We start from the raw sequence: 69,958 nt of genomic DNA, 5'->3' as shown, positions 1-69,958 counted from the left end.
CCCCAGAGCCTCCTGCATGCCACAAAACAGCTGATCGGGAGGTGTGGGGAGGCACTGATCGGCCGGGCAACTGGTGGGCGGGAGGCGCTGGGAGCTGGGGGAGCTGATGTGGGGGGCTGCTGACGTATTACTGTGGCTCTTTGGCAATGTACATTGGTAAATTCTGGCTCCTTCTCAGGCTCAGGTTGGCCACCCCTGGTGTAGACACTACATGTGCCAATGGGAGGAGTTGGCCCATTGGCCACCTCCCTGGCCTCTTCCATCAACCTCGCTCTGTCTACACAGGGACTTAGGTGAACTTAACTAACCTGCTCAGGGGTGCAGATTTTTCACACACACCCTGAGCGATGCAGTTATGCTGACCTAATTTTCTAGCACAGGCCAGGCCAGAGACTTGCTGCCGTGGGGTTTTGCTTGCAGTGTAGACATACTGCAGCCCGAGGTGTAATTGCCAGCTCAGGCAGACATACTTGTGCTAGCTCTGAGCCAGCAAGCATGCTTAAAAATAACATTGTAGCCCACACACACACACACACACTGTGATCCTAGCCAGGCCAGTGGAGAGAAATTTGGGGCCCCTGTACATCATGTTCCCTGAAGCCCCATCCTCCTCCCCTTTCACGACAATAACAGACATTTTTAACATAAGAACGGCCATACTGGGTCAGACCAAAGGTCCATCAGCCCAATATCCTGTCTTCCGACAGTGGCCAATGCCAGGTGCCCCAGAGGAAGTGAACCTAACAGGTAATGATCAAGTGATCTCTCTCCTGCCATCCATCTCCACCCTCTGACAAACAGAGGCTAGGGACACCATTCCTTACCCATCGGGCTAACAGCTATTAATGGACTTAACCTCCATGAATTTATCCAGTTCTCTTTTAAACCCTGTTATAGTCCTAGCCTTCACAACCTCCTCAGGCAAGGAGTTCCACAAGTTGACTGTGCGCTGTGTGAAGAACTTCCTTTTATTTGTTTTAAACCTGCTGCCCATTAATTTCATTTGGTGGCCCCATGTTCTTATATTATGGGAACAAGTAAATAACTTTTCCTTATTCACTGTCTCCACATCACTTGTGATTTTGGGGCCCCCTTAAAATTTTCCTCCCTTTCCCCAGCCCTGATCCCATCTAAAACCCTCAGTACATACTCTGGTGGTTAATTTGTACTTCCACGGCAGCTACACACCCAGCTTTAGAGCACTACCTCAATAAGACCTAGCAAGGGTAAATGGACCTGACCTGGAACTTCCAGCTCCAGTGTAGACGCACCCTATGTCTCTCGGTGCATCAATTCCCCAGGCTAATAGAATAGCACAGTCCTGTGTGGTGCCCAGACACTGCATTAACGGTGGCTATGGAGGTATTTGAGAGAACTGAAGACTAGAGCATTATTATTATATTTATCATACAGCTGCGGCCAGAGACCGCAGCCGAGATCAGGACCCCACTGAGCACTGCACAGACACAGTGAGAGACAGTCCCTGCCCCCAAAGAGCAGACAAGATATAGAGGGGGTACAGAGAGATGAAGTGACTTGCCCAGGGTCACACAGAAAGCCTGAGATGGAGCAAGGACTGGAAACCAAATCTCTCCTGGCCCAGGTGACTGCCCCACCCTTTTTTTCTAAGGGGACCAGCACTTTCTGAAAATCAGGTCCCTTTAAGGGATCTCAGATTGGGCCCCACAATCACCAGTCACCGTGGAAAATCGTAGCCAAGCAAACTTTCAAGCCTCTAAAACTAGACAGATTTGGCATTCGCTATGAATTTGAGCTTAAAAGCCACGAGATTCTCATTCATTCTGAGCCAGATTCTGCTCTCTTCCACCAGCGCTCAGATGAGACAGGTTGGACTGTTAGGATATAGATATTTAGGCCTGTTTGCAAAGGCCTATACTTTAAGAATGTAGGTGTATTTTTATTACTTAGCTAGTTATAGAGGTATAAAAGAAAGAATTAAAATTACTGTTTGCCAGTGTAAGGGCCTTTTTTAAGCCCCCCCAATAGGGACGGCAGTAGAAAACCCTACAATCAGTGTCAATCTGGAGTCACTCCACTGAAGTCAGTGGACTCCAATTTGGCACCGTTGTAACTGGGAGCAAGATCTGTGTACAGGGGGCTATTACAGAACTGCCGTCAGCTTAACAGTCATGGGGGGAAATAACCTTACCTGGCCAGAACCTAAGCAATGCTTAAAGAAACGATTAGAGAAATAAGTACTTTATAAACACAGATGGATAAAGAGAGAGAGGGAGAGAGCTGTGGACACTTTAGGATGATTCATATGGAAAGAATCTTTAAAAGCTTTTCCCGGCCTGTGCTGTTTTCTTTGACCAGGAACAGGACTCATCAGTTTCAATTTTCTTCCTAGTCAATTTCATAGCCAGGCTGGGATGCTCTCCCCAGAAGCTGCAGTGTCTGGCTCACAAATTCTATTTATTTGTTGGTTGTTTCCATGGAGATTTTTCTTTTTAATCGTCATTGTTCCGATCGGTCTCCGCCTTTGGAAAAGCTGATTTAAAAAAAAAAAAAACAGCAAATGTGTGTGGTGGTCCTGGTTTAAGATGCCGGCACCCCTGTGATTCCCCGGACCAGGCGCATAGGAAGCTGGCCAGGGGAGTCAGGACTCCTGGGTCCTATTTCCTGTTCTGACACCGATTTGCTGTATGCCTTGGGCAAGTCACTCAGGCCAAAATTTTCACAGATGAGTGCCTCCGTCTCGGAGGTGCCCAACCGGAGACCCCAAATCCCGGCCCCTTTGAAAATGGGGCTGTTACTGCAGAGAGATTACTGATAACCCAGGAAGCTGAGTAACAAATGCCGCCGCCTCAGCCGCCCCAGAACCTGCATGGGGCATATCAAAAGCTTCTTCCAGGGGAGAGTCTGAGAGACACTTTTCTCTGGGCGGCCTGGGGTCTGGGGAGGGGAAGCGCGGCGCGGCTGCAGCTGGCCTGGGGCTCTTCCAGCCGAAGGGGGGGGGCGCTCAGGGCCTCTGGATGGGGAGGTGTCTCGGGGCTCCTGCTGTAGAGGGGGGCAACACAGGTAGAAGGGGTGGAACTGGGGCTAGCCTCCCCAAAGGGGGGCTCCACCCTCTGCCCATGTCTATGCCTCAGTTTCCCTTTTAGCCTGGGCTATGTACAAAGTAGCGCCAATTCAGCCCAAGGCGTGCTATTGAATCAGTGCCACTTGGCATGTGGACATCTTTAGCTCAGTTCAGACATGGCTTAGACTGGTCTAGCTTCCACCAGTACATTACGCGGCATCCACACCCACAGCTGCACCATCTCTTTTACCTTCTTATATGGCGCCTCCCAATCTTTAGTGTATTTATCCTCACAGTCCCCTGTGAGGCAGGGCTGGGCTATCAGCCCATTGCACAGGTGGGGTGCTGAGGCACAGAGAAACAAAGCTATTTGCTCACTCAGTAGCACAGCAGGGAATCGGTAGCAGAGCAGGGATCTAAACCAAGGTCCCCGGCTAGCACCCTAACCACTGGGCCGTCCTAAGTATCATCTCTCCCTTTAGTTAAACCAGTGCAGCATCTGTGTGTAGCCAGAGGACAGATCCAACCAGGGAATCATCCCAGAGGAACAGCCGCAAGCCCGTCATTTGGGACCACAGAACCCTAGATCTTCGCCTTGCAAGGATCAGTCCTGAGCGGGGCTGGGAGAGAGTTAACAGGGTTTCTCCTTCTCTAGCTTCTGTTCTTGTCAGCCCCTGGCTTGATGCTTCAGGCGACTGCAAGCTGCTGCAGGGGGGCTTCTCACCAGGGCTTGTCTGGATTGGGCAGGACGCTGAAGCAGGGACGCCAAAACCCCAGAGTCCCACAGTTCCCAAAGGGGTGGAGTTTCTACCCTGCCCCCTCCCACGTGGGCTCAGAGTAGAGATTCTCACCCCTCCCCAGGAGAAAGAGCAACTCCCCCCCCAAGTAACCCTGTGGAAGGCAGGACTGGGCCCAGCCTGATATCAGCAGCACCAGGCCACCCCAACAGAGCCCAGGTCTTACCAAAAGATACCCGGCTTCCACTGAAAGACCCCCAAGGCCTGGTCCACGCACAAAGTGGATTTAAACAACAGTTGTGGTCATAAGCACTGACTTCTGCTCCCGAACCCGGCCCCCGGCCCCTCCTCCACTCCACCCCTTCCATGAGGCCCCGCCCCCTCCCACCCCTGCCCCACCCTGCCCCAACTCCGCCCTCTCCCTGCCCCTATTCCAACTCCTTCCCCAAATCCCCGCGCCAGCCCCACCTCTTCCCAGCCTCCTCCCCTGAGCAGGCCACGTTGTTCCCACTCCTCCCCCTCCCTCCCAGCATGCTGCCAAACAGCTGTTTGGTGGCGGACAGGTGGGAAACGCTGGGAGGTAGGCGGAGGAGCGGGGATGCAGTGCCCTGGGGGCGGGGGGAGCTTGGCTGCCAGTGGGTGCAGAGCATCCACTAATTTTTCCCCGTGGGTGCTCCAGCCCCGGAGCACCCACAGAGTCGGCGCCTATGGATGTGGTTTGAATCCGGTTTCATCCAACTAGTGCCAAACCTGGGGACACTCTGACCTGGGTGTCGGCCTGGTTCATATCAGCTTAGCTCCCGTTGGTAAATTTCCAGGCGGCGGCTAACCCAATGCTATCAGCTTTAACCCAATAGGAGGGCCACGGGGTTTAGATTCATGGATCTGAAGGCCAACAGGGAGCATCCACTCGGGCCTCACGTCAGTGTCAAAACCGGGGTTCAGTGAACTGGTTTGCAAAGCAATTTTCATTCAATCAGAGCATCTGGACCACGTGATGGAGAATCCAGCACCTCCCGCCTCCATGGATGCAGCCCTCCCGTCTGCATCTCATTTCCACTTGGAACCTGCAGCTCCCAGCCCCTGGGATCCTGCCCTGCCTTTGTCTGATGGTTGAAAAGCCCCTGAAGCAGCCGATTTCTCTGCTCACGCAGGGACTTACAGACCACACGCCACCCAACGGCCCCTTGGAGAGACCCTCATCTCTGCCTAATAAGCTCTAGCAAGGGCTTTGGGTGCTGGAGAAATGGAGGCAGCATCTTGCCTAACAACCCCAGGGAGGTGCCTGGTGGCAGGAGGCTATGCCAATGGTTTAGTGGCATTTAAAGTGACTTCTGGCCTGAGGCTCTGTACTCCCAACGATGGGCCACCAGGTGGCAGTAGGTTGCACTGTTTTTGCCTTCCCAGGCCTGGGGTGCTCAGTTGTTCAGCTTCAGGTATCATGGCATAGAGCAGCAGGCACCAATCCCCTCACCTGCGAGCTGGATCTGGGGGTGGGGGGAGCAGTTATTGCTGCTGCCCCTAATGCCCAGGCAGGACACGGGGAGGGAGGCAGAGAGGGCCAAGGATGGGGGAGGAAGAGGAGCAGATGAGGGGGCGGGGGAGGCCGAGTGCATGGACCCCGTGGATCTGGCAGTGATGGAGCACCGGGGCCCCAGGGTTGGGACCGGCTCATGGCTGCACTGAACGGGGGGTGGATCTAGGGGGCAGCCATGGAATTGGCAGGGGAGGGGAGCCTTTACTATCAGTGCAGTGAATGGCACAGCCCAGCCTGGAGGCCAGTGGGAAATCATTAGCTCCCGTTTGTAAGGTGCTCTGAGATCCCCGATGGACGGGCTGAGCACTGATCCCTCAGCCAAGGGACAGCTCCAGAGGGGCCCTTCCCCCAGGCCCAGGAGAAGGCAGAGCCTGGTGTGGAGAGAGCTTGTGTCTGATTGGGCCAATTTCGGGCTGGGGCCAAGGGTTTGCTCAAATGAGCCAGCCCAGCAGATCAGGGTTCTGGTTCTGACCCGGATCTCACCCACGCTGAGAATTTAGAGAACATGGTTTCAAGTCCATCAGCTGGCACCCTGAGGGGCCAGAGCCCGGGAGAGCGCCGGTAGGACTGCAGCCTGCCCAGGGACGGTTTAGTAATCTGTAATCCCTCCCCTCCTTGGCATTATGGGCTTGAATCCCAGCTCTGTTTTTACTGATCCCAGACAGCTTGGTGCATGTGGTGTCAGAGATCTCAGAGCTCTCCTCATTCTCCATCCCTGACGCCCCGCAGTGCCCCAGAGGTGGCTGCATTTCAGCTCTCAGCTTCAGAATGCCTGGGGCTCTTGTGCCTTAGAAGTCGTTCAAGCCCCACGGCAGACCCTGGGTCCCGCCGTGCTGGGCGCAGCTGACATCACTCATGGAGAGCGCGTGGCTGGCAGGCAGGGTTAGGGGGAGGCCATGGCTGGCTGATAAGCCAGGTTGGAGCAATGATATATGGCCTGGCTGATAAGAAGCGCTGTCCTTAATTGGCCTCGATTGCCTGTATCATCGCTTCACAAGATGAGTGTTGCCGTGTTTTTACACGGCATTGTAACACGCTGTCTGCTCCAGGCCGGGCTCCCTTAAATCAACTCAGAAATGCCTGCGCAGGCTAGCGGCTGTCGCACTCTGGCCAGTGGAGCTGGGGGGTGCCAGGGGATAAGGCATCACACCCACTGCTACCCCCCAGCACTGATAGGACTGGGCCCCTCTCTGGAGCCTCCAAATGTCCCTTCCCGAGAGAGGGGAAGTGAGATCCTAGAGTACATTCGCGGCAGGGCTGGGAGGAGAACTTGGCAGGCCTGATTCACGGCCCCCAGTTCTAGCTACACACCCTGTCAGCGCCAGGAATAGAACCCAGGAGTCCTGGTGCCCGTCCCATTCTAGCCATGCTCCTGTCAGCACCAGGAGTCCTAATCCCAACCCCCTGTTCTCACCACACTCCCTGTCAGCGCCAGGAATGGAACCCCGGAGCCCTGGCTCCCAATCCCACGTTCTCACCACACTCCCTATTCCCGCCTCTGAGGCCAGGCATCACAATTACACAGGTGCTAAACACCCCCCCCCCCCCCCAAGTTCAAATCATCAGTCAAAGTTCCCTTTGCCTCTGAATGAAGCAGACTTTGCTTGCTCTGGCCACAATCCAGCCAGCGACCCACTTTGCCCCGAAAGCTTATGCCCAAATAAATCTGTTCGTCTTTAAGGTGCCACCGGACTCCTTGTCACTTTACCATAGACTGTCCTGGTGGGTGGGGGATGAGTCCAGGAGTTTCTAATGTGACAGACAACCAGGGCCTCATTACAGCTTCCCCACTTCTCCCTAGACACCTCTAACAGTCCAGCCCTGCTGCTTTTCTTGCAGGTCACCTTTCCAAAAGGTGGGTTTCGGGCAGCTGTGGTGCCAGGCTAGAAACCACTGACCCCTCCTGGCGAAAGGGCAGGACTGTAGGTGCAAGAGTCAAGTACGTCTTGCATAAGCCAGCAGCCCGGCCAGCCTCCCGTGTTCAAAATTGTGCGACTGGAGTAAAAGATCAGGAGACTGGCATAAGAATCGGGAGACTGGCTTTAACATGGTGAGCTGGGTGTAAAAATGATGCCACTGGCATGAAAAGATTGGCCTGGCAATCGTGAGATCGTTGTAAAATCATGAGATTTGAAAATATTGTGGGGTTTTCTTGGCCCCCTGGTTTCTGAGCCTTTCGGGGTCCCGTTACTCCCATTTTCTGCCCTTTGGTGATTTCAATGACAGCCGAGGTTTGCCTGTGATGCCGTGACTCCAGAAGCTGGCGCCTGATGAAACAAAGTCACACCGAATCTCATGATACACTCAGGATCCTTGGGGACACGGTGCCAGCATGCTGCCGAGGGAGGGGCAGGCAGCCCTGGGATCACGGCTCCTTTGTGCTTTTCTTTACCAGTCACCTACGCGGCGCTTTGCAAAATCCGGGAGGAGGATCTCACCATCTGCAAGACACGAGACTCCCCTCTCCCTGGGCTCGGCCTGCTGGGGGTGGGGGATGGGAGGGCAAGAGGCATTGGGGGTGGGGGGGTTACGGTCCCTGTTCAGCCCCATCTCTTGTCTGGATTGTGGACTGGGTCCCCCCAGTCTAATGGTCTCTTGCAGGGGGCTAAATCTGAGCTGTCTGCATGGTCCGTGCTGCAGGGGGGATGACCCCTCCTCCCCAGAAGCAACATGCCGGAGCCCAGAGGCACATGTGTAGCAGAGATGCCTGGCTTGTCTGCTTAATTAGCAGCTAATTGGTGGGGGGGAGGGGGGGCATCGCTCTTCCTGAAGAGCAGTTTGGGGAGCCAGCAGCTTGCCCTGTATGGATCAGGGCCGGGGGGAGGATCTGATTCCCTCCCCCCCAGCGCCTAGGGAGATGGGGGGCATCGGCTGGAAAGGGGGGTCTCGGGAGAACACTGGGCCCCGTGTGCTGACTCAGTGACCCACAGCTGTGGAGTCGGGAGGGGAAGGGGGGTGTCTGCTTTATAACCAGGGCTGTGGGAGATTTGCCGTCTCCGATCCGGACCAGGACTCTCGCACAGCCACGCGAGAGAAGGTGCCGCCCTGGAGATGGGCCCCAGCCCCAAAGCCCCGATCTGGATCCAAACTGCCCCATCCACTGGCCTGTTTGAGGGATGGGCCCTGAGCTGCCATCTGCGCTATGGGGAGGCGCCGGGTGGGTGGTGCTGGAGGCTGGCGCCTTCTCTCCATCCACAGAACAGGGCCGGCAGTGCCAGAGCACGCCCCCTCCCCCCCCCGCGATGCCAGAGGGACACCCCCCCCGCCCAAGGGGACATGAGGGGGGCTCAGGCTACGTGCCTCAGCCCGTCCTTGGCAGATGCCCACGTGGTGCCTTTTGGGATGTGGAAACATGGGCACTAGATGCTGGGCTGAGACCCCCTGACTCATTACACACAGCAGTGGAAGGGGTGGTTAAATGCAAAGGCTGCCAATCCCTGAGGGTCACGTGGCTCCCAGTCGCCCCCCGGGGCACACGGCGAAGTCGGCCATCCAGTCCGTGGCTGCGCAGGCCAGGATCTAGGGCTCCCCGTGCGGCGGCACCAGGCAGCACATGGCCATAGCTGGGGAGAACCCCAGGGTCTGTCACCGTCCAGCAGCCTCAGTTACGAACCCCCTTTCTGCCCATCACAGCCCAGCCCCGGCCATCCTCTGCCACGAGGGACGCTGCAGGATGTGGGCACCATCACCGACCCCTGCCCCCCCTCCCCATCGCACTCATGAGGGGTGCTGTCTGGGGCGCCCCGGTCCACATTTGTGCACGCCTCCCAGCTGGAAGAGGGGAGAGACCGCAGCAGCCACAGCCCTGTCTCCTGCTGCTAGATAGCTCCTCCCCGTGCTGCCCTCGATCCAGCAGGAGCCGGGAGCCACCAGCCTTTGCTGGCACAGACATGCTCATCACCCAGCGTCTCCTGGAACTAACCTTCCCTTGGTGCTGCTAGGCTGGGCCACACCCTGTTGTCTATCACAGCCTCTCTCCTAGCATCACTTTGCCATGGAACCAAAACCACTCCCCTGCTGAGCCACCGGGGGGCAGTGTTGACTCGCGTGGGCGGGGCTTGTTTGTGGGTGGAGCTTAGAGAGCACCTCCCCTTTTCCCCTTCCCAACCCCAAATTCGAGCGGTGAGCGCTGCTGTCCTTCCCTTCCAGATCAAGGGGGCAGAGCTGTGTTCCCGCAGGTGCCACCCTGCCCCGGAGCCGCAGGATGGGAGATCAAAGAACCCTGATCTGTCCATATGGCCTGTGGGCACCATGCCCACCTCACATGGCGTTGCCCTCCTGGACAGACCCGGTCTCGACTTCCAAACGTCCGCCTGCCCTTGCCCTGCCAACCTGCCCCCCTCCCACCAAGAGACTCCACCCCACAGCCACCCCCATCCCTTTGGATCCCAGCCTGGGGACCGAGAGGGTGGGCGAGCGAGGACCGAGATCTATCCACACCCATGCAGAAACCCTCCCGAGGCTGGGAATGGGGTGGGGGAGTGATCCAATTGCCAAACACCCTGCCCCCCCCCCACGAGGCGGACCCCCTGTCAATTTCACCCCCGGAAACAGGGAAGCGAAGGGGGGGAAGGCTCTTTTTGCTGAAACTTTGCTTCGCTAGTTTGTTCCCAGCTCTCCTCCTCCCCTTCCCCCGCGCCTGCCGGCTCTGTCTTTTTGCGGCCCATAATGCAGCGCTAGCTTTTCAGGTCATGTTTTTAGTAATAACCTTTAATGCAGCTGGCCGGGGTCCAAATTGTTGCTATGGAGCTATGTGGATAACTGATCAGATGGACTATGAAGTGTTAAGGCTCCTCTAGGGTCCAATCCCACATAAAGCTATCATTAATTTCTCTGAATTACACCAATTCCGGGACATTCTTTATGGACAGATAGTAAGGGAGACAGTTATATGACAGGACTTGCTGTGCTAAGCAGATGTGCCTGGTTCTCTGCTATTCTATGCATACTAAATGGCTGCTCCGGAGAGTCCCCCATCGCCGCCTCTTTTAGCGGGAGCCAGGAAAACGGCCACGGGGAGGGGGGTTGGGGCTGGGCCCCATCTCCGGGCTTGGGGGAGGGCCGGCGGTTTGGAATCGGGCAGTGTCTGATTCACCACCCTGCCGGCTCTGTCTCGTTCCCCCTTTCTCCTCCGCTGGATTTCTCTCCCATCCCCCCGTTTCGCCTCCCTTGCCCTTTCACCCCCCCTTTCAGCACTGACCCCCCCCTTCCGCCCTCTTCCATGGTAAAGGCCACTTCCGATTGGGAACTAGCCGCTTCCAAGGGGAGGGGGAGGCATGTTGGGGAGGGGGCTTAGGGAAGCAATGGTTGGGATCCCCAACAGGGCCCGATCCTGGAGATCATGGGCACCTCTGAACCCTGGAGGGGGAAGGGGGACCTGACCAGCCATGGCAGAAGCTTTCAAGGGTTCAGCAGCTGGGCTCAGATCAGCACCCGGAATCTGATGGGAGGGGGCAGAGCCCCAAAACAGCTGGGGTACCCTGGGGTTTGGCTGGGCCAAGAGGGATGACTTCTGAGTGTTCCCACTGACTTCTGCCGAGCGGAGCAGGAGAGATGTTGCCACTGGTCCCTGAGCGCCAGGGGCCCCCAGGTAACCGAATGGCAGCCGGGCCAGTGCAGCAGGATAGAGTTAGCCTGTGGGGGCTAGTGGGGCTGCCTGCCCTGACCACCGGCCCCTCAGTCTGGGAGCCACCAGGGTCTCCAGAGCATCGTCCTGATGCTGCCCCAAGTCCAGTATCATAGCAATGGGATCCTGTCACCATGACAACGTTGCTCAGCACCCAATTCTAAAGTAGCCAAGGGGGTCCCTGATGGGATACGTGGCCGGACGGCCGACCCCCATCCCAGCGCAGGGGGCAGAAGCCAGGGGAGCAAGGGAGATCTGGCTGGGCCAGTCATGAGGAAGTGGGGGTCAGATCCTGGTTCTTCTTCAGACAGACCCCTGAGGGCTCCAGGGAATGATCCTGTTTCGAGGTCGAAGGGACCAGACCAATCTCCGGCATCGCCGATGACTTTGAAATCTGCAGCCCAGGCCTACGGGGCAGAAAGTATGTGAGGCATCCTCTGGGCACCCTATGCAGCTGCCGGGGAAAGGGGGAGAGGGCTTGTGACCCTAGCAGGCGTTTCTCCATTTGAGAAAGGAAGTGTGAGGATTTGAGCAAAGGCGTGAGAGTCAGGACTCCTGGGTCCCACCCCCAGCTCTGGGAGGGCATGAGGGGCATCTAATGGGATGGAAAGCAGCTGGCTTCCATCACTGGTTCTCGATGAGCATTAAGTGAATCAACATTCAGTGCCTCAGTTTCCCCAGCCACAAAACAAGGCCATCAAACACCTATTCCAAAGCCTGGCTGTGCATCTCCCTCCGTTCCTGTCCACAAAACACCTTGAGCTCCCCCGAGGGGCTGCGGAAAGGTTACTGTGATACCGGCCCCAACCCACCTCCGTTCACAGTGAAACAACCCATACCAACCACTTTAAAATGGCCAGGTGTGTAGGGGGGGGGAATCTTGCATCACCCCCTCTCCCCCCGAAAGGCAAAGGGATTTTTTTTAAGTAATTAAAAGAGTCCGATGGGTCCCCAGGCCCCATTAAAAGTCATCGGGTCTTCTCCGACTCAAAGATGCTATACACAGAGGCTTATATATGACTGGTAATTTACGTAAAACAAGCTAGCAGATGGCTCAGCAATTTAGCAATTACCGGGTGTTAGAACATGTATATCTCGGCTTTATGAAGAATTTTATTATTCCTAATTGTGTCACCTTTTTTCTTTTCGGAACAATTCCTGCCCATTTCGCTTCACTCTCTCCTGCTGTTGGGCCAATTCTCCCTGGCCTGGATCAAATCCATCCAGGGGGTATTGTCCGTTTGTCCCGGGGCGAGCGGGGGCATTGGAATTTGGGGGCTGTGGGACTCAGCTATGAGACTGGGGGGGTGGGAAGGGGGTTCTCCTTCCCTTTGCAATTTGTCCTTAAGGATAAGTCACGTTAAAGGTGTAATCGTAAAAAATAATTGCCGAGCATAAAGCTTTCTCCAAAATGTTGTGCCCATTACAAATCGGCGGCGCTTTCATATGGGGGGGGGGAGGGGAACGTGAGCCACTAGCTGTCTCAGGAAAACTGGGTTCAGATCCTCGGGAAGGTCACTCGTGGAACGAGTCTGCTGGGTCTCAGCTTAGCTCCTGCGGTGGGGGGTGGGGCAGCATTCTCTGCTGCTTGTACGGGTTGTTTAGTAAGTGGAAGACAGATGGGGTTTTTGGTTCCAGCAACGGAGATGGGAGGTGTCTCATGTGGCTGCCTTTGAACCCCTCTCCAGGACTCCAAAATTGGGGGGCAAACAGGAAAGGTGGTGCCAAGTGAGAGTCGCTTGTGTTTGCTGTGGCTGTGTCTGCTCACGGGATGCCTAGGGTTGGAAATATTGAAGGTCAGGATTGAGGGACATCAGCAGAGCTATGTATGTAGGGAGCCCAGGGCCGGCCTAGCAGGGGGCTGCGGGTCGGGGTTGAGGGGTATCGGCAGAGCTACGTATGTAGGGAGCCCAGGGCCGCCATAACAGGGGGCTGCGGGTCGGGATTGAGGGGCACTAGGAGAGCTGTGGGGGTGCCCAGGGCTGGATTTCCAGGAGGGCTGCGAGTGGGGGTTGAGCATTGCAGAGCTTCACTCTCATTAGACAAGGAGAAAGGTTTCCAAGGCAAGACAGAGAGCAAAGCAGCCATTGCTTCTCTCCAACCCCCACGTCAAGGAAGGCAGCCAGAACCCGTCACCTTTTACCAGTTCTTAGGCACTTCTGGCCCGTCCAGGACAGGGCTGGGGGCAGATTTCCAAGGGCTCGGCTCCCCAGTTAGCCCCCCAAATCAGAGGCTGGATTCTCTGAAGGGATCAGGCCATGGGCTAGGGATTGGGCAGATTGGACAATCTGACTATCACTGTCACCATGGGAGGTGCTGGGGGCTGACCACCTGGCAGTCCTGCCCCTGCTTTATTTCAGTCTGTGCCTCCATGGGAGTGGAGCCCCAGTTATCAGTGCCCATCGCTCCCCAGCTAGACACCAGCTGGCCCGGCTGCAAGTAAGGCTTTGTGCTAAGCACGTGTCCAAACAGGAAGGCAGCGCTGAGAATCTCGGAGTCCTGGCGCCCCCACCCTACCTTCCAGCAGGACACATCAGACCTGTCTCCAGTTCTCCAAGTCTCCGGGGGATCCCTTAGGGGCAAGGTGGGGGAAAAGGCATCAATTTGGGGGAGATTCCCGGGGGGCTATTCGGGTCAATCCGCCCCTCCTGTTTCTGGTTCCAGATGCTGCAAAGCCTTGTCCAGGAACATGGAGGGGGATGTCCTCAGGCCGGCGGCCTCACGAGAGCCTTGATGCGTCGGAAAGAGGTTAAACGTGGTGCACTTGGGGGTGCAAAGCATCAGACAAAACCCACAGCTGGACTCCAGCTGACGCAGCTAGCCCCGGACATGCCCCATACTCAGTAACGAAAGGCACTAGACAGTGGTGGGCCTGTGCAGAAGCAGAGGGAGTGGGAGCTGCTAAGCCCGAGGCCAGGGCTTCTCACAACAAAATTTTTGGTGGCCTCGAAATGCGGCCACCAACTATTGCTGGTGGCCGCACTGACAATTTCCCCCCAAATCCTTAATTAACTTTAGGAAAAACAAATAAATATGCACATAGACACACCCAAATCACAGTAATCTATTTATGTAGGGGGGGTTTCAGACTCCGTAATAAAAATAATTTACAGTTGTCTCTATTCTTTACTGGACCACAAATAAGGCGCTTTGTATGTTCTTGTCTTTTTGTTGTTTCTTTTGCTTTTTTGACTGCGCTTTTCTTTTCTAAGACTTGCTAGCTGGTACGTCTTCTGCTGTGAGCAGGGCCACCCGGGGGGGGGGGGGGGGCAAGTGGGGCAATTTGCCCCAGGCCCCTGGCCCCGGAGGGGCCCCCACGAGAATATAGTATGCTATAATATTGCAACTTTTTTTTATGGAAGGAGCCCCCGAAATTGCTTTGCCCCCTGAATCCTCTGGGCAGCCCTGGCTGTGAAAAGTGATATTTGTATGTTTGCTAATATCGCTTTTCACAGCAGACTTACTCAAGCCCTGACACAAATTAAGCCCTGGAAGGGGAGGTGGGCTGCAGCAGAGGGGCCTGGCAGAGCCTGGAACCAGAGCCGGCCCCCACAGGGACTGAGCCTGAAGCCCTGAGGCCAAAGCCTGCCTCCCCTACCCCCGGGAAAGTGGGGAATTCACCAGCTGCCTGCACCTCCAGCATTTGTGTCTCCAAAGGGGGCCAGGGCCCAACCACTGCTGTAGGCCCTGGGAGAGGGGCCACTGCTTTGAGCCCCCCAATCACAGCCCAGATGGCTGTGGCCGCATGCAGCCACGATGGCCACATTTGAGAAACACTTGCCCTAGGCTATGGACTTCTGGTAATTTTGCACCGCTCCCCCTATGCCAAACCCCTGGGGAGCCCTCAGACGCTCACAGATCCTCGTTCTCCAGTGAGAAATTACTCCCCCTCTCGGGGCCGGCACTGGGCGTGGTGCAGGCCTGAGAAAGGGCTGATCATGTTGCTTTTTCAGCAGGCTGCAAAAAAGGCAGCGTGGCCCCATGTCGAGGGCAGCAACCGCCGCATTGGATTCTCGCCCGGCCTGTGCCACTGCCTTGCAGTTTGATAGGCCAGTTGCTTGAAGTCTCTATGAGCGGGATGGTGGTAGAAGGACCAAAAACTTTGCTGGGTCTCCAGTGTAGATTTTTTTATGATTATTTATTTATTTTATTTTTGCAGGGGGTGGAGGAAGAATCGTGCTGAGGCTTCCGGCTGAGTCAGAAATGGACGTGGTCATAGTTCCCAAAGTTACCAGCTGCGGCCACAATGGAGAGGCAGAAATGGGGAGGCACGAGGCACCAGGTGACCCAGAGCAGAGTGGCTGGGGGGAAAGAAGAGAGGCTGAGACTGAAAGACACTGATGCTGCCTGATGCGAGAGATCCCGCAAGCTGTCGGGGATCAGGGAGGGGCGATGAGGAAAGATGGGGCCTGCGGAGAGCCTGACACCAGATCAGGAAACACACCTCAAGTGGGATGTTACCCCACTCTGGGGGGGTCTCCCCCTGCCATTCCCCCACCATGGGCCTGGCTTTGTCTCACACTGGCCTAGCTCAGCCTGTCGACAAAGCCTCATCGAATCGGATTCTATTGACTCGGCCAACTGTTGTTCCCCTCCCTACTGCCCAGCCAAAGGCCAGTGGACCAGCCTCCCCTGTGGAGTCCAGCACCATCCAGAAGGGGGCGATGTCCCAGGCTCCCAGATCAGTAGAAGCTCAGCGCATCCCCAGCCTGGGTATTGTGCAATGACACCTCACCAGAGCAGCACGGATCTGTCCCGAACAAAGTCTCGTTGAAGTCCCGTTTCCCTGCTTGGGAACAAGGAATTGAGCAGCTACCAAGAAAACCAGGCAACTGGACGGCCTGTCTGTGGCCAGGTCTTTCCCTCTGCAATCTGGTTTCATGGTTTAGCAGCTGCTGCTGGCAGACCCTCCATTGCTGGCTCAGGTTGAACTGTCCTGACCTCTCTGGGGAAGCGTGACCCCTGAATCTGAGCTGCTGGCGTCAAATTCTTCAGCCGCCGGCTGCTTCCCATGATGGATGCAAGAGGCCTCCGCAGCCCGGCTCAGCACAGATTTAGCGCCCACCGAGACCTTGAGATGACAGTGCCCACCTGAGGGCAGAGGTGAGGTAATAACACTGCTTAGGCCTCATAAAGCACTTCGTACCCAGCTCGGGATCATGGTCCCCATTTTGCAGCTGAGGCCTAGCGAGAAGTAACTCGCACAAAGTCACCCAGGAGAGCAAGCCGGGGAGAGAACCCAGCTTTCCCAGCTCCCAGTCCCTTGCAGCGCGCTACCCGCTAGGCCAGCATTTGTGGCCTACAGCAACCTGGGGGACCGACAGCCTCAGCGGACCAGATATTCCCAGGTCCCAGTGATTTTGGGCTGGATTCGTATGGTCATTGCTGTTTATTAGGGGTATTGCAGGAGTGCCCGGCCACTGCGGGCAGGATCGGGGCCGCGACGCACTGTCTCTGCACTAATCGGGCCCTGATTGGAAGTCTTAGCGGAGATGCCAAGGGCCACGGGCACAGATGCCTTTCGTACCCTCCACAGCTGGCAGGAGGACGGCTATGGGGACAGCTGGCCCTGCCCATGGGATTCCTGCTCAGGGGCTACGCTGGTGTCGCAGTGCGGCCTAGCAGGTAGGGTGCTGGGCTGGTACTCAGGATTGCTGGTTTGCCTTCCTGGCTTTGATCTTGGGCAAGCTGTTCCCTTTGTTCAGGCTGTGAGCTTTGTGGGGCCGGGGCTGTGTCTGGGCAGGCCCTGGCATGTAAGGATCTTGGCTGGGGTCTCCCAAGTGCTACCATCCGACGCCTTAGAATCATAGAATCTCAGGGTTGGAAGGGACCTCAGGAGGTATCTAGTCCAACCCCCTGCTCAAAGCAGGACCAATCCCCAGACAGATTTTTTTTGCCCCCGATCCCTAAATGGCCCCCTCAAGGATTGAACTCACATCCCTGGGTTTAGCAGGCCAATGCTCAAACCACTGAGCTCTCCCTCCCCCCTCCCCTTAAAAAGAACAAGCCCTCCCAGCATCTTCGCTCCCCCTGGCAGTCCAGGGACATGGCTGGCGCGGCACTCGGATGCCCAGGACACCTGCCCATCGTGTGACGAGAGGAAGACCCCGGTACGTGGCTACATGTGATGCAGATTGCAGAGCCGCCTGCTCTAGTTCTGGTTGCCCTTTTCCCTGAATCTCTCCCTCCCTGTGCACCCCATCCATGGCCGCACGAGATCGCCTCGCCGGCCTCCACCTGGCGCTGGCCATCCATCAAACCCAGAGGAGGATTCTCTGTGTCTGTGGGACCTGAGCGGGGTTATCTCACGTGTGTGGGTCGAACTCCTCTGGGCGGCGGGCACCAGCACCTGGGACTCACTCCGGCAGCAATGGGCACTGCCAGGGGGCATCGATTTCAAAGCCAGAAGGGACCACCATGCCCATTCCGTCTGCCCTCCTGTGTAACACAGGGCATAGGGTGTCCCTGAACTGATTCCTGTTTGCACTGGATCTCTTAGGAAAAACATCCAATAGTGACTTAAACACTGCCAGCGAGGGACCCTCCACCACAGCCTTTGGGCACCGGTGCCAATGGTTAATTATCCCTGGCCCTGCTCCGTCCTGGCACATTTTGTCCCACAGCGTTGGCTGTTTTCTGGGTTCTGTGGCCCATCCCTCTCCTGAGAAGCCAGACCTCAGCCCACCCCCCACCCCCACCCCCAGAATTTCAGTAGGCACCGTGCTCTGGTTCTGGACGCATGGACTGCACCTAGTCAAGTCCTGCCAACACCAAGCATTAGCAAATCAGGAGTCCGGCACCCACAGATTCATGAGACTGGCTTAAAAACCATGAGGTTTGTAAAAATAATGAATTTTATTATTACGTATTAGGCGTATTATGGTAGCGCCTCGGAGCGCCAGTCATGGGTCAGTCGTACAAACACAGAACAGAAGGATGGTCCTGGCCCTAGAGAGCTTCCAATCAAGGCAATTTGGGGTCCTTTCAGGCCTTTCTCTGTTGACACAAGCAGTAGAAACCATTTTTTAAAAATTATTTCAGTGAACGCTGAGTTCCTCCCATAATCCCGTGACTCCAGGAGCCGGAGCTTTATAGAAACGCAGCAAACAGCGTGAGAGTCGGCAGCGCTGCGAGGCCCACTCAACACGTATCACGGCAACCACCGAGGAGCCAGGAGCTGCCAACAGCTTTCCATGGCTAGCGGCCCTGGCTGGACTTGAATCAAGACCCTTTGGGGAGACCAGGCAGTTGGTCTTTGTTAAGAGCCAGGCCTCCCAGCAAGCCCTGGATAAGCGGATGGGCCAAGGGTGGAGGAAGCCCAGGGCCTGAAATACGTCTTCCAGCCCTCATAAAACCCTGCCAACAACAGACCCTCCCCACTCCATTCCAGCAGCCCCAAGGAGCTGGAAATCCCATGCAGAGCTGGGGAGATTGAACTGAATGGTGGGGGCTGTGCAGTGGGCGGGGGGCTGCTCGCTATCTGTCCAGCCCCAGACACATCTGTCTGGATGTCACAGCCATTAACACCAGCTCGTCCGTTCTCGGACCCCCACCCCATCGCACTGTCCCGCTAACTGCCCCTGGTGGGCCAGGCCGAGCACTGAATGGGCCGTGGCGGGCGAGACCTGGTGGCCTCGAAGAGCGCTTGCCCTGTGGATCAGCAGAGGGCACCAACCTCCAGGGCTGTCCCTCCAGCCCCTCTGCCCAGGGCTGGGGCTCTCTGCAGCCCAGCACCCTGCCAGCACTTGGAGTTGGGTTGGGCTGGCTCCGCCCGGGTACCCCCCTTGCCGGCGCCGGTGACGAGCTCTAATTAATTAGTGCACTCAGTCAGGCGGCGGGCAGAGTCGTTTTCCGCCGTGGGGACTTTGCAATAACACTCCAGACCCCAGCTGCAGCAGCCAGCGCACACGCTCAGCAATTATCCAGCCAGTGGCTCGCCTAATCGCCGGCTGCCAGGGCAGCGCCGGGGACACCACCGCCATCCCCTGGCATCGCAGCACAGAGCAGCTAGCCATCAGTGTGTCCCCAAGGGAGGCTGGGGTGACAATGGCAGGGGAAGGGGGGTGAAACTCACCCCCATTCATGCTACTTGGGCTAGGGGCACTGGCCAGGGAGCTGGCTCTATAGCTAAGCAGTTAGCATCAGTAACCAGGAGCTCTGCTGTGGGACCTTGGGTGAGTCCCCCTGTGACTCAGTTTCCTCTCCCACCCTTGTTTATTCAGACTGTGAGCACTATGGGGCAGGGGCTGTGTTTGTGCAGCACCTGGCACAATGAGGCCGTGATCTGGATTGGAACCATGCAGCCCTGCTGAGCTACTTCTGATCTGGGAGTGTATATCTCTGGAGCCGTTCCTTCCCCCCACCTCCCGGAGAAACTGGGCTAGAGTGGATGTGTACCACTGCCCTCCAGTGGATGGAATCGGAACTCTTCAGCAGGGTGACATAGACCCTATATCCCTAGCCCCGATGGGGATTCTCCACCAGCTCTTGTGGAACTTGGATGTTTGGCACCGGAGGAGATGAGTCCTATCCCTGCTGTTTCTGTTGCCAGCTGGCCATCCGAGACTCTACTAGGAAGAGTTGGGGTGGGGGGGGAATGTGGGCCCTGGGGTGTGTGTGGGGGAGCTTGTCCCCGAAGGCAGGAGAGCTCATGTGTGCAGGGACAGGCTTTCTCCGGCACCAGTGCGTGTTTGGAGCCCCGTAACTCAGGGCACAGGTGGTGCCCAGCACACGCTGCATGGAGATGCAGCCCCTGGGACACTCTGCAAGGACATAGAACTGCCGCAGCTCTGCCCGCACCCCCTCCCTCCTCCAGCCCCTCAACTCTGCACCAGGGGCAGTATTGATTGGAAGGAGCCGGCTGAGCGTAGGGGTCCCGTGCCAGGGGGATTCCACCTGCTCTGTGCCCGCTAGGGTGCTGAGAGGATGGTGCATGGGTCTTAGCGATGGCCCCTCTCAGTGGCCTCGTGCCTAAGGATGTAGGGGGGGCCTAGGCTCAGTCCATGGCTCTGGCACTGCATCCCTGCATGTCCCTGGGCTCCCTTCCCTGAGCGATCAGCACCCGCCAGCTCCCCGTGCATACTGCGGGCAAAAGGCGCAGTGACGGCTGGTGAGAGGCAGGAGCAGGGATGGCAGAGAAAGCGTGTGGCAGGGAAGAGCAGCACCAGCTCTGAGCCAGATGGAGCTGGGGCTTGGAGCGAGCCGAACGTACCCCCCAATAAGGGGAAGCTGAGAGCCGTGACCCCAGCACCTGCCGTGGTCTGAGGGCCTGGCAGCGGCTGCGCAAGCCAATCGGAGCCCGTGGCACCGTCCCCATCTGGCAGGGCCTCGGGGCTGGGAAATAGACCCAGGCATGCTCGGCCCCGCCAAGCCGGGATGCGGAGCCGTCTGCTCGGCCCAGCTGCCGCTGGTGGATCCGGCGCCAGCACCAGCCGGGAACAGGCCAGCAAATCGCGCTGCCTAATGAAAGCCTTTGAATTCGCAGCTGCCTCCAGACAGATGGACGTGCATGGAATGGCAGCACCACGGAGTCCGGGCGGTGCGGCCACTTACCAGGAGGTGGCAGGACTTGCAGGGGGGGTGCACAGGGACGTGGCCTGGGGTCATGGGTGTCAAGCTGTCCTTCAGCGGCTCAAGAGGGCGAGGGCCAACCTCAGGGCAGAGTGTGCGGAACCAGGGCACAAACCCCAAATTGGCTGTGAGTGCGATACTTACATTTCACCAGCCAGTTATCCAGTCTGAACTCCTCGGGCACTAGACCAGCCTTAGCCTGGAGTCACCGACAGCCCCCTTGGGTGCTCGGATCTGTCTTGCCACCCAAGTGAGCCGGCCTTTGTGATAGCTGGTCACCAAGGATCACAGCAGTATTCAGGTTATTCCCAGTCCCAAAGGACCAGTCACTTACCCCAAGTAATTGTAACTTGGCTCTCGCACCAAAGACAACGCTTGGAGTCAGTCCTATACTGAACTAGCTAAAGATTTATTATATAGGAGACGGAAGCAAGACAGTTAGTTACAAGGTTAAAGCAGGTGAACGTACCCACACAAATGAGTTACAGTCTGACGCTTCACAAGGTGATAGACGCTGCTATAATCAGCAAGCTCTATGTGTCCTTAAGGGCTAATCCAGCCCCAGCACTGGGGATCTCTTGCTTATCCCGAGCAAACCTGCCCTCGAGCGTCCAAGAGGCACAAAGCTACAGTTTCTCCTTGTCGAGGGTTTTTATTCCCTTTCCTCCTTCTCTGAGCTGCCAGTTAGCTAAGACAGGAGCTTACAAGCGTTCAGTGAATTCAAACCACGAAGCACACGACACGGGTCAAACTCTGATACCTATTTTAACAACACTAACACCCAGACTGGTTCCAGCCAGGTATTTGTCAGTACCCAAGTGAGGCCTGGGCAACTTGACATAAGCTGGCACATCAGGGACATGGCCAGGGCTCACGAGGATGTGGCAGGGGCTCACGAGGACGTGGCCAGGCGGACGTGGACTCAGGAGGACATGGCTGGAGGGGGGCAGGAGCTCATGAGGAGGTGGCCAGGGGCATAGGGGCTCACGGGGATGTGGCCGGGGACTCGTTGGGGTGTGTCTGGGGTGGGAGGCTGGGGCCTCATGGGGATGTGACAGGGAGGGGGGCAAGGGGTCACAGTACTGAAAAATGCAGGGAGATGGTCCCCATCTCTGTCTGAGACCAGACCTGGGGTCCGGGCAGCTGGTCGTCATCCTTACGGTGGGATGGACACATGCACACAGAGCCAGGACCCAGCGTGGTCCCTGGGCAGCAGTGTGGTTCTGGGGGGCCTGGCCCCGTAACAGACACTGTCAGGAAGCCTGGGCCCCAGTGCAGGATGCTTTGGGTTTGCGGGGGGGGAGGGGGGTTGCCCTGCTGCCCCCAGGAGACCAAGGCAGAGCCCTGGGGAAGGCAGGAGCCCCCCAACCAGCTTCATGAGGGACAGAGGGGGGCCGAGCCCTGGGGAGCAGGGGGGAGGGGATGGAGCAGGGGAGGGGTGGCAGGAGGGGCACGGGGAAGGGTGGAATAGGCAGGACAGTGTGGGGGGCAGAGGGGAAAGGAGTGGTGGTGAGATGGAGCTGGGAGAGTGGGAGGCGGGGGGGGAACTGAGGAGGTGGGGAGAGGAAGCAGCGAGAAGAGGGGGGAGCACAAAGAGTTAATCCCAGCCCAGGAGCCCAGAGCCCCCCATTGCTGCTGGGGGGGTTCCCCAGCTCCTAGCCCTGGGGCTCTCTGGGGGGCCCGATGAAGCGATCTGGTGCAAAGTGGCCCTCCATTGATTTTGCCATTGAGCTGTCAGCACCCGGCCCACTCGTATTTAACATATTGACCAGCGGTGCAGCGTTAAATTTAATTTGCTTCATTACCAGACAGATCCTGGCTTGTAAATTCTGGCTTCTTGTCCCCCGCGCAGAGCTCTCGGGCCTAGCCAGGAGAATGGCTTCCTGGGTGGAAGGGAAACTGAGGCTCGGGCAGCAGGCAATGAAGCCATGGGGCTGCTGTGTAGGGGTCCCAGCCCCAAACTCCCGCCCCCACCAGCTGCTCTGAGCTCTGCCCTGTACCCACACAGGGGGTAGGAAGTGGTTATAAGATGCCCCACCCTGTTGAGCTGGGTTAGATCAACACACCCTGCCCGCATTTTGCCAATGCATCTCTGCTCCGTGCTACCACCCCCGACCCCGGGGGAACTCCAGTCTCTGTGCCCTGCCCAGTCCTGGGGCTCCCTGCCCAGGGGGCTGGATAGCGCCAGTCCTGGGGGCACAGGGTGGATGCCTCTCCCAGGAAGAACAGGTCTGGGATTTCTCCCGCCTGGCTGGATTTGAAAAGAAATGCTTCTCCGTCCCCTTCCCAAGCCCCAGGGCCACCTGCAGATAAAGGAGGCCTATGGGAAAGCAGAGACCTGCCTGGCACAGGGCCTCGCCAGGAGCTCCATGAGCCATCTATGGCAAGGTTCAGGGAAGAGAAGGGGGTGCAGCAGGTGGGCCCAAGGAGGCCAGCTGTGGTGGGGGTGCTGTGGAGGCAGCCCCTGTGGAGAGGAAGGGCCCCTCTTCCATAGCTTGTTACCATGCTACAGCACCTCAACCCCCCTCAACTAAAGACGGGGGGAATCCCAATCCACATCCCAGAGCCATCCAAGGAGACCTCCATCTAACTCAGGGGAGACAGGGCTTGACACTCCAGATATTTCCAGGGTAAAGCTCTATGGGGCACGAACTGCCTTTTTGGTCTGTGTCTGTACAGCACCTAGCACCATGGGTCCAGGTCCATGACCGGCGCTCCTAGGAGCTACTGTAATACACCTAATAAACAACATACAGCACCTAGCACCATGGGGTCAAAGTCCATGACCAGGGCTAGTTGGCACTATCATAATACACCTAATAAATAATGTACAGCACCTAGCACCATGAGGTCCTGGTCCATGAATGGGGCTCCTAGGCACTACTGTAATACACCTAATAAATAATCATAAGGAAAGAAAGAGCACCAAACCAGATGTTCCCCATTCGGGTGTCCACAGCTGGAACTGAAGGGGCCAGAAAGGCCTGGCTCCCTGTTCTCTCTCACCTCCAGCGGAGGGCTGCAAAGGACTGCCACCCCCAGTGCAGGGTGCATCCCGATCGGCAAGAGGGGGGCTGAGAGCAGAACGGGGCTGGCGCGGTGAGCCAGGCTGGCACACAGCACAGCGAATGTTGGCCAGAGATTGTTGATACAACAGCTCCTTCTGTTCACTTTAATGCCAGGGCCCGGCATCTGACGCGCTAATGAAAGGCAGACGCGTCGGGCTTAATTAGGTCCCTCTCAAGCGGTGGTCTGTGATTTTTAGCACCCCGTGGCAGACGCGGCATCGCAGCCACCAACCACCCTCCAAACTGCAGCACAAGCCGCCGCGCCTGGCCTGCCGAGCTAATGATGTTCCCCCTCCCCCCCGTTCCCCGCTCTCACGCCCTCCCCACCCCCCAGGCTAATAAGAATCCTGCTGACGCTAGACAATGCTAGATCTTGAAAGGACGCTCTCAAGGTATTTTATATCACGATTCAAACAAGCCTCACATTGTTCTTTACTATCAAAAACCCCAGGTAGCTTTAAAGCCAATGCTGTCATCACTGGATATTTCCCTTCCCGCGTCCCCTGCAGACGCTGCTTCGTTATTGTTGGGTTCGTTTTGAGCCCTTGGCCTGCCCCGGTGGGTTTGGTTAAAACGTGGGAGCTCTGGAGGCACTAGTGGCTTATTGCAGCCTCACTCCTCTACAGGGTCCAAGCCTGCTGGTTTGTTTATTATAGGGTTACTTGCAAGCTCTGACCTGCGGAGGCTGGTGAGTTGTTGAAGGGGTACGTATTTTGCAGATGGGTTTGTTATTGTAGGGTTGCTGGTGTGTTGGTGGGCTGTGCACACGGTTTGTTATTGTAGGGTAGCTGGGCTGTGCGCACGGTTTGTTAGTATAGGGTTGCTGGGCTGTGCACACAGTTTGTTATTGTAGGGTTGCTGGTGTGTTGCTGGGCTGTGTGCACGGTTTGTTATTGTAGGGTAGCTGGGCTGTGCAGTTGGTTGTGAGTGTCAGACAGTATTCTTATTGCAGGGTCATTTGCCAGTGTCTGGTTGCCAATGCTAGTTTGTTATCGTAGAGTCACACTCCCACCCACCCACCAACCAACATGCCCTAGTGAACAAACAGGCAGGCTCACAAGAGCCCACCCTCATGAGCACATGCCCCCTCCCCCACTTTACCAGCCCTCTCCCGGGCACAGCGAGAAGAGCTGCCAAGCCCTGGTGGCTCATGACCTGTCATCCCCTGCCTCCCAGCGCTGCCCTCTGCTCCTGCTTGTCGGACCAGTTATCCCTGCTCAGAGGCGGGTGCTTGGAAGGTGCAAACCCCCAGGACAGAGAGGAGGAGACCAGCAGGGAAACCTCCCCAGCAGCAAAATCACAGGCTGTGGACCCAATTCCCACGGGAAGTGCTGAAATGTCCTCAGAGCCTGTCGTAGAATCATAGAGACCTCGAAGGTCATCGCCTTGTCTGATCCTTAAAAACCTCCAGTGATGGGGACTCCAGAGCCACCCCAGGTAACCTGCTCCAGACCTTCGCTATCTTAGAGTCAGAAAGTCCCCCCCACTATCCCGATTAAACCTTCCGTGCTGTAAACTAAGCCGACGCCTTCTTGCCTGACCCTCGGTGGATACGAGGAACAGCTGATCACTCTCCTCTTTATAACAACATATTCCATATGTGAAGGCTGCTATCATGTACCCCTGCAGCCTTCCAATCCTTTCAATGTATAGGTCAGGTTTTTTGAACTGCCAATCATGGGTGTTTGCTCTCATAGAATATCAGGGTTAGAAGGGACCTCAGGAGATCATCTAGTCCAACCCCCTGCTCAAAGCAGGACCAATCCCCAATTAAATCATCCAACAGATTTTTGCCCCATAGCCCCCTCAAGGATTGAACTCACAACCCTGAGTTTAGCAGGCCAATGCTCAAACCACTGAGCTATCCCTCTCCTCTGGACTAGCTCCAATTTGTCCACATCTCTGCACAAAATGCCTCGTTCAGTCCATCTAAGAACACTCACAACTCCCCTGGGAGGCAGAGCAATTCCCCCCCTTGCACAGCTGGGGAACTGATGCACAGAGAGACAAAGTGACTTCCTCAAAGCAAGTCTGTGGTATTCGAACCCAGCTCTGCCCCGTCAGAGGGCCCTAACCACTAGACCCTCCTGCCTGGAGCCGGCTGAAAATGTTCACTCAAAATTCTTTTTTGCCAAAAAATGAAGATTCGGGGCAACTGAAACATTTTGCCATTTCATGCCAGTTTCACCGAATTGTTTCTCTGGGGAAAAAAAACTATTACAAAATTCCCCAAAAATCTAAAATGTCTCAATTTTCGTTTCAAAGGCTGCTTTGATTTCATGACTAAAAACAACCATCAAAGGTTCTTAAATGTCCCAAATCAAAATGAAACGTTTAGTTTGACCAGAGATTAATTTTTTTCGTTGACTTTTTGTAAATGTTGTTTACGGAGCCGCCCAAAATGAATGATTTTTCCCACCGTTTTTTGGAATTCCCTGAGGACTGAAAAATCTGTTATTTGTCCAACTCCACTGGTAGGTGGGTTTCCCATCTGGAGCAGGATGGGTGAGGCAGAATCAGGGTCTTCCCCTATTGCGCTATTTACAGAACATGTCCCGTGGGTGGGGGGAGGTGGCAAAATCCCCACTGCCCCGTCACCAAAAAGCAGCTGCTTTAGGGCGCAAGGTATGTCTACACTGCAATCAGGAGGAATGACAGCAGCAGGGCGGGCATTTCCTCTCGCCAGCATGGCTAGGAAGAGCAGTGAAGATGCAGTGGCCCGGACTCCGGCGTGGGCTAGCAATGCAAGATTTGATGGCCCCCACCCTAGGCAGTCCCCTGAGCTGTGATGTGGGGAGAGCTTCACCAGGAGTGGGGGGGAGGAGAGGGGATCGTGCATCAGGGAGCCATCACACACACCTGTTGCCATAGCAGCAGTATGTTGCCAGCCCGGCGTTGCCCAGAGGCAGGGCAGGAGGGAGGGAGGAATCAGAGCATCCTAGATCCCACCAGCCCATCTTCCAAGGGCCACATCAGGACGTCGCTGAGTGTGGTGGCCCCAGAGCCAAAGGGAAGCTGCCCCCACCCTGCGGGAGAGGCCTCTTCTCTGTTCTCTCTGAGGTCTGTGACCCCACGGTGGATGGAAAGGGGGAGGGGCACAAGGGAACTGGCAGGTTGGGTATCTGAGGCTCCAAGCTACGAATTCAAAATCATGAAGGAAACTCATTTTCCAACCTCAGCTGCTCAGCAATTGCTGCAGAAATGCCCCAAAATGCAGCACAGCCACGCTTCCCTATCCATCCATCCCCATCTGTCTGTCCATCCCCACGCACACCCATCCACCCCCACGCACACCTATCTATCCATCCATCCCCATGCACATCTATCTACCTATCCATCCAGCTCCATGCACGCCTATCTATCCATCCATCCCCATCTGTCTGTCCATCCCCACGCACACCCATCCACCCCCACGCACACCTATCTATCCATCCATCCCCATGCACATCTATCTACCTATCCATCCAGCTCCATGCACGCCTATCTATCCATCCATCACCATCTGTCTGTCAATCCCCATGCACACCCATCTATCCATCCATCCCCATACACACCCATCTATCCATCCATCCTCATACACACCCATCTATCCATCCAGTCATCCCCATATACACCCATCTATCCATCCATCTACATGCACACCTATTTATCTATCCATCTATCCCCATGCACATCTATCTATCCCCATACCCATCTACCTAACTATCCATCCATGCATCCCCATGCACATCTATCTATCTATCCATCCATCCTCATGCACACCCCTCTATCCAACCTGCTAGGTTCTTAACATTCATCTTTTCAGTCCCTGGGCCTACTGCCCCCCTCCAACAACTCTCCCCCCCTCATCCCTTTCTGCCTTCCGTGGCCTCATGTGGCTCTGTCAGTCACTCCCAACGCTGGGCCAGCCCAGCAAGCCCGACACTGGCAGCTGCTACCCCCCCTCGTCTAGACAGCAGGGAGATGAGGATGGAGACAAACGGGCTAGCGGGGCTCCCCAGCCTCCTGCCGAGATCCCTGAGAAATCCCTGGCAAAGAGGGTTAATGACTGATCTGTTTGGTGCTTGTCCCTAGGCAAGGGGAGAGCGACACCATTATGGACAAGTGGGAGTTATTGTTACAGTAACCTGTAATTAACAGCCAATAGTTCATTAGCGAGAGAGATTGCGAGGGGCTCTATAGAAATGCAACGACAGAGCGCTAGATACTTAGGTTTGCACAGCATAGATTTCTGGCTCTGATTTTGAACCAAACGTTTTACAAAGATGCCCAGGGCTCAGGACTTCGGGCACACACTGAGAGCTGAGCGCTTTTGGAAATCTGTGCCCGGTCGTGGGTCCCGAGCCCCTCTGACACCGATGGAGTCACCAGCTACAGATCTGGCCCGTGAAGGGACTGCGAAAGGTGCTGGTGGTGCCGTGAGCTAGGTAAATCAGGAGCATTCGCCTTCATTTAACCTGACCCGACCCATGGTAGGAGGGAGGTTCGGTGGATAGTAGTGTCAGAGACAGCTGAGGGCAAGCAGGTGGCAGCCAGGTTCACAAGAAGGCCGGCTCTTGAAACCTCTGAAGAATAAATTTGTGAAACAAGAGAGATGGGATCTTGTCAAGGTTCCTTCCCCACTCTGAACTTTAGGGTACAGATGTGGGGGACCTGCATGAGAAGCTCTAAACTCAATAACAGCTGAGATCTGGTCTGGCTGCCACCACTCCCAAGCACTAACTCCTTTCCCTGGGTAACCTTGAGAGACTTCACCAATTTCCTGGTGAACACAGATCCAAACCCCTTGGATCTTAAAACAAGGAGAAATTAACCATCCCCCCTCCTTCCTCCCACCAACTCCTGGTGGATCCAGATCCAACCCCTTGGATCTAAAAACAAGGAAAAATCAATCAGGTTATTAAAAAAGGCTTTTAATTAAAGAAAAGAACGGTAAAATAAAACCCTCTGGGAGAGATTAGCATACCAGCTACTCTCACAGACAACAGATTCCAAACACACAGGATGTTCCCCTGGGCAAAAACTTACACAAAAAATACCCAAATACCCAATTTGACTATTCCTCTAATTGCACAAGACAGGTTACAAAGAAATAAACATAAACCTATTTATTTCCTTCACTAACACTCACTATTTAATAAGAGGCTGAATTCTGGAGCTTTCCCACTCTGGTACAAAGTGAAACTCAACAGACAAAGGGAACTTCCCTCCTTCCCTTTGAACCATCTTGTCCTCCCATTGGTTCCTCTGGTCAGGCGTCAGCTAGGCTAGGTGAACTTCTTAACCCTTTACAGGTAAAAGAGGCATTAACCCTTAACTATCTGTTTATGACAGATCTATTGATCTTGGGCAACACCCTTCCCTTCGCAGTGTCTCACTTCCCCCATCTATAACATGGCACCGATTCATCTTTGTACAGTGCATTAAACCTGGCTATCATTTTTATTAATGGCCTCGGCCAAGATCAGGGTCCCATCATGCCGGGTGCTGCACAGACACAGAGTGAGAGCTAGTTCCTGCCCTGAAGAACTCACTCAGAATACATCAGAAGGGGAAACTGAGGCACGGGCGGGGGCAGGGGACTGACTTGCCCAAGGACAGTAACAGAGTCTGGAATAGAACCAGGTGTCCACAGTCCCACACTCACAGGCCCTGGCTGCCTTTCATGTAACTGCAAAGTACTTACCAGTTCAGTGAAGAATTGCTATCCTGACATTTGCCTCCAGTAGGTTCCTGGTTCTGAAGTTTCTTTGCCTGGGGTTTGCTTAGAGTTAAATAACATCCTTGGAGTTATTCTTGCTGCCAGATTGGCAACCCTCCTTGGGTTTTATCTTGGTTCAGGGCCCAGTCCTGCATCCGTTGTTCATACTATTAGCCCTGTAGACTAGTCTAAGTTCTACACACAGTTTTATATGGCTCTATTGGTTTGAAACTGATTTTTTATATATATATTAATAATCCCCAGCTCTTATGGAGTGTTTTTCATCCCCAGATCTCAAAGTACTTTACAAAGAGGATAAGTATCATTATCCCTGTTTCACTGATGGGGAACCAGACACAGAGAGCAAAAGAGATTCGCTTAAGGTCAGCTAGTAAAGCAGAGAATAGAATCCAGATTTTCTATGGGCCATACTGCCTCTGAAATCACTTAGCTCACGGGGGATAATCTATAATGGCATAAGACACAGTTCTACAGTACAACTGCTATGGGTTGCAGCGATTCAACTACATGGAAGCTCAAACCTCCCTCATCAACACAGTTAAACCATTACCAAAATTGCAGCTAGACCTGGCCTTTGATGAGGTTAAAAGTTCAGACCCTGAGTTGTTTTTTATTTGCATTTAAAGTGGCAGGCACGTTTACGGCACTGTAGAAATAATAAATAACCGGATCCAATCAAACCGGCTTCCTCTTGGCCTGCCTTTTATGGAGAGAGGAGGAAATGCTAGCCAAGGCAGTTAAAGCAAACAGGGACTGCCCAGCCCAGCCAGATGTGTTCAGGAAGAATGCTAAAAATAGCAGGCAGTCCTTGGAGGAAGGATGATGGCTCCGATTCACAGGTGGGGGGGTGGGGGTGGGGTGGCGACCATAAACCCAACATTGCGGGGATGATGCAAATGAGCTCATTTGCCCAGCAAACCAGGGGTCAGGCTTTTACAGCATCACCATCTCTAATGCTTTCATCATGAGTTCTCCTATGCTCGTTGTTTCTTTCCAAGCCCCAGCGCCTGGAGTCAGGGGAATTCCTGAGAATCTCAGCATTTGCTTAAAAAATAAAGGCAAGTTCTAAGCCTGATGGTGGCAGAGAAAAGCTCAAAAACGTGGCATGAGGTTCAAAAGGTGAATAAAAAGAGCCCCAAATGGCTTTTTAAAAAAATCTCATGTTGTTAAAGCCAATCTCGGGACTTTTTTGAAGGCTGACTCACAGGTTTTGAACACTGCTTAGGACTGGTAATGCTGCTTTCAGGCCCCATTTTGGGGTCTGGATTCTGATGTTCTGACACCTGGTATAGATAATAATAATAGCACTTCCCATGATGGGAGCACCATGCAGGGATTACCTAATTAAGCCTCACCTGCAAGGTAGCTGGGTGAGTATCACTGTTCCTGTTTTACAGATGGGGAAACTGAGGCACAGAGCCGTGAAGTGACTCATCCAAGTTCCCACGGTGACTCAGAAGCACACCCAGGACAGGAACTCAAGATGGGCAACAGCCCAAGCTGCCACTCTTCCCTCAAGGTCACTCAAGGGCCTCTCTTACAGCCCCTCTGTCAGGAGTGACTCCCCTACACGGTCCCTGAAGCGAGCCTCGTTTCAAGGCCATTTAAAACTTGGGGCAAAAAATCATTGCAACGGGGGTGCCAGTGAAGCAACAGCGTGGCCTAGTGGATGGTGCATTAAGCTGGGCCTCAGGAGCGCTAGGCTCGGTTGACATCTCTACCACTGGGTAGCCTTGGGCAAGTCACTTCACTGCTCCGTGCCTCAGTTTCCCCACCTGGAGCTAACAATACTAACCTCCTTTGAAAGGGCTGTGAGATCTACGGCTGCAAAGCGCTGCATTAGTACAGTATTCCCACTCGCGTATTGGGAGTGTACCCTCATGTTGTCTCAGCGCTGACTTCCCCTGAAACCCTCAGCCATCATCAGTTCTTCCCTCCATGCCTATGCCAGCCTCTCTGCCCTGCCGGGATCCTCCCTCTCTGCTTCATTAGCAACAAGGGATGCAGCAGGCAGGCAGAACTGTAGGAAAGAGATCTTTACTGCACCGGCAGAGAGACCAGTATTGGTCTGGTAGCAGCCTGGCCCCAGCTTGCTCTCCAGAGATTCCTGGTGACACACAAAACAAGGCATCTCCTGAAACGGGATCCTCTTTCGCCTTCTCACCCACCCTACTACACTCGCCAGCCTTCAGCTCGGGCAGAATTGTGCAGACACAAAACCACATCAGCCCCAGTCATAGCTCCAGCCTCTCCTCTGGGTCCCCTTCATTGCAAGGTCCAAGGACCTTGTGGGCTGTTTGGGCCAGGGAATACTTCTTTCCTGCATGTCTGTAAAGCACCATCTACATGCACGTCGGTGCCGCCAAGTGTGTTTGATTTGGTGTTGCATTGTGTATTTGTTGTGGTGTTGCATTGTGTGCTTGGTTTGTGTTATGCTGTGCACACAGCTTTTATTTGATATTGCATTGTGTACTCAGTATGGTGTTGCATTGTGAGTTTGTTTGGTGTTGTATGTTCAGTTTGGTGCTGCGTTGTGTTCTGCTACAGGCTGGGGACCGAGTGGCTAGGCACCAGTTCTGCAGAAAAGGACCTAGGGGTTACGGTGGACGAGAAGCTGGATATGAGTTAACAGTGTGCCCTTGTTGCCAAGAAGGCTAACGGTATAAGTAGGAACATTGCCAGCAGATCGAGGGACGTGATCATTCCCCTCTATTCGGCATTGGAGAGGCCTCACCTGGAGTACTGTGTCCAGTTTTGGGCCCTACACTACAAGAAGGATGTGGAAAAATTGGAAAGAGTCCAGCGGAGGGCAACAAAAATGATTAGGGGGCTGGAGCACATGTCTTATGAGGGGAGGCTGAGGGAACTGGGATTGTTTAGTCTGCAGAAGAGAAGAATGAGAAGGGATTTGATAGCAGCCTTCAACTACCTGAAGGGGGGTTCCAAAGAGGATGGATCTAAACTGTTCTCAGTGGTACCAGATGACAGAACAAGGAGTAATGGTCTCAAGTTGCAGTGCGGGGGTCTAGGTTGGATATTAGGAAAAACTATTTCACTAGGAGGGTGGTGAAGCACTGGAATGGGTTACCTAGGGAGGTGGTGGAATCTCCTTCCTTAGAGGTTTGTAAGTCCCGGCTTGACAAAGCTCTGGCTGGGACGATTTAGTGGGGGTTGGTCCTGCTTTGAGCAGGGGGTTGGAGTAGATGACCTCCTGAGGTCCCTTCCAACCCTAATCTTCTATGATTCCCCTGCAACACCCGGCCTGGAAAAGGAGACCCTGCTGCCACCACGGCCCCGGCTAGGGAGAGTGGGGGTAAAGACCCGCAGGAGGAGCAGAGGGGAGGCTGGATGGGGGCTGGATAGATGTGGGGGTGGGAGGTGTGAGGGACAGGATTGATCTGGAGGTTGGGGCAGAATTAATTGCTGGGCAGGGGAGGGGCAGATGTGGAGTGAGAGCATCTGCAGCAGGGGCCAAAATCTCCTGACCAGATAAATGTGAGAGAGTGAATAACACTAATTGTCACACACACGCACATCCACACACACGCGGGGGATGGCCACAGGGAGTTCAACAATCAAAAAAGAGAGACCAGAAAAACACAGTTTTTTTTTTTTTAATTTCATTATTGTTGGGCCCCACTCATGATTTTTGATCTCTTGAGGTTAGCAATACCGGGGACTGTGGTTTCTCTGAGGCAGGGCTGTCTAGTTTGTTTGTTGAATCTGGTAGAGAAAATACCCATATTAGCTCTGCGATTCATTGGGGAAATATAGTTACTAAACTGCTAGACAACTGTTGTGCTGCATTGTGATGTTCACATGTGTGCACATTGTGTACGTAGCTTTTGCTTGCTGTTGCATTGGGGGTACAACTTTTCTTTGGTGTTGCAGCGTCTGTTCAATTTGTGTCTACAGCTCGTTTGATGTTGCATTGTGTTTAGTTTGTATTGCATTGTATTTTTTGTGTTCAGTTTGCGTTGCATTGTGCGTATAGCTTTTGTTTGGTGCTGCATTACGTGTTCAGTTTGTATTGCATTGCATTTGGTGGGTTCAGTTTTCATTGCCTGATGTGTGCAGCTTTTGTTTGGTGTTGCAATGTGTGTGCGCATTTCATTTGGTGTTGCGTTGTCTGTACAGCTGTTGTTCAGCGTCGCATTTTGCGTGTTGACTTTGTGTTGCCTGGTGCGTGCAACTTTTCGCTTGGTGTTGCAATGGATGTGCATTCCGTTTGCGGGTGCAGTGTGTGTGCTCAGTTTGTTTTGCCTTGTGTGTGTGCGCAGCTTCTGTTTGCTCTTGCATCACACTAGGGCAGGGACAGCGTGTCGGGCAATAACCTGCAGAAGAGCAGCCAGGCCCATCGCTCCTGGACAGGGGCCGCTCGAACTCCCAGCCGAGTAGGGCTCTACCCTGAACAACTTGAAACCTTACTCCTCTCTGAATAATACCCAATGCCTCCATGGCCCCTGGGAGCCCGGTGCACCCTGGGAGTTGAAGTCCCCTTGCCCCATACTCTGCCTGGACTTCCCAGCTGGGCAAACTACACTCCCCAGATTCCCCGGCCAGGAGGCTCTTTGTCTCCCTCTCCCCAGGGCTCTCTGGGAGCTGCAGTCTCCCCTCCTGCTCCACCCTAGCGCCAGGCAGCCAGAGAGAACTACAACTCCCAGCATGCTCCGGGCCTCTCCTTCCCCCCGCCCCCTGCTGGGCTGAGTGGTGTTTTTGTTGTTGGTAAAAGGTTAGTGGAACAGCTGATTGCTCTGTAGGGTAAGAGACCTTCTTTATCTAATGGGGCGCCTCTGCTTTTCTCCTCCCCTCAGGCCCCTGCTCCCCGCCTCCTTCCTCTGCTGCTGCCTGGGGGAGGGGGGGGGTCTGGGCTTTTGGAGAGGGGCAATTCCCTTTTTGCACCGTGCAGCCTCGTGCCAGGGGCGATCCGTGCTCCCCACCCCCTCCCCCGCAGTGCCCCCCCTCGCGAGGGCTCTGCCTGTAGCCAGGGTACCCTGGGGTCCAGCAGCCCGCTGATCTCAGGATTGCCTGGCCTGTGCTTCGAGGCCTGGGGAGGCTGGGCTCCCTGCTGCAGGGAAGGCAGTGGGGCCATCCCTCTCCTCTGGAAAGGGGCAGCCCAGGAGATGGAACTCCCCCCCCCTCCCGCTTAAGCCCCCTTCCACTGCTTTACCCCCATCTCCCCTGGCTGCTGGGACAGGCCTGCGACCTGCCCGGCCATACTGTTTGCCTGGTTGGAGCTGACCCCTCCTGGATGCCCCTGGCCCCGGGCAACCCAGAGATTAGCCACCCCCGTGGCATTAAAGAGCGAAGAATCTCTCCCATGCCTGTATTTGCACCTGGGGCTGGTGCATGAGGGCGATCTTCACCACCCCCTCACCCCCCCGCACAAGTTCCCCGCCGTGCAGCTTCCTTCCCCAGCACGCCTGTGGCTTTGGGTTTCCGAACACGAGTTTCCTTTGTCACTTTGGTTTGGAGCTGTTTGATTTTTTTTTAAAGCCTTTTATTCTGGGCAAGAAGGGCAGGGGTGAGGGGGGAGAAGTGGGAAGAGTTTCCCCCGCTGGGGACTAGGTCTTTTCTCTTGCCAAGCTGGGAGGTGGTTTTTCCTTGTCTCTCCCTGGAACCGGCCTTGCATAAGGCTGGTGCGCCCTGCTTGCCTTGTGCAAGCTTCAAGGGATCATCCCCCTGTCCCTGGCAGCCAGGTGAGCGGAGAGGATGGATGGCAGCTGCTGGGATTTGTTTTGCACATGGCTGCTCCTTGGCTGGCTCGGCACAACTGGAGCAGCAGACTCCAGGGAGGGGAAAGGAATGTAGCTTCAAGCACTTGGCTGGATGATGGCCAGGAGGTCCCACGCCAGCCGTGCGCTGTCTGGGCTTGTGGGGCCGATCATGAGGTGTCTTGCCCAGGCCACGAGCGCTTTTTAGCAGTGATTGTGCAGGATTCCCAGGAGAGCAAGGCCGAGAGGTCCCAAGCCAAATCAGGGCCCTGTTGTAGTCACAAAGAGGCAGTAACTGCCCCAAAGAACTCAGAGTCTCCCTAGGCAAAGGGTGGGAGTGGGAACAGAGGCACAGGGTGGGGAAGTGACTTTCCCCAGGTCACACAGCAGAGCTAGGAGTTGAAGCCAGGTGTCCTGCCTTAATTCCATGCTCTAGCCACAGCGCCACTCTGCCAACCTCAAGATGCTCAGAGGTTCATTTTATGTCAAGCAGGACTCTGTAGAGGAGCTAATGTTAATACCTAGCTCTTATCATCGGTGGGTCTTACAGCGCTTTACAAAGGAGGTCAGCCGCATTATCCCCATTTTACAGATGAGGAAACTGAGGCAGCGAGAGGAAGTGACTAACACAGGGTCACCCAGCAAAGCAGGGTGTGAACTGGCACTAGAGCCCAGATCCCTGGAGTGCTAATCCTGTCCTGTATCCACTAGGCCACGCTGCCTCCCAGCAGATCTTCCACCCAGGCATGGCTGCACCGGGGATTATAATTGGTGCAGGCGCACTTTGGGGAATCTCATTCAGTTGTACTGGGACACTCAACACGTATGATCACTGCACACGGGCGCCAGTGTGCGGGAGAGTCTAATGATGGCAGGGAAGGCACCAAGTTACAGGGCGCCTCTGTCACATGGGATCATCGAGCGAGGATTTTGGCTTGTCCAGAGAAGAAATTGGGGTGCCTGGTCACCTCCCCCTTTGCAGTGAACCCCTTTGAAGATGTCTACAGCCCTATCAGTGCTGTGTATGAGTCTCTTGGTTGTTACCACGTTGTTAACCTGTAGTGTAGACGTGACCTCACCCTGGCCATGGAGCTTACTAGACAATTTGCTGTTCTAGCTGCTGAGTTAATTGCAGCTGCTGTGTAGACAGGACCAGCATGTCTCTCTCCCCATGCTTGGAGGGGAGTCCCTCCAGGAAAACCCAGGCTTCTGAGGGAAATGATTCTAGTGATAAAGCAAGGGGTGTTGTTCTTATTTCTGTGTTGTGGTAGCGCCTTGGAGGCCCAGTCATGGACCATGAGCCTGTTGCGCTAGGTGCTGTACAAACAGAATACAAAGACCCCAAAGTACTCTAAGCTGTCCTGAACCGATGCCCCAGCCAGGTGCTGGAGCCGCCAGCTTCCAGCTGCGATGTAAAAATCCAGGGCCTGGCTCTTTTGCTGTCGCTAAGCATCCTGCGGCCATAGGCGCCGACGTCCCCTCTTTCCCCTGGGTGCTCGATGCCCCCTCTTCCCCCGGCCCCGCCCCTTCCCCAAAGTCCCCGCCCCAACTCCGCCCCCTCCCTGTCCCTATTCCCACTCCTTCCCCAAATCCCGGCCTCTTTCCCACCTCCTCCCCTGAGTGTGCCACTCCTCCTTCCCACCCCCCACCCCCACTCTCCTGGAGCATGCTAATACTGCCACATAGCTGTTTGGTGGCAGCCGGGCGGGAAGCGTTGGGAGGTAGGTGGAGGAGCGGGGATGCGGCACACCCGAGGGGGAGCAGGAGGAGGGGCTAGGGTGACCAGATGTCCCGATTTTATAGGGACAGTCCCGATTTTGGGGTCTTTTTATTACATAGGCTCCTATTACCCCCCACCCCCTCTCCTGATTATTCACATTTGCTGTCTGGTCACCCTAGGAGGGGCAGGGCAGCGGGTGAGGGGAGCTTGGCTGCCAGTGGGTGCAGAGCACCCACTAATTTTTGTCCCGGAGCACCCACGGAGTCGGCGCTTATGCCTGCGGCCACTTTCACAAAAGCCAGGGCTTTCAACATGCATCCGTGCATTCCCCAGCTGGGTACGAGACTCAGTATCGCCAACCCCAAATGTTCAAACATCATGAGTCAGGCTCCCCAAAAATCATGAGATTATGTACAAATAATAACGTTGGGGTCCTTTTTATTTGCCTTCTGCTTTTTGAGCCTTTAGGGTGCATTGGGGTCATATTTTGAAGCTTTCTCCACTGCCACGAGGGCTGAAAACGTTCTTTTTCTTTAAGGAAGGCTGAAATCATCACGTATCCCTTCGCTCCAGGAGCTGGGGTTTTCAGGAAAGCAATTATTATCATGAGACTCATGACAAAACCGTGAGAGTGGGTAACCCTGGAGACTCCACTTCCTGTCCTCTGTTGCCGTGTGGTGTGGCCGTTGTGGGCCCCGCCCCAGGGCAGCAATCAGAGCGATCCTGGTATACGCTGCTTGTAAAGCACTTTGGGATCTGATGCTGGAGAGTCAGGATGAGACCCAGATACTGCTGGTAGGCCAGCTGGTGGGAGAGGTGAGGAGTCGTGTTTGTCCTCTCACCTCGCAGCAGCATTTCTTAAAGCCAATGCATCCGTGCCAAGGGCAGTAGACGCATCTGCTCCCCCTGCGCAGTGGCAAACATCACCTGGTTCCGTAGGGCCTCATTTTCTGGGGCCTAGTGGCTAGAGCACCGGACTGGGACTCGGAGACCTGGCCAACTAGGTGACCTTGGGCAAGTCCCTTCCCTGCTCGGTGCCTCAGTTTCCCCATCTGTCAAATGAAGAGACTGATGCTGACCTCCTTTGTAAAGAGCTTTGAGATCCATGGGTGAAAGGCACACTAGAAGAGCTAGCTCCTGCGATTAAAGTTGAGAACCCCTTTGGTTAAAGGTTGACTGTTCTAAGTCAAATGCTCTCTTGGATTCTCTTGAAATGTGACGTGCAGAAAGACGGTTTCTAGCCATAGTGATTGCACGGGACTTGGTGGGTCGAGGGGACAGGTTGTGACCCTGAGCTACCCTCCAGGTATTGCAGCTTTGAAAGCTACCCTTGGCAGATATCTGAGGACGAATTACAGGCCAGGTGCGACTGTCTGCCTCTGTCGAAGGGTTTCTGTTACTGCTGGGAACTGTAATCCGAGGACAGCAGAGAACTGAGAAGGGGCGCAAACTCTTTTTGAAAGGAAAAGGAATGACACATGAATGCTTGCTGCACCAGGCCAGGGGTTGGGAGAGTGCTGGGGAAGGGGAATCATGGGATGGGTGGCAGGGAGTGGAGAGGAGTTGGGGGCTCTGGAGAGGGGGAGGGGTGGGACATGGGGAGGGGAGATGTGGGGAAGTGGTAGGGTAAATGGGGTGACTAGGGATGTGAGAGCATGTGAGCCCCATCTTCTCCCCTCTATGTGGGTACCAGGATCTTGGGAGGGGGGTGTCAGCCTGCTCCTCTGAGTGGGTCCGAGTCCTTGTGTATGCTGGGTTCTTGGGGGTCCTGCTGTTCTAAGGGATCTGAGCCCCTCCCCTGCCCCCCATGTGTGTGCCGGGATCCAGTAGCCCTGTCCCTCTGGGGTGAGGGGACCGAGCCCCTTTCCCTGCCCTCCCTCCATGTGTGTGTGCCAGGATCTTGGGGGCCCTGCTATTCTAAGGGGTCTGAGCCCCTCTCCCTGCTCCCCCACAAATGTGAGCCAGGTTCTGGAGGCGCCCTGACTACACCACACATTGAAATCTCTGAAAATCAGACAATTCAAAGTTAAGGTGACAGCACCTCTGTGTGGGGCTGGCCAGGGGGCCAGCTTGGAGGCTGGGCGAGCTAGGGGCCTTGCCAGAGCAGGGGGAGTAGCTGGAGGGGGGGCGCCTGCCGGGGGCCCAGTTTGCTGTCCAGCACAGCCTCTGTAACTGAGAAATGTGTGGCCCTCCCATAAGCAGCTGCTTGTGATACACGTAGAACAAATTTCTTACATGCTCGTGGCTTCTCACATGCCAAGGAATGGTCCTGAATGGCTTCGTGGGGCGGGACAGGGAGGGGAAGCTGGAAATGGGGGTGGGGGCGCTACCTCATGTGAGGAGGAGAATGACTGCACTGCATAAAGCTACTGTAACTAAACCACCACGGAATAAACCACCCTGGTCAGTTTTGGGGCCAGGGATGAGATTTCTCTCACTGCCCTGTTAGCAGCTCCCCCCTCCAGACATTTCACAACACGACGCATGGTTCTGTGCCAAAGGGGACAGGAGCTCTTAGGATCACATAGCCTCCTTGCTAGCCAGCTGCAAACGTAAGGGACAGCTATAACGACCTGCCTGACCCCTGACTCCTACCAAAAATGTTTCTCTTTCTGGTTGGGAAACAAGGAAATTCACGGCCAAAAACTTGGTTAACCCAGAGCTGAGGTTGCCTGTTGGGTCTCATGCCCATCCAGCAGAACTCAAACCTCGGACAACCAGAAAAGTGTGAAGGGACGCCCCAACGCGGCCTTAACTCTGACCCTCTGGAGCTGGCGGTAGCCAGTAGGAATGATCTGTGTGCGCTCCAGCTGTGCTTGCTGTTGTTAGGTGGAGCTATATGGAATGGTGGAGGGATTAGCCGGAGAAGCTGGTCAGAGCTGTGATTGTGATGGGGGGCGATATGGAGGTGCCCTTTCCCTCAGAGATTCTGAGCCCCTCTGCCCACGCCTCACCCCACATGTGTGAGGACGGGAAAACGGTGCACGTGCATCCTGAGCGATGCCGTTTGTCTCATTCCAGTGCTGAGCTGGGAAGCATGTGTCAGCAGCAGGGCACAGGGGTCTTCTTGCCATGGGGGGCGTCAGCAGCGAGGTGGGGTATGAGGGTGGGGTGGGCATGTCCTGATGGGTGAGTGATAGTGTTGTGTTTGAGGGGGTCCTGTGTGCAATGGTGAAAGGTTGTAAAATACAGCGAGTGTGGGGTTGGTTTTGCGGTGGAGGCTCCGTATCCAGGCATAGGGTGGGCATAGGCAGCACCCATTCAGTCCAGTTCACCTGGACACAAGTTTCGCCTTGGCAAAGAGATGGCATTGGACCCTGTGCTGCAGCTGGCGCATGCTTCTTCCCTGGGCGATGGGCACAAGCTGCAAAGGCAGAGTGCAAGTACGTGTCTTGTGGGCACCCTGTGCCATCGCTTAGAAGGGCAGAGTTAAGGTTACATTGGTGTGTACCTTGACTCTGGGTTTCCTGGCTGTCAGAGGTCTGCATTTTCCTGGATGAGCATGGGGCAATCTGAACTGTTTTTGTCAATGGATTTGTGTTAATTCCTAGAGACCCCAGCCAAGGTTACTAGTCTAGGTGCAAGCCACCATCCTTGCGCCAAAGATTTTGCAGGGTTGAAGGAGAAACTGAGGCACAGAGGGAGGGAGTTGCCCATGGTCACACAGCAGGTCAGTGGCAGAGATGGGAACAGAACCCAAGTGCCCTGAGACCCAGTTTAGTGGCACACTAACCAGAGTTAAAAAGACTAGACAAAGGTCCCTTTCTGTCTGAAATATGTGGGGTCTTAGGGGTCCAGCTCCAAAGGTATCTGAGTGCCAGGACTCCTGGGTTCAATTCCCGGCTCTGAAATGGACTTGCTGTGTGCCCAAGAACCGCTGTAAAATAGAGACAGTGGCACTGCCCTGCCTCCTGCGGGCTGGGCAGCTAAATGCATCCATGCCCATGAGGTGCCCACAGTGATGAGTTCCGTGGATGTACCCGTGGCATGTAGGGAAACAGTGACTTTCAGGGCATCCCAGACTGGTCCAGGGTGGAATTTGCCCATCCTACCCCTTCCCCATCTCTTTTCTCCCTCCCACCTGTGACATTCCCCAGGGTACAATCTGGACGGTTGAGCAGCTGTGTCCCCTCAATTCTCCAATCTGGAGTGCCTTTTACACGGCTTCACTGTGAGCGCAACCACTCCTGGTCTGCTCACACGCCTGTAACTCACTCACAGCTACATTGCAAGAGTACAGCCAACCACCCGTGAATTACACTGCAGAGCAACACCAACAAACTCCCAGTCCAAGACTTTCCCCCAGAAATGTGCATCTTGTAGTGCCCAGCTCTCTCCTGGATACCACAAACTCATATAAAGTCCATCATTTTATTAATAGAAAATGATATGCACAAACCCTGATATCTCAAATGGAGTTTCCCAAATACTTCAATCCAAGCACCCTGGTCTAGATAAAACAATAAAACAAGTTTATTAACTACAGAAGGATAGATTTTAAGTGATTACAAGTAATGAGGCATAAAAGTCAGAATTGGTTACAAAGAAATTAAAGATAAAACACAACTAATGTCTAACTCAGGGGTAGGCAACCTATGGCACGTGTGCCGAAGGCGGCACGCAAGCTGATTTTCAGTGGCACTCACACTGCCCGGGTCCTGGCCACCGGTCCAGGGGGCTCTGCATTTTAATTTAATTTTAAATAGGGTGACCAGACAGCAAATGTGAATAATCAGGAGAGGGGGTGGGGGGTAATAGGAGCCTATGTAATAAAAAGACCCCAAAATCGGGACTGTCCCTATAAAATCGGGACATCTGGTCACCCTAATTTTAAATGAAGCTTCTTAAACATTTTAAAAACCTTATTTACTTTACATAGAACAATAGTTTAGTTATAAATTATAGACTTATATATAGAGACCTTCTAAAAATGTTAAAATGTATGACTGGCACGCAAAACCTTAAATTAGAGTGAATAAACGAAGACTCGGCACATCACTTCTGAAAGGTTGCCGACCCCTGGTCTAACTTAACAAGCTAAGGGATTTCAAAGCAAAAGTCTCTGTTCCTACATGTTCTAGCAGCCTCACTGGCTGAATTCCTTTCTGCCAGGATCCCTTCCTTTGTCCTTCAAGTGTTGTCAAAGCCGTGAATCAAGGTGAAAGGAGAGATCTTTTGGGGAGTTTCTTCCCCTTTCTTACAGTTCTCTTTTTCTTTGAGAATCATCTCCAGCTGAGGCTCAGGAGACAGCAGGAGATGGGAACCTCCAGCTCTTTCTTTGCCAAAATGTAGATTTCTCACTCACACTCTTTTTCCTGCCAAAGAATGGCCACTTACCCAGGTGATGGTCCATTTGATTTTGTTGACACCAAGCTGAGGCATCAGTTTGCCTGTTGTCTCTCTGGAATTGGTTTGTGGCTGTCTTTCTAAACTTGGAACATGTCTCTGCAATGTCATACAGTAGAATTGTATAACTTTACATACAATGTTGTCACACATTTTTTACCAGGACAGTAATGGTCAGCAAATTACGAGTTTTTGAATGATACCTCACAAGGCATATTTTGTACAAAATTTATCATAGTCTTGTAGAAAGGGTGAACATTGGGTTAAAGACTGTCATACTGTCCTTCTTCCTTCTTCACCTTCCACCCCGATGAAGAGGATGGAGGAGGTATCTCCTAGCAAGTCACAGGCACAGCCCCACCCTACCATGGCCTTCCTCAACGTGGCCCGCACCTACGTGCCCAACACCAAGGTCGAGTGCCACTACACTCTGCCCCCCAGCATGAAGCCGTCAGCCCGCGACTGGATCGGGATATTCAAGGTACTGGGAAGAGAGAGGTGGATGGGAGCTGGATGCATTAGCTGGGATCTCCACTTTAGATGTGGCCTCGGGGAGGCGGCATGTCAAGTTTTCTGATCAGACAGTGAATTAGGCTGAGATGGGGAGGTGCAGGGTGTCCGATTGGCCTCCTCATCACCTGGGGTAGAGGCTTCCCCTCCTATTGCGTTCTCCGCTGTCCCGTTGCGCTGAGCCCGCAGCGTGCACGTGAGAGGAGGGGCCCACTTCTGCAGGCCACCTTGAAATTCACCCACAAGTCAACCAAGCCTCCTGCTTTTCCCTGCGTGCAAAAGCAAAACGAGGCAGCGTGGCCTAATGGCTAGAGCGCTGGCCTGGGACTCATGAGACCAGGGTTCTATTCCTGGTGGCCAGCCTTGGGCAAGTCACTTCCCCTCCGTGTACCTCAGTTTCCCCATCTGTAAAACAGGGGCGGGCAGGGGAATGATACTACCCTCCTGTGCTGTGTAACAGCTAGGCAGTATTATCATCTTAGGGTGAGTTGCATTGCAGACCCAGGCTTGAGGCTTCAGCAATTCCAAGCCCGCACTTGAGCATCCATGCTGCATGGTAAACCTGGGCTTACAATCGCCAGCCCCGGGTCTCGCTGGAGACCTTTGACTTGGGTCTGCCGCTTTCTGGTGCATCCCCACTGCAAAATGACACGCCTTGGCTCTGACCCACCCCCACCCCCAGCAGGGTCGTAGGACCCAGGTCCTGAGTGCCACGAGTCAGACAGATCTGTGTGTGGACGGAAGCAGGGCTTGGGCTCAAACCTGGGTCAGAGCCTGGGCTTAGTGGGCAGTGTAGATGCCCGTTGCTGTGATAGCCCCTCCCAACCCCCCCCCGATGAGGACAGTGACACTCACTTGATGAGCGCTAGAGAAACGCTCAGCTAATGCCAGGGGTTCCTCAGACACCTTCTTGCCTGCGTCTGTCTGTCCAGGTGGAGGCCTCATCCGTGCGGGATTACTACACCTTCGTGTGGTGTGTGGTGCCCGACGGAGGCACGGAGGGGGCGCCCGTCCATTCCAGCGTCCAGTTCCATGGTAGGTGGGGGAGCTCCGGGGGGTGGGAGGGGGTGCGGTGCGTAGATTACGTGCATGGGGGTTGCGGGAGGGTGAGATCAGACGGGGGGTGTCCGTCACTGAGCAGCCGGAGCAACGGTCTGAAGGGGTGGCAGCCCTGGGGGAGGGTTTGGGTTACGGAGGCTTTGCCGTGGCTTGTTGGACCAAGGGCCCATCTAGCCTGGTATCCCGGCCTCCCTGATAGATGTGGTCATGCCAGCGGGCCCATCTAGCCCAATATCGCCTTACATTGCTGGACCAGACCCATGGGCCAATCCAGGTCAGTATCCCCACCAGATCAGGCCCGTGGGCCCATCTCGCGTGGCGTCCCGCCTCCAGGCGTGGCCATGACCTCATGCCACAGCAGCTGCAAACCAAATCTCCCTGAAGCCCCCTGGTGCAGTTACAACAGGGGGCATTGAGGAGGCAGCAGTGGGTGGGGAGGGACTGCTCACACAGCTTGACCCTGACATCTCATGTGGAGCTGAGGACTGGAACGGGGGCTTCCCATGGGACCCCAGGATTAGCAGCTTGGGATGGGAGGGGGTAAAGCAGAGAGGATCCTAGGAAGGGGTGCAGGAGGCAGCCAGGGGGAAGGAGCGAGGCTGGGACTGGAATGGGATGGCAGGTTTCCGAGCAGCCCCTGATGGAACGGGCATCCAGGCCACCGTCGGCCTTTGGTGCTACCCGCTGGTTGTTAGAGAGGCCAGGCCAGAGCAGGCCACACAGACTAGGCTCAAGGCCAGGGGGCGGCACACTGGCTGGGGGGGCAGCACCTCTGTGACCAACGTGGTCTGCTGACAAGGCACTTGCCAGCCTCTCTGCCATGGTACCAACCACGCTGGTGCCAGGACTCAGGAGTGCGGGGCGGTTGCTGGGGGCAAGACGTGTCAGGGGAGAGGCAGGGACCAGACCGAGCCCCAGACTACGGGGCATCCGAGCCCCCACCTGGAAGCAGTCAGCCTCCTGGCAAGGCCCTAGCGGCATCTGATGCTGGGCTGTGTCTGTCCTGCTGCAGCCAGCTACCTGCCCAAGCCAGGGGCCCAGCAGTACGAGTTCCGCTATGTGGATCGCCGTGGCGAGGTGCGTGGCCAGAGCAGCCCCTTCCAGTTCAGCGAGCCCCGGCCCATGGACGAGCTCGTCACGCTGGAGGAGGATGACGAGGGCAACATGGACATGTTGCTGGTGGTGCCCAAAGCCACCCTGCTGCAGGTAATGAGGGGTCAGCATTGTCTAGTGGGCAGAGCACCAGGTGGGTGCCCGGAGACCTGGCTTCTGGTCCCAGCTCTGCCAGTGGCCTTGGGCAAGTCACTTCACAGATTTGTGGCTCAGTTTCCCCTGGGCCTGGTTGGGCTGTGAGCTCACCCAATGCACAAGGTGGAGGGCAACAGGAGGGATCAGCTGTTCTTCTGCCCAAGAGGGCACCTGGCCATGTCCCAGTCAACTCAAGCCCCTCCCCTCCTGCCAGGCTTTTCTCCCTGCAGGGCAAGCATTAACAACTGCATTGGGAAATGGGGCGGAGCTTAGCCCTGGCCCCACCCTCCAGCAGCTCTGCCCCTTCAGAACGACCTCCCTGCTGTGATAAGAGCCCCCACCACTAGTCTCTTGCTTCGCCCACCCCTTGCCTGCCTGTGCACCCTGCAATGTCCTGGGGGCCCGGGGTGAGTGTAGTGCCTGCCCCCTCAGTCTGTACTAAAAGTGCCGGTCCCTGTGGGTCCCATTCCCCCCCAGAACCAGCTGGAGGAGAGCCAGCAGGAGCACAGCAGGCTGCTGCGAGAGAAGCTGCGGCTGGAGGAGGAGGTGAAGGAGCTGCAGGCCCGGATCGAGCAGCTGGAGGAGGCTCTGGGCACCATGCGGGATGAGCACACCAAGCTGGCGGAGCAGTACAAGGTGTGTGGGGTGCCCCCTGCGGGCACCGGGCCCTATCGGGCAACAGCCACTGGGTTGAATCCCCCACCACCCCGCTTCCCGGGTTGATAAGGATCCAGTGTCGTCCCCATGGACTAGGCCGTTGCCCATCACACTGGGGGCAAACTGAGGCACGCGGACGGGTGAATGAGGCCTCCCGGCTCCTTGCTCAGGCCACTGGGCTGGGCTGCCTCTCTGGAGATGCCCACCTAGGAGGGGACCCCATATTCCTCCTTGCATTCCCTGCTACCCACTGGCTTAGCCCCAGATTCCAAAGGGGCTCTCTGATTGGGGGGCCCCTGGGTTTCCCTGCCCCTTGCCGGAGCACCCAGACTCTGTGCTGATCCCAGGTGGGAGACGGGGTCGGGGCTTCCCGTGTCCCCAATCCCAGCTCACCCCTCCCCGCCCCGGACGGCGACGCCTCTCCCAGGATCTCTCGAGCTCCCATGCAGCTGTGATGGAGGAGCGGGACGCGCTGAGCCGGCAGCAGGCGGGACAGCTGGCCCGCATCCAGGAGCTGGAGGAGGACGTTCAGGCCCTGAGCGAGAAGGTGCTGCAGAAGGAGGTGGAGTTGGACAGGTGAGCAGCAGTGGGCGGGGGTCAGCAGGCTTGGGGAGGGGGAGGGGAGTTAGCTAGGCGGTTGCCTAGGGCGCCAAGATTTGGCGCCACAAGCCTGGGAGGGGAGGAGAATTAGAGCGGAGGCAGCGTGCTCGGGGAGGAGGCAGAGCAGAGGTGAGCTGGGGTGGGGAGCTGCCACGGGGGTGCCTCAGGGCGGGGGAGGAGGGCGCAAGGTCTAAGTTTCGCCTAGGGCGCGAAACTTCCGTGTGCCAGCCCTGGGAGTTAGGGTCAGTGCTGTGACCCGGCTGGACTGGCGGGTGTGGGGGAGGCGGGGGCAGGTGAGTAACAGGGCTGTGGCTTGGCCCAGCGGGAAGGAAGGTGGCCTCATCCCTTGTGGCTCGTCGGGATGGGTCCAGGCCTGTGATCTTGTCCAGTCTCTAAGCAGGGTTGGACCTTGTCAGCGCTCGGATGGGTGACTGCCGAGGCCGAACCAGGGTCCTGCGGGAAGGGGGAGAGGCCAGCTGTTCGGGGGGCTCTCACCCTGAGTGAGAATAGGCTAGTGCCCTAGGGGGCGCTGTGCTGTGCTCTGGGGAGCAGCGTGGGGGCTCAGTACTGGATGCTGTCTCCTTTTCCCCCCCCCCGCCCCTCAGCAGCATGGACTCTAATGTGCCGTGGGGGTGCAGCCTCTGGGGTCGGAGTGGGGTTGCAGTGTCCTGTGTGATAGGACAGGGCCAGGCCCAGGCCATGCTGACTAAAGGGGTCCCGTTAGCGAGGCTGCAGGACACAGACTCACTCTGGGGTTCTGGCCCGACAGCGTCACGGAAGGGCCGGCGGGCAGCAATGGATCTGCCCGGCCCCCTCGCTGCGCCTCACCCACCCCCCCACCGCTGTAGCTGGCAGTGCCCTGAGCCGAGCCAGGGTTCACCCTGCCTGTGTCCCTCCCCCACCCCCAGGATGAAGGACACGGTGAAGTCCCTGGTGCGGGAGCAGGAGCAGATCCACCACCAGCTCAAGGAGGAGAACACCGAAAAGGAGCATTACCAGGTGAGCCCCGGGGCGGGGCTTGTAGGGGCGACTTGCTGGTGGTGGAGCTAGCTGGGGTGAGCAGAGGAGCGGGGGTCCCTCCCCTCCCCCTCAGACACACACAGGAGTGGGGGGTCCCTCCCCATATATACGGAGAGCGGCAGGGTTCCCCCATCCCCAGGGGGCACCCAGAGGGAAGGGAGGTGGGTCCCATCCCCGCCCCCTGGGAGTCTCTGGGCCGGCACGTGAGGATCATGTCCCCCCACCCCCACCCCCCAGGTCAAGCTGCAGGCCTCGGAGCAGGAGAGCCGGAACCTGGCTTGCGACCTGCTGCTGGCCAAGACCCGGCACAGCGAGAAGGTGTCGCAGGCCCTGGTGCTGCAGGAGGACATCAGCAAGCTGCAGCAGAAGCTGGCAGCCGCACAGCAGAGGACGGTGAGTGCCTGGGGTGGGGGGCCCCCCTCGGTGCCATGGCGCAGCCTCCGCTCCCCCTGCTTGGGTGTGTGCGTTCACCAGCCCTTTCCCTGCAAAAGAGGGGATTAGGGCGGTGTCGCTGCTAGAGCAGGGGGATGGGAGCCAGGACTCCTGGGTTCTCTTTCCCTGCTGTGGGTGCCTGTGTGTGTTCTAGGGGTGAGGACAGGGAGCCAGGACTCCTAGGTTCTTTTCCCACTGACTCCTGAAATGCAGCCACTTCTGGGGCACGGAGAGTAACAGGATAGTATTTTACCAAGAAGGCAGCAGCCCAAACCCCGCTCATTTGAAAAGCGCCGCAGGATCTTTGGCACTCTCCTGGAGCAGGATTTCGAAGATCTCTGCCAGGAGGGAAATCTCCTGGCTCCTCAGAAGGCCTGCATCAGTCCTAATGGGATTTGAACCCTGGCTTAGAGGAAAGGCCAGCTATTTCCAGCTTGGCTTTGGCACATAAACCTCAGAGCTACCCTGCACCTCACAGAGCTCACTGAGCAATTTGCCTTGATAACATCCTGCAGCAGGGAGTTCCACATGCTAATAGGAAAGAATTTTAACAGTCTTTTAAATGCCATCAACTGCTCCCTTGTTGCTGTGTTTGGCGGTGGGATGCAGGGGCAGAGCCCAGCTGGCCTCTTCCATCCCATTCATTATTTCCGACCCCCCCAGGCCCAGCTGGAAGCGCTGTGTGAGCAGCTTCGCTCCACCCAGGACCTCCTTGCTGCCAGCCAGCAGAAAGTGGTGCTGCTGGGGGAGGAGTTGGCCAGCGCCTCCTCCATCCGGGACCGGACCATCTCAGACCTCCACAAGAGCCGGCTGGAGTCAGCCGAAACCAACATCAAGCTGGCAGACATGACCCTGAAATGGAAGGAGGGGAAAGGCCAGTGGTGGAAGGAGAAGAGCAACCTGCTGCAGAGCATAGAGGTGCCAACCCACACCCCGCTGGGCCTCTCACTTGAATGGCTGCATCCACTGCCGGGGTGCAGCCACCTCTGGGGTGGGGTACTGCCAATGCTCAACAGTTTAGGATAGGAAATGAAGATGCATCCCCTAGCTGGGCTTGTCTCAGTGACCAGTGGACAGGGAGCAGGGACGAGCATGTCCAGGCCTTGGGAAAAGTCCCCCTGTCGTGACCCATACAATGCTCAGAACTTGGCTTATGTCTCAGCACAGTGCCCCCTAGAGCTGCACTGGAGTGGGCACTGGCTATGGGGAGAGTGCCCCCTACTAGCTCCCTGAGGCACAGCATGAGGGGAGAATACCCTGTACTAATCCCCCTGCAGCCCAGAATCAGAGTGGAGAGCGCCCCCTTCTGAGCCCCCTACCCCGTTCCCTGCAGCACAGCGCCTCCTAGCACCACATTGGGGCCAGCACTGGCTGCAAGGTGAGGGCGCCCCCTATTGAGTCTCTCACCCTGCTCCCTGCAGCGCAGCGCCCCCTAGCGCTGCACTAGGTATTTGTAGTCCTCCCATCCCAGCCTAGCTAGGGAGATGTGCTGGGCTCCCCACGGCGGGCGAGTGCCGGCCCCCGTGAGCGCCCCCCATGCTGTTTGCAGGCGGAGAAGGACAAGATCCTGAAGCTGAGCGCCGAGGTGCTGAAGCTGGAGAAGAACCTGCAGGAGGAGCGAGCCCAGAAGCAGGCGCTGAAATCTGAACTGTCCCACGAGAGGGACTCCAGCCTGGTAAGGCCAGTAGGGAGGTGGGCACTGCCCCTGGGACAGAGGGGAACCCCAGTCTCTGCCCTACAAGGGGTGGGATCAGAGCTGTGATGGGGAGGCCCTGCCATGCGGGGTGGGAGGACCCTGCCCTAAGGGGGAGGAATCAGAGCTGGGATGGGGAAGCCCTACCCCGAAAGCCACACACTGGTGCTAGGGGATGCCTTGCCCCATAGGAGGAGGGATTGGGGCACTCATGGGTTCTGGGGGATCAGGTTCCTCGGGTATGGAGGTTCCCTCCCAAGGCTGGTGCAAGGCCAGCCCTTGCCACACTCCCTGCCCTGGGGCAGTTCTCACGGTCCTGTGCCCCCTTCCCCCCCCCCGCCCAGGTGCAGCTGTCGGAGAGCAAGCGGGAGCTCAAGGAGCTGCGCGCGGCCCTGAAGGTGGCTGAGAAGGAGAAGGAGCAGCTCCAGGAGGAGAAACAGGTTGGTGCTAGCCGGGGTCAGAGTCAAAGGGGGCTGAACCCCGGAGCCAGGCGGATATCAGCTCTCGGCCCAGGCTCCAGCGGGGGCCAAGGAACCGCCAGGAGGGGGTGACATGAGTCACATTCCCTGCCCCCATCATGGCCTTCCCTGCATAGGGGCTGGGCGGTGCCCTGGGGTCAGGCAGGGGCCCTGCAGCCTGGACAGTGGGTGGGGCAGGCAAAGACCCTGCCTCCCCCCTCCCCCCCGGGTCCCCACCCAATCTCCCCATGGCCTGGTGGCACAGGCGGGGCCAATATTGATCCCGGTGGCTTCCCCTCCCCAGGAGCTGCTGGAGTACGCCCGCAAGCTGGAGGAGCGGCTGGAGAAGGTGGCCGACGAGAAGTGGAGCGAGGTGACGGCGGCCGAGGAGGAGGAGGCAGCGGCCACAGCGCTGAGTGTGTAACACCCCGACCCCTGTTACCGCCGTCCCCCAACCCCTGTCAGCCCACCCCTGTTACCCCCCCACCCCCATCCTCCCACCCCTGTTACCCCTGTCCCCCCCACCCCGTTACCTCTGCCCCCCTTCACTGCCTCACCTCATGCCCCGGCACCCCTGATGGTTACCCCCTCACTGTAACCCCTGTTCATCTCCCCCTGCTCTGCCCCCAACTCCCTCCTCTCTGCCCCGGGAGCCCCCCTCCCCGCTCTCACTGCTATGTGCACTCTCCACTCGCCCCCTCTCTCCCTCGCTGACATCGCCCTGTGCTGCTCCCCCCCACCCAGAAGAGTAGTGCTGCCCCCCGAAATTACCAACACTGTGCCAGTGCCAGCCGTCCCTCGGCTCCTCCCCCAAGAACTCCCCCCCACTCCCACACCCCCTGTGCTGGCTCTCCCCAACCTCCTCCCCCCAGCAGGGTTCCCCCCCTTTGCCCTGCCCTGCTCAGCGGGGGGCACCGGCTGCCCAAGTGACCCTTGTGCCTCCCCTCCCCCCAGGCTCCCTGGACTCCCCACTCTCGGACTCGGAGGACGAGTCCCCCGAGGACATGAGGATCCACACCCAGCTCAGCCCCTACAGCCTGTGCGACAACCGGGCAGGCACCAAGACCCCGCCGTGCCTGCGGGAGCCCATGCACAAGGTGGTGATCAGCCAGCCCGCCCCCATCACCACCCAGATCAAGCAGCCCACCGAGGACAACAGCTCCGACTCAGTGAGTCCCCGGGGGGCGAGGACCCCCAAACACGTGCAGCGTGGAGGGGGAAACTGAGGCACAGGGACTTACCCTCGGTCACACAGCGCGCAGGGGCAAGGGTGGAAATAGAACCCTGGCGTCCTGGCTGCTAGCTGCTTCCTCTACCCCACTATTCCACACTCCACCAGAGGCGGATGAGGTGGGGTTTTGGTTGGCAGGAGGGGCTGGGCTCCCCTCCTGTGCAACAGAAAGCCCAGCTTTGAGGGTGCATCTGAGCCTGCTTCACCCAGGAGGAGGGGTTATCTGCCAGCCCCCCAAACCCTCCTGCATTCCCCCCGACCGCATCCCTGATAGGAGTAGCTGGAAGGTCCCTGGAGCTGCAGGACCGGGGATGGCTCCCCCCTCCCCCCCCCCGGGACAGGGGCGAAGGGGCGTCTGTGCCAGGCTGGGGATCAGGCCCACATTTGAAATCTCTCCGTGTCCCACTGCAGTTGCTGTTCTTTCATGGGGCAGCTTTTTCCTCCCCCGCCCCTCCAGCTGTGAGTGGGGGGAGGGGCTTTTTAGACCGCCCCTGTAAAACTTTACAAACCTCTGATAATTGGCACGATAAAACATGCAGTAAATTAACGACCTGGGAGAAAAGGGGGGTGCCGGGGAGTCTCTCCAGCACCTCCTGCTGGGGAAAGTGGGGGGGTGTCAGTGCCTCCCACTGGGGAAAGTGAGGGGGGTCAGCTGGGAGGATGGGGACTTCTCCCTGCCAGCCTCATGGCATCAATGCTGGGAGAGCCCCCCCACCTCCATCCTCAGGGGGGCAGCGAGAGCAGCAGGATGGGGGACTCTGCACCATCTGGGCCAACTCAAACGCTAGCCCTAGGAGGGGCTGATCTTTGCCCTTCAGGGCTGGGGCCCATCTACACTAGGAAAGTAACAGTGTTTGGGGGGTTGATCTGGTTACACCACAGTAGCTCCCCCCGCAGGCCAAAGCCAAAGCTCCCAACCCCCTGGGGCTTCTGGGCTGGTGAGATCTGGATGTGGCAGTCAGCTGATCACCAGGCGTTTGGGGTTCCCTGGGGTTCCTGAAGGGGAGGTATGCTGGGCCTAGGGAGGTTGCCCGGCTGCTGGGACCAGAACATCCCTGCACTCGGTCCATTTCCATGCTGTCTATTGCGGGATCTCAGTGTGAGGGGGCGGCCCGCGGGGCCCATGGCAGCCCCACGAAACGTAGCAGGAGGGATCGCGGGCAGGGGGCCGGCTGGCAGCGACATCACAACACGCTGGCCCCGCTCAGAACAGGACACAGCTCAGTTCAGAGATCCCTCAGGGGCAGCCCAGCAGGTCCGAGGATCAATCCCAGCACCCCCTGCTGCAAGGGGGAGCAGGCTGCTGACCCAGTGCCCACCCTCCCACCCCGCGGCGCATTCATGGCTCCATGATTCCCCCGCGCAGCCAGGGGGCAGGAAGCTAGCAGAGACCCATCGGGTAGCCCACACCCTAGCAGTACAGCTGGGGACCGTGCGGCAATGGGGATAAAACTCACACCCCCGGGCTGCCAGGACTCAGCCCACTACCACTAGAGGTAAAGGAGAATCCTCATCCATCCTCAGCAGTATAAGGCCTATGACACATAGCGGGGCTGTTCTTCTGGGGAGCCCAGTTGCTTGGGGTGGGCACAATCAATATGCCTGTGCGCAGGGGGCACCCCAGTGCTGGGGGGTGGGGGCTGGACTCTGGCCCCCTGCGCTCTCACTCCCACTCTCACTGCAGGAGGCGGAGGACGAGAAGGCCGTGCTGATGGCGGCTGTGCGGAGCGGAGGGGAAGAGACCAGTCTGCTGCTGCCCGAGCTGGGCAGCGTCTTCTATGAGATGGCCAGGTGAGGGGGGGATTGGCCGCACTGGGGCCTGTCAGCAGAGCAGGGGGCTGTTCCTTCGCCCTGCCCATTAGGAGGAGGATGGAGAAGAGGATGAAGGGGAGCAGAGTGGGGAGATGGGGGGGAGGATGCAGGGGAGCAGAGTGGGGGAAGGGGAGCAGAGTTGGGGCTGGGGAGGAGGATGGAGGGGAGCAGGGGAGCAGAGTAGGGGATGGGGAGGAGGATGGAGGGGAGCAGTGGGGGGATGGAGGGGAGCAGGGTGGGGGGCTGGGGGAGTAGGGGAAGTGGGGGGTGGGGGCAGTTTTCCAAGCCTCCTCTTAGTTAGTAAAAATATATAAATTTCCCTGTGGGCGCGGGGAGCCGGTGACTTTTACAGCCAGTGGCCATAAAAGTGGCAGGCGCGGAGCCGGGAGATGTACGGCCGTGTCAGGGCATTTCTGAATCAATTTTCAGCATCATTAGATTCCTTTCTCCTGCAGACAGAGGCGGGCGGGCGGGGGGCGGGGAGGGGGGCTATTTGCAAGTGAAATAGATAGAATCACCCAGCTGCAAGGTAAGGTGGGGTCTGTGCACCCAGCCCCCCCCCCCCCCCATGCGGGGGAATGGGCTGCAATGGGGGTGTCAGGAGTAGGAAAGGCAGGTTGGGTGCAGGGTGCTGAGTGCAGAGAGGTGGGATGGGGGCAGCGGGGGAGGGCAGAGTGGTTGCAGGTGGGATGGGATGGGGACATTGGGGAAAGGGTGGGATGGGATGGGGTGGTGGCGGCAGGGGAGGGCAGGGGGGCTGGGACGGCGTGTTGGGGGAGGGCAGGTGGATACAGGGGGATGGGATCGACGTATGGTGGGAGGGTGGGGTGGGAAGTCAGTGTTGGGGGATTGGCAGGGTGGGTGCGGGGGTAAATGGGATGGGGGTGTTGGGGGAGGGCAGGGGAATAGGATGGGGTGTCAGGAGAGGGCAGAAGGGATGAGATGGGGTGTCGGGGGAGGGCAGAGGGGATGGGATGAGGGTGTCGGGGGAGGGCAGGGGGATGGGATGGGGTGTCGGGGGAGGGCAGAGGAGTTGGGATGGGGGGTGTCGGGGGAGGGCAGGGGAATGGGATGGGGTGTCATGGGAGGGCAGAAGGGATGGGATGGGGTGACGGGGGAGGTCAGGGGAATGGGATGGGGTGTCGGGGGAGGGCAGAGGGGATGGGATGAGGGTGTCGGGAGAGGGCAGGGGGATGGGATGGGGTGTCATGGGAGGGCAGAGGAGATGGGATGGGGGTGTCGGGGGAGGGCAGGGGAATGGGATGGGGTGTCGGGGGAGGGCAGAGGGGATGCGATGGGGTGTCGGGAGGGCAGGGGAATGGGATGGGGTGTCGTGGGAGGGCAGAGGGGTTGGGATGGGGGGTGTCGGGGGAGGGCAGGGGAATGGGATGGGGTGTCATGGGAGGGCAGAAGGGATGGGATGGGGTGACGGGGGAGGTCAGGGGAATGGGATGGGGTGTCGGGGGAGGGCAGGGGAATGGGATGGGGTGTCATGGGAGGGCAGAAGGGATGGGATGGGGTGACGGGGGAGGTCAGGGGAATGGGATGGGGTGTCGGGGGAGGGCAGAGGGGATGGGATGAGGGTGTCGGGAGAGGGCAGGGGGATGGGATGGGGTGTCATGGGAGGGCAGAGGAGATGGGATGGGGGTGTCGGGGGAGAGCAGGGGAATGGGATGGGGTGTCGGGGGAGGGCAGAGGGGATGCGATGGGGTGTCAGGGGAGGGCAGGGGAATGGGATGGGGTGTCGGGAGAGGGCAGAGGGGATGCAATGGAAGTGTCGGGGGATGGGATGGGGGAGTCGGGGGAGGGCAGGAGGATGCAGAAGGGAAGGGATGGCAGCATCAGGAGAGGGTATGGTGGATGCAGTGGGATGACGTGTTGTGGGGAGGCAGGGTTGGATGCTGGTGTCGGGGGAAGGGCAGAAGGGACGCGGGGATGGGATGGGGCATGAGGGGAGGGCAGTGGGTGCAATGAGATGACGTGTTGGGGGGAGGCAGGATTGGATGCTGGTGTCGGGGGAAGGGCAGAAGGGATGCGGGGGATGGGATGGGGGCATGAGGGGAAGGCGGGGGTGCGGTGGTGTCACGGAGTGTGGGGGGACACAAGGCCCTGCACCCCCGTCTTCCTGCAATTCACCATGACTCTCAGCCAGCCAGTAAAGCAGTAGGTTTATTTAGACGACAGGAACACAGTCCAAGACAGGTCTTGCAGGCACAGACAACAGGACCCCCCTCAGTTAGGTCCATCTTGGGGTTCCAGGGGCACCACAGGCCCATTGAGGGGTCAGAGCCCTGCCTGGGCTCCCCTTCATTATACCAGCCAGCTCCTGACACTCCCCCTCTCTCCAGCGTCTCTCCCCCAGCCTCCCCTGGGCTCCTCCCCCAGCCTTTGTCCAGTTTCCCAGGCAGAGGTGTCACCTAGCCTCCAACTCCCTTCTGGGTTCATGCTCAGGTATCTTCCCTCAAGGCCAGTCTCCCAGCCCCCAATGCAGACCGTCCCAGCCAAACTCCCCACTCAGCATTCAAAGACCACATTAAGAACAGTCCCAGTTTGTCACAGGTGGGATGACATGTTGGGGGGAGGCAGGGTTGGATGCTGGTGTCAGGGGAAGGGCAGAAGGGATGCAGGGGATGGGATGGGGGCGTCAGGATAGGGCAGGGGGTGCGGTGGATGACGAGTTGGGGGGAGGCAGGGTTGGATGCTGATGTCGGGGGAAGGGCAGGATGGGCGCAGGGTGCCGTGTGCAGAGGCGATGAGCCAGGGGTGTCTGAGGAATAAAAGGAATTCTGGGTTGAGGGGGCCACTGCTCCCCTTTGAGAAGGGGGAGGGGCTGGTGCGCTGTGGGGGTGGGGGGCCAGTCCTGTGCAGGGTCCTCTGCTCTGTGTTCTGCAGAGTCTAACAGGGCAGGAGCAAAAAGAGAGATCGGGGGGATGGGGGGAATCAGGAGAAGGAGAACTGGAATAGCGGGAGGCGGGGATCCCATAATAACCTTGGCCCCCAGCCCGGCTATGCCCTCAGTGCAGGGCCTGTGGCGGGGGGCATGGTGCCAGGGCCCTGCTCATGGGGACGGCGAGTTCTAGGGGTGCCGACCCTCTGTCTCTGTCGCCCCCGTGCAGCGGCATCACCGGCCGCCAGCCGTCAGACCCGGGCCCTTGCGGGATGGGCGCCTCCCCGCTGGACCTGCCCGCGTCCCCCGGCCTGTGGAAGGAGTGCCCCATCTGCAAGGAGCGCTTCCCCCTGGAGTGCGACAAGGAGGCACTGGAAGAGCACGTCGACAGCCACTTCTTCTTCAGCGCCCACGACCCCTTCGCCTTCGAGTGATGCCCCCGTCGCCCCCACCTCTCCCTGCCCCCCAGCCTCTCCCCAGACCCTCCTGTCAGGCACTGCCAGCCCGGCTCACCCCCTAGGAGCCACACAAGGGTGCCTTGGCTCCCCCGATCCCTGGGGGGCGATTTACCCCCCTCCGCCCTCCATGGCATCCGAGAGCAGGGAGTGAATGGGGGGGCTGGGCACTAGCGCCCCATAGTGGCTGTTCCCAGGCAGATCTGTAGGCCTGAGATCTCCAGCCCCCACCCTGCTGCCTTAGGGTAAAATAGGGCGAGTTGCTCCCACCTCCCAAATATGGGGTTCAGCCACTGCAGATGCTGAGCGCTCATCAGTTGGAGTGGAGGGGGGGCAGGCTCACACACCCCTTGGCTGGGGGGCTCTGTGTCAGGGCAATAGGAATCCCCGGAGGGGGTGCCCCAACTCCCATCTGCCTCCTGGTACTTGGGCCTGTTGCTTAGGGCTGGGGAAGGCTCGCTGGGGGGTGGGGTTCGAGCTGGGGGGCTGCCCTAGGGACACACTGTCTTCTCCCAATGTTTCCCCTTGGGCTCCAGACGCAAAGTGTTGGGAACTGCTGTGCACCGGATTTTGGAAGGTACAGGGGGTGGAGGAGCAGTGCAGAAAAGGCAAGGCCAGGTGGTCCCCTCTTGCACCCCCCCCCCCAGGTGAGGGTAGGCAGATTTCCTGGGTCCCTCAAGGCTCTAGGTAGGTGCAGGAGGTCAGTGTGAGGAGATTAGGGAAGGGGGCTGAGTGGGGTTAGGCTGCCTCATAGTTCAGGCTAAAAGGGGCCTGGATTTCCCCTCTCGTGGATGCCCCAAGACCCCCCCCCCCTCAGATCCCAAAGACAGCTGCCCTGTGCTGCTCCCTGCCTATGTGCCAGGGGTCCTGGCCCCACCCCCAGCTCCACTCCCCTGGGCCCAATCAACTAGCCTTTGGGCCTCTGGCTGGGCTACTGGTTTCCATGTCTGAGCTAGAGAATTTTGCCGCTGTCATAAGGGTCTGTTCCCCCACGGGACTCAGTTTCCCTGGCTGCGAGACAAGGAGACTCAGCCCCCACCCCACTCACACCGTCCATGGGCACCCAGCAGAGCCTGCCGCTTCTCAGCCCTGCAGACGCTGGCACGCACCAAGAGCCAGCCAATAATGCTGGGAGCGCACCGCTAACAACCACTGATTTGTTAGACTGTCAACAGCATAAATAATTGGCACAACAGGCCGTCCATTGGCTCCTGCCGTTCGCCACCACCGCCTCCCACGCGGGGTTAACGGCCCGAGAGGGCCCACAGGACCCAGAGCCCCATGCACCGAAACCCTTTCCTTCCCGGCGATCTCAGGTAGGGGGTGGAAGTGGGGAAGGATCATGGGGAGGTGGGGCTGGGCCGGGCACTGGGTGGAGGGCACAGGGCAGCACCCAGGGTATGGGGGGGGCAAAGGGGGCTGAGCCCAGAGCTCTGTGTGTGTGGATACACATGCCCTGGGAGGAAGGGGGGGGGGAAATGGGGGTGAGTGGTGTACACCAGGGTATCAGTCCTATCCCAGCCCAGGTTGGGGGCTGGATTCCACCAGCTGCTTTTTCTGCCAAGCAGCCTCCTGGCCCCAGCATCCCCTTGGCCTGGAATTGAGCCACTCCCAGCCCCGGGCCTGATCCCAATCTCGTCTGCCCTGTGGGGTGCCCCAGGGATCCCAGCCACCTGGGTGTAAATCAGGAACGACTGCCATGGCATCATCCAAACTTTGCACCAGCATTTCCCAGGGCAGAACCAGGCCCTGGCTCTGTTGCAATCTGCCCCTCCCCGTGGCCTCTGGGCCCCTGGGTAGTGACTATGCCAGGTGCAGTAAGGGGGTGCACTGTGCCAGGATGGGGAGGAGAGGTCCAAAGACCCACCTGGCCAACTTGAGAGCTGATAGGGTCCCTGGGGCATGGTGGGGAGGGGTGCACCAGCCCTGACATGACAGCGGGGGGAGGAGGGGCACAGACCTCACATGACCCCTGGGGAGACAACACAGGGAGGGTCACCAGCCCTGGCATGACCCCTGGATGGGACAGCAGGCAGGGCAGAGCCCTGACACTACCCCTGAAATGGTTTTATTTTCACCTTGTTTTTTAAACTGACTTGTCCATTATTACTATTATAATTCTCCTGATGCAGGGTGCCCGTCCGCCGGGTCTCTGCGTCTCATAGCCGCTCGCTGTAGCATGCTCAGTAATTAGTGTTGATTTGCAGTTGGTTTGCTTGATTTCGGGGGGAGGGGGACAGTTCAAACCCCCACAACCCCCTTGTACATACCCCCCCTTCGATTATTCTCATTCACTTGCTTTTCGTATTCACGGTTGCAATTCCTTTTTTTTATTATTATTTTTTTAATATAATACTGTTGTGACTCTCCATTTGTCCCCTTCTCTTCTTGAGGGGGAAGGAGAAAGAAGCCAGGCGTTCGGCTAGCCCCCAAATTCTCAGTCAGTCGGCTGGGTGGGATGAGAGTTCATGATTGTGCCTTTTGAATGCAGGAGACGAGGCTGCTGTTTTGATCACTGGTTTATAGACGCTCTTTATTTTGTAACTAACCGTGGTTGGTGATTCTGATGTATCCAGCTGTTCCCTGCTTCTCCCCTATCTCGTCCCCAGCCTGGGTTGTTGTTTTTTTTGGTTGTTGTTTTTTTTAATGTCCCCCCCCCCCACAAAAAAAAAAGACAGCTAAGGTCCCCGAACGTCAGAGCAATAAAAACCAGTGCGTGCACACACACACACACACACACACACACACACACACACACACACACGGCCCATGTATAGTGTGTATATATATTTATATTACATGTCTTGGCTATTCTAATAAAATCCGGTCTCTTCAAAGCTTTGCCTGATTTATGGTTTATTGGGCACCGTAAAACCTTGCGCCGCTCCGCCAGGCTCAGGGAGATCGCTGCTCGGATAGTCGGGCTGATTTTTACTCATGGGAGTAAAAGCCACTAGGCCTGTAGCGGGGTAAGGCCGATGCCCAGGCAGCCGGGGGCAGAGATCAAGGCCGGATAGGCAGCCGAAGCACCTGGGATTGGAAACGTTCCTCTTGCTGCAATGGTGGACCGTGCTGGGTGCTATGGTGGAGCCGAGCAGGGCAGGATAAACACAACGGCGAGTATTAGAAACAAAGATCTGTCCCCGTCCCTTGGCTGGTGCAGGCTTTGCCTCCGGAGCTCTCCTTCCATATCCTCCCTGGCCCCCATGGGGAGGCCGGTCTGCAGGCAACTGGGCAGAATTGTTGCCTGCAGTAGATTTCCAGTCTGCACCGCTGCCATGTAAGAATGCAGTTCTGCTGGCCACAGGGAGGAAAGCAACACTCAGATGGTGCCAACTGGATTTGGACCCCCTGCCCAGCTGTTACGGACTCTGTTATGGATTGAACTTGGCGCAGAGACTCAGGATGTCTGGGGTCTGCAGCTGCGTGACCCCAGGAATTTCTCGTTGGTGCCAGCTCTAACCAGTGACTCCATGCTCCTGTCTCCGTGACCGACCAGTACCAGATGCATCAGAGGAAGCTGCAAGGACTGATCCTCAGGGACGGGTCTGAAGGCCAGGAGACGTGACTCCCAGCCTCATAGATCCCAGCCTCCCTAGCATGGATGTATTATTATTATGGAAACATGTAGAGGTCCCATTGTGCTAACCCGGCACAGACACAGAGCAAGAGACAGTCCCTGCCCCAGAGAGCTTGCAATCTAAACAGATATGGGTAGGTGGGGAAACTGAGGCACACAGTGGGGAAGTGACTTGCCCAGGTCTCCCAGCCAGTTAGTGGCAGAGCTAGGAGTAGAACCCAAAAGTCCTGAGAGGCCTTGCCACTGGGCCAAGCTGCCTCCTTGTGGGTTTGTGGACAAGGTCAAAATGGACATTAAAATCTCAGCTGGTGGCTAGGACATCTTCCTGGTCTACACTGGTGCTGCAGGAAGATACGCTGGTAATTGAGAGGGTGGGCAGAGCCAGCACAGCCCTAGGGGGCGCTGTGCTGCCGGGAGGTGTCCTCTCAGGGGTGAAACATAAAGCTGAGGTCTTGACACTTTGTAATGGGGTCCCAGAAAATCCCCCAGGAGCAGGAAAGTTAATCCTGAGCCCGAGCCCAATGGGGGATTCCAGTCTGCCTCCTTCGATCCACTTCCACAGCAGGCTTCTCCACTCCAGGCCCTAAGCTGCTGTGTGACTGTTTAAAAGCCATCGCATCCCACCCCAGGGGTGGCCGCATCCTAGTGGTGGATGAGTCAATGTCTGCAGGCAAGCCTACGGGCTGTATTATACAGGAGAGCCACTCTCAAAATCCCCTTCTTGCCTGAAATATCACTGGGGCTGCAGGGCCGACAGCTGAGGCTTTCTGCCTGGCATGCCTGGGCCCACTTGGTACCAGTTGTGCCCATCTGGGCAGCCTGGCAGACTGAGCTGGTGCAATTTGGGTTTGTTGCCATTGGGTAAGTGTCTGCAATGAGCCAGTACTAAGTGCCCCCCATCACTGAGAATAGAATGGGCCATGGAGACAGTTCTAGCCCCTCTTCCCAGGAACAGGTCCCTCCAGGGCAGGGCTGGTTGGCATCACGCTGGCTCTGTGCAGAATTGCCAGACCCAGGTTCCACCTAGTCGAGAATCCTGCCTCTGACTGCGGCCGGTGCCAGGTGCTGCAGAGGAAGATATAAGCAGGCTACAGTAGCAGATGTGGGATAATCTACCCCCCCCCCCCCCCGTTACATCTGATCTTGGTCACTGATCGACTTAGGCTTTAACCCCAAAGCCCAAGGTTTAATATCCCTGCCCACGTCAGTGTTCACTCTTCTAACTCTGGCTAGTCCCGTTATCCACAGAAATGTCCCTCTTTGGGAATGCTTGCCCTCAGTGACTTCCTGTGGCAGGGAGTTCCACAGTCCAATTGCCCTTTGCCTGAGAAAGTGTTGCCTCTCTCATTCCCTTTGAAATCCCCACTGTTCGCTTTCATTGAATGTGCCCTTGTTCTTGGGCGGGTGAAAGGCAGGATGGGTCTCCAGGGGCTGCCAGCCCCTAGTGCGAATTCCCCTTAGGACTGGATGGACAACAAAGGGAATTTGGCTCCCGTGGGAGAAGGGGGGAGTGTCTGGTATAGACCCTTTGCAGCCCAGTCAGTGTGTGGCCTCCAAGCTCCCCCCGAGGCCGCAGCGTGAACTCATGCACTGGGCTAGTGAAGCTGGAGGTGAGACCGACCACTTTGAAAGCTGAGCTGAGCTGGCCACGACTGGGAAGCTGCTGTTGCAGGCGCCCCAAGGAGTTGGGGGAGCTCCGTGGGTTGCCCGCTTGGCTGTGGGTCAGGATGCAGATGGGGACCCTCCAAGGGGACAAACTCCAGGGAGCTGGAGCCACCAGGGAGAGAGGGCGGAAGTTGCAGGAGGCACCATGCCCAATTCTGCTGCCTGTCCCATGGCACAGGAAGATACCAAGGCATGGAGAGGGGCCATGCTTCAGCACTTCAGCTAGGCCGGGATCATGCCCACCCGATAATGCCCGGGATCTGCTTCCCATCTCATGCTGCTTTCGCCAGGCTCCCATGATTACTGAGTCTTCATATTCAGTATTATTTTTATTACGGTAGCTCCTCAGAGCCTCAGGACCCAATTGTGCTAGGCACTGTACATTGTTTATTAGGTGTATTACGGTAGCACCTAGCAGCCCCAGTCCTGGCCAAGGACCCCTCTGCGCTAGACCCTGTACAAACACACAACAAAACGGACGGTCCCTGCCCAAAAGAGTTTCCAGTCGAAATGAGTCAAGAAATGCAAGGTGCTGACAGATGGGGGAGCAAGAGCTGATGAGACCGTGCTGGATGGGGCAACGGGCAGCGATTTCAGCCCCCCACTGCCCATGCATCTGCAAGCCTTTCAGAGGCAGAGTTGCAAGGAGGGCTTGAAGGAGGCGGCGCAGGGAGCTTTGCAGGTGTTGGCTAGGGTGCTAGCCTGGGGTCTGAGGAGAGCTGGGGCCAAGGCCATGTTCTGCCACGGATGTCCCCTGTGACCTTGAATTCAATGGAACTTAGGAGCCCAAAGACCTTGCACATGGGCCTTAGCCTCTCCGGGCCTCAGTTTCCCATCTGTACAATGGGGCTGCCTCACGAGGCTGAATACACCCAAGATTGTGAGATGCTCTCGTATTAGGGAGATGGGGCACAAATGAGTACCACAGATAGAGGAGGGATATGATGAGGGGCAGCATGGGAGCAAGCCCAAAGCTGCTTCATCCCCAGGGCTGCGTCCTGGGGGGAGCCCCAATCCTGCCCAGAACCTTCCTCGGGGCTTAGGGGGCAACTCTTGTTTGATCCTTCTGCCGATTCACCCCCTATGTTTGAACCCAGCTGTTCCTCGGACCCCTCCCCACCCCCACAAATACCAAAAGGGGATGCGGCGGGTGCAGGGCTGGCGAGCGTCTTCCACAGGGCTCAGCTCTCCCAGCGCTGGTGCGGATAATGACAAAATCCATTTTTATCACCCCTTGGCTTTTATGGTCCCTTTAAAATATAACAGCAAATCATTGAGGAATTCATTAGCCCCACACACACCCCTCCCCCGGCCCTTGCTTTTCTTTTCTTCTCTGTCTCTCTTTTTTTTTTTTTTTTTTTTTTTTGGCCGTGTGTGTATGTCATTTTATTTAATTAGAAATGTAAAATACAAAGGTCCGGCGGGCAGGTGAGGCGGGACCCGGGTAGGGGGGAGAGGGCAGCAGCGGCAGGGGGAGGGGCGGGGGGCAGCAGCGGCCTGGGGTCTGAGTAATAGTCCAACAAGGGCCTGATTTACAGTGGCGCAGATGAAGGGTTTGCCCTTGTATAACCAATAGTAATGGAGTGTTACAATCCAAGTCTTAAGCACAATGGCTGACCTGGGATATATAGATCATTAATACTCCCTGAGCTGCGGCTGCAGAAATTATCCAGCGGGAGGGAGATGGAAAACACGGCAAAGACGGCGCCAGGGGGACGGAGAAGACACGGACAGCTTAAATGGTACCCAGTGCAAAGACCGAGGGGTAGGAGGGCTCAGCCCTGGGGGAGATTGGCTGGTGCTAGGATGCCATGGGGTGGGGGGGTTGGTGCTAGAGGATGCCCTGGGTGGGGGGACACAGGAAATGAGGGACAGTGGCAGAAGCAAAGGGTTTTTTAAGCCGAGTAATCACTGAATCAGGGAAAGTACCAAGCGCCCCGGATCTCCATGGCCTCAGGCCCCCTGCAGCGACCCATCCGGAGCTCAGGAGACAGAGTTCGGCTCATCTCCAGACCTGGCAGCACCTGGTAGGGAGCATGGCCTCCCCCGCCCCCATGAGAAACAGCTGCTGTCCATTCTAAGCATAATGTCCCAAACCCTGCTGTACTTGGGTAGGGGTGGGGGGTTCTCCTGTTTCAGGGAGTCTGCACGCGTCTACGGTGTTGCCATCACTCCCATTTTGCTGTGTGTCTCATGGTATTTGGTGGTTTTTCTTCAGGCACCAGCTCCTGGAGCCAGGTGATGACAGTAGAACTGCAGAAAAGAACCCAACACTTGTGTGTATATATATATAAAAATATATATATATATATTTTTAATCTCCTGATTTTTCAGCAGGTCTCATGATTTTTGAAGGCCTGAGTCACTCGTGCATTTTGAAATGCTTGAGGTCACTTAAGCTGCGCCTTTCTGTAGATAAATAGATAGATGGGGTCAGGTGTATTCTAGAAAATTGTATTCTGTGACCCTACCCTTCCCCCAACTCCACCCCAGAACTCCTCCCATAGCCCACCCCACCTCCCCAATTTCACACAGCACCCCCTGCCATAGCCCCCCCACTTCCCTAATTTCACACAGCGCTCCCTGCCATAACCCTGCCCCCACTGCCACCCCAGCACAGCACCTGGTGCCCTAACCCCACCATCACCTCCCCCAACTCCACCCCAGCACCCCTGCCCTAACCCCACCTCCCCCAACTCCACCCTAGCACCCCCTGCCATAACATCCCCCCCACCTCCTCCAACTCCACCCCAGCACCCCAGGCCAATACCATAGCCTTGCCCCCAACTCCATCCCAGCACCCCCTGCCATCACCCAAACTGTGGCCCCCCTGTATTACCCCTTCCCCCTGAGGCCTCACCCCTGCCCCACCCATTTCCCCAAGGCTCCGCCTTTGCACCACCCATCCCCCACGACCTCATCCTCGCATCACCCCTTCCCCCAAGACCCCATCACCCACTCACTCCTCTCTGCCCCTTTTCCCCCTATCACTCGCCCTTATGGCCAGTAAAAAAAAAGGGGGGGGGGCATGGCTTCTGCCTCAGTAGAAGGGAGACCAATCTTCTCCGGGATAGGCTGGCTAGAGTAGCCAGGAGGGCATTAAACTGATAACAAAAGTCAAGGGTAAAAAGAGGGAGAATCTGAACACTCAGGACAAAATCGAGATGTTGTGAACAAAACTAATCAAGGACCCAAAGGAGACGACCGGAAGAAATTCTTTCACTGCCTGTACACCAATGCTCAGGGCCGGCTTTAGGCCGATTCCCCCGATTCCCCGGAATCGGGCCCTGCGGGTAAGAGGGCCCCGCACCTTAGGCTCACCCGGCGGCAGTCTGCTCCGTGGTCTTCGGCGGCATTTCGGCGGCTGGGGGCACCACTCTGGGGTCTTCAGCGGTATTGCGGCGGTATTGCGGCGGCAGGGGGTCTTTCAGTGCCGCGGAAGACGCGGAGCGGACCCCCCACCACCGAAGACCCGGACCGCAGAATTGGGCCCCGCAGGTCCTAAAGCCGGCCCTGCCAATGCGAGGAGTCTGGGTGACAAACAAGAGAAACTGGAATTGCGCATTGATGAGCATAAATTTGATCTCGTCGGTATTAGTGAACCTGGAGGGATGATTGCCATGAGTGCAATGTTAAAATCAATGGTTTATAACCTATTTAAGAAGGCTCGAGTGGACAAAAGAGGTGGGGGGAGTGACACTCTCTGTCATAAATGGCATTACCTGTTTCCGAGTCATTGATAACTTGGAAGAAAATGATCTTGAATGTGGATGTATCAATGTCCTAACTGATAAAGCACAGAATGGGGTATAGTTGGTGTCTGCTACAGGCCATCAAATCACACTGGGGAACAGGCTGACCACCTCCTTACGCACCTAGCTGTAACATGTTGGGAGAAAAGCCGCCTGTTTATGGGGGATTTCAATCTGAGTGACATATGTTGGAGGTCTCATGTTGCCAGTACTAAAACATCCTTGGAATTTCTAAATATTCTAGATGGCAATTTCCTAACTCAAAAAGGGTTACAGCCAACACAGGGGGATTCTATATTAAACCTTCTCCTTACAGATAAAGAGGAACTGATCACAGAATCAAAAATTATGAGAGCTTAGGTACAAATGATCATGATTTGACCACATTTAAAGCGTGCAAACAGAATAAAGTCCAGACCAGTGATATACATATTTGGTGCTTTAAAAGGGCTAGTTTCACAAAGCCAAAAACAATTATGAGCTGAATCAGCTGGGAGGAAGAATGTAATCAGATAAAATGTGAATGATAATTGAGAATTGGTTAAGAACAATTTACTAGATGCCCAAAAAGCCACAATCCCACAATAAAGGAAGAAGGTCATATTGGTTAAAAAATGACCTAGTTTAGAGGGGAAGTAAAAGCAGCTATTAAATTTAAAAAAATATATATATGAGCAGGGGGTTGGACTAGATGACCTCTTGAGGTCCGTTCCAACTCTGATATTCTATGATTCTATGATATATTACAAATGGAAGAAAGGGGAAGTTGATAGTGAATATAAATCAGAAGTTAGGAATTGTAGAAAATTGATAAGAGAAGCAAAGGGACACAAGGAGAAATCTGTGGCCAGCAAAGTTAAGAATAATAAGGAGTTTTTAAAACATATTAGGAACAAAAAGAATCCTAACAATGGTACTGGTGCATTACTAGATGGAAATGGTAGCATTACACTTGTCTACAATTTTTGAGAAGTCGTCTGCTTCAGAGATAAAATGTGCTATTTATTATGTATTGTGATATGCTGAATTCAAATATGACAATTAAAACAACTGATTGGCTACTGTTTCTAAGATATTTAAGTTTTTACATTTTATGTCTATGTATAGTGTGTAGATAGTAGAGTTTTAATCATAAATTGTAAACCTAGGTCTTTTCATGTGTTTATGGTTGCTTTACATGATAATATTTCACCTGTCCTGTTTATGTAACACTTTAAAAATCAACAAAAGGGTTATATAAATAAAATGTATTATGAAACAAAAGGCAAAAAACGATTATGTACATAGTTTAGTCCTATTCAGTGTCTACTCAGCGCTTCTTGGCTTGTCTCTTGTATTCATTAAATGGAGCATCTCTTGTCACTGTCCAGCAATAGTCTGCAAGCATTGATGGGCTCCATTTGCCCTGATAGCGTTTCTCCATTGTTGCAATGTCCTGGTGAAATCACTCGCCGTGCTCGTCGCTCACTGCTCCGCAGTTCGGTGGAAAAAAATCTAGATGAGAGTGCAAAAAATGTATCTTTAGTGACATGTTGCAACCAAGGCTTTTGTATGCCTTGAGGAGGTTTTCCACCAACAACCTGTAGCTGTCTGCCTTGTTGTTTCCGACAAAATTTATTGCCACTAACTGGAAGGCTTTCCATGCCGTCTTTTCCTTGCCACGCAGTGCATGGTCAAATGCATCATCTCGAAGAAGTTCACGAATCTGAGGACCAACAAAGACACCTTCCTTTATCTTAGCTTCACTCAACCTTGGAAATTTTCCATGGAGGTACTTGAAAGCTACTTGTGTTTTGTCAATGGCCTTGACAAAGTTCTTTATCAGACCCAGCTTGATGTGTAAGGGTGGTAACAAAATCTTCCTTGATTCAACAAGTGGTGGATGCTGAACACTTTTCCTCCCAGGCTCCAATGACTGTCGGAGTGGCCAATCTTTCTTGATGTAGTAGGAATCTCTTGCACGACTATCCCATTCGCAGAGAAAACAGCAGTACTTTGTGTATCCAGTCTGCAGACCAAGCAAGAGAGCAACAACCTTCAAATCGCCACAAAGCTGCCACTGATGTTGGTCATAGTTTATGCACCTCAAAAGTTGTTTCATGTTGTCATAGATTTCCTTCATATGGACTGCATAACCAACTGGAATTGATGGCAAAACATTGCCATTATGCAGTAAAACAGCTTTAAGACTCGTCTTCGATGAATCAATGAACAGTCTCCACTCATCTGGATCGTGAACGATGTTGAGGGCTGCCATCACACCATCAATGTTGTTGCAGGCTACAAGATCACCTTCCATGAAGAAGAATGGGACAAGATCCTTTTGACGGTCACGGAACATGGAAACCGTAACATCACCTGCCAGGAGATTCCACTGCTGTAGTCTGTGCATCATACCAGCATGTGGTTATACTGAGCTTTTGTGATGCAAACGTCACTTCACCACGAACATAGCAGAAATTATCTGCCCTGTTCACACAAATACGAGGCATCTCTGCTCACTTTGGCTAAACAGAAATGTGTCCCTTTGCAAAATCAAACACTGACAAATAAGAGCGCACGACACTGTATGATTTCTAGAGCTGATATAGGGCAATTTGTTCAGCAGAGTGATGTAAGCTTCGTTATGATTGCATCATCCATGACTTCTAGGAATAACATGATGCAATTTATATCATGTATGACGCAATACCAGCTTCAGATTGCATCATTAATTGTTTTGCCTAAAAAGCAAGTACTGTCCAAACCCAATCATAGATTTATTCATAGATCCAGTCAAAGATGTATTTTAGTCATTTCTGGTTTAAATTGATCCCTTCCCTCTATAACTCACTTATCCTCCGCCATTCCCAAGTCCAGGGTCGTATATACTGACCCAATAGCATATCTTGAAAACTAGAGCCAATCAACAATTTTAAGCATCATTTTCGTTCTCAGTGACCCAGAATTAGTAAAGTTTGACTACATTTATTTCAGAAGCATTTTGGCTGTAGAGCAGTGTTATCAATAACAACGCAGAAAAAGCTGAAGAGTTCAATCAATATTTCTGTTCTGTATTTTGGGGAAAACAGAGGATGTCGTCATATCATATAACATGCTTTCCAGTCCACTAGTGTTTCAGGAGGATGTTAAACAGCAGCTAGTAAAGTTAGACATTTTTAAATCAGCAGGTCCAGGAAACTTGCATCCAAGAGAGTTGGTTGAAGAGGTTGCTGGACCGTTAATGTTGCTTTTCAATAAGTCTTGGAACACCAGGAAAGCTCCAGAAGACTGGGGGAAAAAACTAATGGTATGCCAATATTTGAAAAGGGTAAGTGGGATGACCCAGGTAATGATAGATGTATCAGTCTGACATTGATCCTGAGTAAGACAATGGAGTGACTATTACGAGATTCAATTAATTAAAAATTAAAGGAAGGTAATGTAATTAATGCCAATCAGCATGGGTTTGTGGGAAATGGATCCTGTCAAACTGACTTGATATCTTTTTTGTATGAGATTGCAAGTTTGGCTGATAAAGGTAATCGCGTTGATTTAATATATTTAGACTTCTGTAAGGCATTTGACTAGGTACCCCCATGGTACTTTATTTAAAAAAACAAAAAGATATAAAATTAACATGGCACACATTAAAAACTGGCTAACTGATAGATCTCCAAATGTAACAGTAACTGGGAATCATCATCGAGCGGGTATGCTTCCAGTGGAGTCTGCAGAGATGAGTTTGTGGCCCTACGCTATGTAACATTTTTATTAATGCCCTGGTAGAAAACCTAAAATCATCCCTGATAAAGTTTGGAGATGACACAAAAACTGGGGGAAAGGTAAATAATGAAGAAGACAGGTCATTGATACAGAGCGCTCGCTTGGTAAGCTGGGTGCATACAAACAATATGCATTGTAATGTGGCTAAATAGAAATGTATATATCTAGAAACACTTATACAATGGGGGACTCTATCCTGGGAAGCAGTGAAAAAGATTTGGGGATTGTGGTTATAATCAGCTAAACATGATCTCCCATGCAACACTGTGGCTAAAAGGGCTAATGCCATCCTTGGATGCATAAACAGGGGAATATGGTGTAGGAGTAGAGAGGTTATTTGACCTCTATATTTGGCACTGATGTGCTCGCTACTGGAATATTGTGTCCAGTTGTGGTGCCCACAATTCAAGAAGGATGTTGATCAATTGGAGAGGGTTCAGAGCAGAGCAGCAGCATTGGGATCCCACGGGTCCCGCGGGACCAGCGGCCATAAAAGCAGATGTCAGGGCTTAAATTCAGCCAGAGCCATCTGGAGTAGAGCTCCGGTAACTATATTTTCCAACCTGTGGGAGCCCCGGCACCTCCCGCAGGGCTAAAATCCTGAGCCCTGGCAGCCCACCCTGTGGGGCTAAAGCTCCAAGACCCCCCTGCCCCACAGCTCAAGCCCAGAGCCCCGAATGGGGGAGCAGGCATGGGGGGCACCAGGAAATACTCTCTGGGAATTTAAGCCCTGGCGGGAGTGAGTGAAATGTACTTGGTTGCAGGTGGGATTGGGTGGGCAAAAAAAACAGACTGCAGTAATTTGCGGGAAACCACCAAATCTTTTTATTTTAAACAAAGGTTTTAATTCTTAAATGTAAGAGAGGGATCAAAAGAGATTTGATGTCTATTATAACTGGAGTTAAAATATTTTATATGGTTTAAGCGAGATTTGTTTTCTTCTTTTAGTGGTAAAAATTGTGTCTGTTCCATTTATATATATAATATATTAACTGACCATTTTTTGTGGTGGGTTTGGTTTTTTTTCCGTAGCATGGGGGAATCTGTCCTT

General features: G+C 55.6%; 1 protein-coding gene across 6 annotated transcripts; it reads left to right on the top strand.

Annotated features, from left to right (window-relative positions):
* Nucleotides 1-33,898: 33,898 nt before the first annotated feature.
* On the top strand, nucleotides 33,899-58,982 carry CALCOCO1 (calcium binding and coiled-coil domain 1). 6 transcript variants are annotated; one of them, XM_042842230.2, is made up of 15 exons: nucleotides 33,899-34,035; nucleotides 42,400-42,564; nucleotides 43,526-43,628; nucleotides 44,665-44,858; nucleotides 45,378-45,536; nucleotides 45,985-46,133; nucleotides 47,066-47,156; nucleotides 47,415-47,570; nucleotides 48,273-48,527; nucleotides 49,159-49,284; nucleotides 49,647-49,742; nucleotides 50,065-50,176; nucleotides 50,715-50,929; nucleotides 52,676-52,782; nucleotides 55,920-58,982. In XM_042842230.2, exons 2-15 carry the CDS (start codon nucleotides 42,403-42,405, stop codon nucleotides 56,122-56,124), a joined length of 2,130 nt encoding a protein of 709 aa, XP_042698164.2. In that variant the 5' UTR covers nucleotides 33,899-34,035; nucleotides 42,400-42,402; the 3' UTR covers nucleotides 56,125-58,982. The 6 variants fall into 6 exon arrangements, with proteins under 6 accessions (XP_042698164.2, XP_008171505.2, XP_065432510.1 ...); XM_008173283.4 differs by having other exon boundaries at nucleotides 33,927-34,064; XM_065576438.1 differs by lacking the exon at nucleotides 47,415-47,570 and having other exon boundaries at nucleotides 34,001-34,035.
* Nucleotides 58,983-69,958: the final 10,976 nt, after the last annotated feature.

The sequence above is a fragment of the Chrysemys picta genome, chromosome 22 (assembly GCF_011386835.1).
Source record: "Chrysemys picta bellii isolate R12L10 chromosome 22, ASM1138683v2, whole genome shotgun sequence".
Lineage (NCBI taxonomy): Eukaryota > Metazoa > Chordata > Testudines > Emydidae > Chrysemys > Chrysemys picta.
This window is presented reverse-complemented; position numbering and strand designations above follow the sequence as displayed.

Coding starts and splice junctions, on each gene's coding strand:
- CALCOCO1 (XM_024109879.2), top strand. CDS start 42,394: ATGAAGAGGATGGAGGAGGTATCTCCTAGCAAGTCACAGGCACAGCCC. Junction 43,629..44,664: donor TTCCAGCGTCCAGTTCCATG/GTAGGTGGGGGA, acceptor GTCCTGCTGCAG/CCAGCTACCTGCCCAAGCCA. Junction 47,571..48,272: donor CAGCCGCACAGCAGAGGACG/GTGAGTGCCTGG, acceptor CGACCCCCCCAG/GCCCAGCTGGAAGCGCTGTG.